A 72,089-nucleotide genomic window follows, 5' to 3' on the forward strand; every position below is an offset into this window, starting at 1 on the left:
GGGGGGGAGGGGGTTCTCCCATCAGCATCGTTAATCCACCTCCCTGAGAGGTGGTAAGAGTTCTTCCAGCAACCTATCACTGTCTACACAAGGGTCTCCATAGCGATGTCTCCCAGGGGGGTGGATTTTTCACATCCTGGAGAGATGTAGCTGTGCCAATGTAAGCTCCCATTGTGGACCAGCCCTGAGATTTGAAACCATCTTAGCACCTTTCCAGTAAGAAATATTTAAATAAAAGGGGGGGAGGGTTGTTGCTAGAAAAGCACATAACATTGTTTCACTGGCTAGTGTAGACAGGGCCAGACAGTGTCATAAGTCTGATAACAGAAACATGTTTTCACCCACGTGCCTCTCTACCTCCCTACCTAATCGTTGAGAGCTCATCCCTACTCTGGAAGTGCTCAGTAGCTCTCAGGATCTGGATCTGAACAAAGGGCTTTCTAAGCTCCTCCCATAGGCCCCCATGACGGCTCTGTGGCCGCTGTGCAAGCAGCCTGGTCTGGGAACCAATAAGCAAAAGCAAAATATTCAAACCACAGAATATCCACCCACAGAATATCCTGGGGCGGCCCAGGAATTGCTTCATGCCAGGGAGTCTTCATACAAGAGCCATTGGCACATTTTGAAATACCCTGGACGCCTGTTGTTTTTATTACATCTCAGGCATCTGGTTTATTACATCTGGTTTATTACATCTCGGCTTGCCACCCTCAACAACGAGGGTAAGTGCCATCAACCCAGATGCTTAGTCAGCTACACTGACCTCACTTCTCATGCACCCAGCCCTCCTTTGCTCCTTACCCAAGCGAGCTGAACCCGGGGGTGTTTAGGACCCAGCTCAGCTGCTGCTCCCTTTCAGGTCTCTTCAGGGTTATTACTTGGTGGGAGGTAGGGTCCAGGGCTCAGTGGTGTGAATGAGAGGGAGACAGAAAATCTGGACTGAAAAGCTCCAACTGGAATAGCTCGCCTGTATCCAGGCAACAGGCCTGACGCAACCACCGAAAAAAAATCCCTTAAAACACACACACACACACACACATAGACACAGAGATTTCAGCAGCAAGCCAGAGACAAGAGCGAGACAGAAACCTGATGGCACCACTGACCGAGCTTTGCAAACCCCGAGTTGCAAACCAGAGGCAGAAGGAGCGACAGAGCAAAAAAATATGTCTCTGGCATAGTAATTGTCACTCAGCCCCCGGTAAGTTCGATTCCTTTATTTACTTCCTAACGTGGGTTGTAGTAAACCGTAGTTTCACCCAGACGATGGAGAGAAGCGCTAAATAAAAGATGCACTAGCAGGAGGATTGACTAGATGGCTTAACAGGTCTTTTTTGTCCCTGGTAATATGGACAATGGTCAGATACTGGTATCTGAGCCTGGGAACTGGGTGGAGGTAGAGTGGAGAGCCCATTGGTAGGAGCTGTCCATGCTAACCCCAGCATAGTTCAGGAAAGGGCATTATCCCATGAGCTCATGTGCTCCAGAGGGGCATCTTATGTCCCCCCAGGAATGCACACTTTTTATGGCTTGCCAAAATCCATTCAGGGACTACACCCTGGGCAGTGCGATTGATTTGAATGGGCTTGTGGCAGGGTATAGATCAGAGCAGAATTTGGCCCTGAGTGGCTGCTGCATCCCCCCCAAAAAAACCATCAAGGACATTCAGTTAGACTCCCAGCTAGCCGGTACGGGAACAGATTCCCTTCTCGGTTACATGGCTGTAAATGGGATGTGGGTGGGGGGTAACTTGGCCAAAGTCAATAGAAAATCCCTAGATTGACACGGGTGGAACTGAGCAGAGTCTGGCCCATGTAAGGGAAAATCATCTGCTGCTCAAGGCCCCGACACAGTGCAAGCGAATGTTGGGGTGCTAGGTGCAGGCAAGATGGGCTGCACTGGGGGATGGTGTTTTCAGGTTTAGCTATTGTCATTCCATCTTTGAATCAGACACGGTGCTAGATCCTCAACTGGAGCAAATCACCTCCACCAGAACTCTACCGATCGATATCAGCTGAGGAGATGGCCCATACAGTCTATTCTAACATTGGGAAAAAATCCAGAACTCCTGCAAACCCTTTTACACTGGCTTTGGGTTTCTTTAACCATAGCACAGCAGAACACCGCCAGTCCACGCACCGTATAATTGACACACACGTGAATTACTGTGGGGATCTCTCCCTACGTCTCAGTAAAGATTCCTGAGCAGCCAGCTCTCTTATTATTAAGACGTCTCTGCCCTTATGAAATATACAACAGCATATTTGCTGTGATTACAACATTATTAACATGAATACAACTAAACTGCTCCTTTCCGGTAAATAAACCCTGGTCCACCTGGCGATGGATTGATTATCTTTGCTTTGTTTGCTCATGGATTTGCTAATTTACAAAGTTCAGTGCAGCTCCCGGTTGTCAATAGAAATTCGGGAGATTCTGCTGCAAGTAGATTCCAGTGATTTGTTTCTTCAAGTGCCATCGTGTTAAAATGTGGTGGTGGATGGTGTTCGAAGAGTTAACATTTCTCATCTCTCTGCTAAAGCAGGACTGTCTGCGAATGCACATTTAAATGTTACCTCTTGTCCTGTGATCATTATAAATTAATTTTGTAGATGTGTTCTGCTCATCATCACTTGATTTAGTTGGGGATTGGTCCTGCTTTGGGCAGGGGGTTAGACTAGATGACCTCCTGAGGTCCCTTCCAGCCCTGATCTTCTATGATTCTATGATCAAAAACTCTCAGCCACCAGAGTTTTTAAAACATAGCAGAGAAACTGAGTCCAGGAAAAAGGAGCCTGACCCTCTGGTAGTTAGCAGAGCTGGAATCTTTCGGGGGCAGTTAGCTGTCAATTCAGCTTTAAACAATCATGGATGGATTGACAATGCTGGTGAATGCCTGGTAAAGAAATGAATCAGCCGGGTGTTTGAATGGATCACATACTAAGGCACGGAACAGAGAGTATGGAACAATAGCTGTGACAGACAGTGGATACCGACCCCCCTGTACCTGGATTGTTTTAAAAGGAACTTGGAGCCCAATATTGCAAGCTGCAGGGAGTTGCCGTGAGCTGCATCCCTTCCTAAAAACTTCAGTGGATGCGCAGGGTGCTCAGAAGCTCACAGGATCAAGCCCTGAAAGAAGTAAAGAACTTCTGCAAGAAACCCCCCTTCCCTGGCTAAATTCCCTCCTGTATGTAAAGACTAAGGCTAGGTCTACACTACCCGCCTGAATCGGGGGGGTAGAAATCGACCTCTCGGGGATCGATTTATCGTGTCTCGTCGGGACACGACAATCAATCCCCGAATCGACGCTCTTATTCCACCAGCGGAGGTGGGAGTAAGCGCCGTCGACGGGGAGCCGCAGAGGTTGATTTTGCCGCTGTCCTCACAGCGGGGTAAGTCGGCTCCGATAGGTCGAATTCAGCTACGCTATTTGCGTAGCTGAATTTGCGTATCTTAAATCGACCCCCCCCCCCCGTAGTGAAGACCTGCCCTTAACTCGCTCCCCACCGCTCCCAGGGAGAGAGGGATTTTTCATTCACCCCTATAAGGAGTCAGAACGCTTTACGTTTACACAGGTCAACTTTCCTGCCGAAGGATCCCTAAGCGCTGTGTTGCCTCTGTTCACACAGCCCCAGTGGAACGCAGCTGGTTCTGGAGTGAAGGGCAGCAGCCAGTGGAGAGGCAGGGAAGGGCACAAGCCCAGGTGCCCTTGGGACCTTTGGCAACAGGGTGTGTCTGACCTGTGTGCAGCTGGGCACAAGGAGCATGCCCTCCCCCCATTTGTGTCCTCCGGCGAGGCTCACCATTCTTGCCCTTTGTGGATCAGGGGTGCTCCCTCCTGGCACTGCCAGGGCACAAACCATCCTAAAGCGGGCGGGGTGGGGGGAAGCAGTGCAGAGCAGGGCTCACGTCCACACTGCCCCTGTGCATTCAGGCGCTCCAGGATGGATTCACAGCTTCCTAGATTTTAAGGCCAGAAGGGCCCGTTGTGATCATCCTAGTCGGACCTCCTAGAGAATTCTATCCAGCAATCCCTGCACCAAGCCCCAGTCGCGTTGCCTTGCCAGGGCATACCTCTGAGAACGCCATCCAATCTCCATGTAACGACCTCAGTGGGCCACGTCCCTGGGCAAGCGGTTCCAATGGCTACTTACTCTCCCTTCTTTGGGGTGGTGGGTCGAGAGCCCTGCCGGGAGCCCCCACTGATGGCACAAGGCTGTGGCGAAGGCCACAACCGAGCCCTTGGGACCAGCATGTTCAAAAGAGCTCGGGGCCAGGCTTTCACCTGCTCTGCACTCACAATGGGGCCAGATTTCCAACAGAGCTCAGCTCCTGTTTAGGCAGGGCCAGATTCGCGAAGTGCCTGGCACCCAGCAGCGCCTGTGTTTTCAGTAGGGATCTGCACCCAACGGGCTGGGCTCCCTTGGCTACACGGCTGCTTATTCTGTTGCCAAATGGGACCTGAGTGCTTCTGAAAATCCAGCCTTTAGGTCCCATCAGGGCAGTTCCAGAACTCTGCTTCTCTTTTCCGCACGGGTCCTGGTCAGACCCTGGCTGGGTTTGTGCATAACAGGAGGTGAGGACCAGTTGCAATTGGCTGAGGATGGGCTCCTACAGTATGCAAAAAGCTGGGAGCTGGCCTCTGAGGAAGAAGTCAGAATTAAACGCTACGGGTGAAATCCAGGGTCCATTGAAATCAATAGCAAAACTTCAGTGGGGCCAGGATTCCCCCCCCCCCAACTCGGGCTATGCACACCTGGGAAGTGTGGGGAATTATTCAAGGTTGACAAGGGGGGATAGCGTCTTCGCTTGTGGGGACCCTGCCTACCTCTGTGTTTATACAGTGCAGCCCTGATACTGACCACTGAGATTTGAAATTAGCCTGGAAAAAGTCCTATAAGATGTAGGGAACAAAACCTTGATTGCTCCCCGCAGAGTGTGAGGCCAGGGGGAACCACGGTTCCTCAGATCAGGATCGGTGAGCCTGGGTGTACTATATGCTCAGAGAGATGCTCGGGAAAATACTAGTTTGTAATCTTCAGCGCCTCTCTGGGCAAACAGCCTTTCCCCTGCAGAAAGAAGAGCTGACACACAAGGAAATTCTTAAGGCACTGCTAGATCAGTGGTACTGAATTCTCTCTGTCGGGGATGACCGGAGGATGCAGTGCTGCTGGCCGGGTGTGTCTGACAGGGCCGGTCCCCTCCCTTTTCCCTGAATCCCTTTTCATCACAGCTTTGCTCTTTTTCTGAAGTCTGGTGAATCGGTTTCATTTCCCCTGCAAACCAGCGAGTGATAGGTTCAGCCGGCCCTCGCGGCTCCCCTCTCTGGATCTTCCTGGTCATTATTTGAGAGAAGCAACAAAGGAAAGGGCCAGGACGCATTGCCTAATTACAGGTAGCAGAAAGTGAAAAAAGCTCAGCTCTTCCTACTCGCCTCACACAGTCTGGGAACCAGACTTAGGGCCTGATGCAAAACCAGTTGAAATCAACAGGAGTCTTTCCATTGACTTCATTTGCTTGCGACTGGAATGTAAAGGATGCCACGCAATGCGAGCCTAGGGTGGGAATGTTCTCCCCGCAGCGGCCAGGGCTACCATAGGAAAGACAATGTGTTTATGAGCTGGGAGGAGTCCAGAGCTGGTGCTGGAACATGGGATTGTGCGATCAGGTTTTATTACTGTGAAGAAGGAACAATGGTGGGAACGCTAGTGATAACTCAGCGTTAACTATTTCACTGCTGTTCTGGTTAGCGTCAGCAGCCAGCTGATGTGTATATTTGTCATTGTATTAGTGGTGGCACTCGTGGTATTACAATAAGACCTCTAGGTTCAAATCCTGTTTGGGACCCCATGGCGCTAGGCGCTGTACAAACACATCGTAAGAAATGGTCCTGAGCTGGAGAGCTGACAGACTAAACAGACAAAGGGCAAGAGGCAAGAAGTATGATCATAGACTTTTGGGGAAACAGTCAGACTTTAAAATCGTGACATTTGGGGGGTCAGAAAAGTGAGTTTAGCGCAGATGTGGGGCCTTGTATACCTCACTCTCTGCCCTGTGGAGTTGCACTCATGGGGGAGCTATGCCTGTCTGCACCTGCGGAGATGAGGCCCTCTGGGCACTAAGCCAGTACAGGTTCAAGAACTGGTCCCAGTAAAAAACGTAAAATTATCGAAAACATTCCCGAAGTGTTTTTTCTTGAACATATTTGTTCTGTAACAAAACGTGTTCAGATCCAGACAGTCTGCTTATGTGTATGTCTGTAGCCTTGTCTACACTGGCAGTGGCAGTGGTGAGTAGGGTACGTAGAGCTACATGCCACAGTGAAAAGCAGCCTGCGTCCACATTGCGCTGTGTAGCTATGCATGGCGGTGAAAGGCTCTGGTGTGGGGGGGAGACAGTGGGGAAAGGCTCTGGCAGCAGGACACTATACCGCTAAAAATAGCAATGTAGACAGAGAAGACGTTGCTTGGGGGTGTAGAGAGCCATGCAGGGTACATACCCTAAGGTTCTGGTGTGTCTATACTCACCTAGGCAGTGCCTCACTGTCTACACTGCTGTTTATACCCATGCTAGGGGGGGCATGCCGTGCCTGGGCTCTACACACCGCCGTAAGTGTAGACACAGCCTGAGAGCGTGTCGAAGGAATACATGATGATAGATAGTGGTCCTACAGTAGAAAGGTTTGCTCTGCAGTGACCTGCATAATGCATTCATGGCTTCACTACCCATGAGTAATGCCACCATGTGAAACTCAATCCAATCAGTCCTTTAAGCTGTACCGCTGTATGTACTTATGTCATATTCCCTACACACCTACCCCCAGAGAGCCCGATCCAACACATACTGAAGTCAATGGGAAAACTCCCAATGACATTGATGGACTTTGGATCAGGCCCAGAGAGAGACTAGTCTTGAACACAGTTTTTTCCTTCTTGATTCTTGAGACTGAAGGTTGTTCCAGGCTATTGAAGGACATTATGGAAATGGAGATGTGCGGCCGGGACATATGGCAAACGATACAGTAATAGATCAGACATTCACACGCTCTAATGTAATGCCGGGAGAGCAATCCTCCACAGAGACCTGGGGATGGACAGATGACCTAACAGGTCTTTTCAGTCTCTAACTTCCATTATGCAAGGACTGTTATTTATCCACCCGTTCTTTGTCCCACCAATGCTGCGTATGTTTCGGTGCATAAGTGCACCGAGACAGATCCGTGCAACACAATTCCCCAAATGTGCTCCTATTGCTAACCCAAAGCCACCGAATTCTGATACCCCTTCCTCATGCGGAGTGAAATCTTCCTCCCCGAGCAGCCCCATTCATTGGCCACTTGTGGAGCAAGAGTATCAGCATCCCATCCCTGATTGGAAACCATAGGCCAAAAGGGCGAGCCACCATTGTTCCCAGCATCGGCACCATCTGCACCCTTCCCACCGCACACCTGTGATCCGGTTCCACTAACAACAGGGATATGGATGCAGGGGAAACGCTGCTTGTTAATGGTCACAGGGAGAGTGGAGCCAGCTTCCTGGCCTATTCTAATCTCTATGGCAACGTCTGCGAGCTCCTCGCCACCAGCCCCACAGCAAACTCACTGCAGATTGTACAGTGCAACTAGCCACTGCTTCCCGGCTCCCGTAGGTGCAGGTCAGCTGGTGACACAGCAATCAATACCTCTCCTCGCCTTCCCCAAACATACCCAGGAAGTAAGTCAGCCCTAGAGAGAGTGAAGCAATTTCTTTCCCCTCCTTTGGCAGGAGATGAATCCGTATATTGTTCAACGCAAACCTAAAGCTCAGGAGGGATAGAAAACTGCTCCCTTCAGGGCTCAATTCTGCCAGGGGCAGAGCACCCGGAGCTCTGAGCATCTTCAATGAGACTTGAGAAGTCGACATTAGAACTGGCTGGAAAATTTTCTGCCCAGCAGTTTTCCGTCGGAAAAGGTCACGGCTGCTTTGACGGAACCGAATTTTTTTCACGAGTTTCTATGACATTTCATTTTGAAAAAGAAAAAAATGGAGGGGAAAAAAAGTTCTGAAAATGCCTAAATGTCCCACTTTGACATTTGCAGACTGAAAAGTTGGGATGTCTCCCATCAGAACAACCTTTTGTTTAGAAATTGACTTTAATTTATATCAAAAAATTAGAAAAGAAAAGAAACATTTTGAATGTATGGAAATAAAAGGTTTGATTGACCCAACGTGAATTTTGTTCAGAATGTTGTTTCATGAACATAACTGACATTTTGGCTGTTTGTCCCAATTAGGGACACATTTATTTATTTATTTTTTATTTCTCAATTTTTTTTTTTTTACCAGACAGAAAATCTGTTTTCCAGCCACCTCTGCTCGACACCTCGCAAGAGGCTGTAACACAGGAACGGTTCTGCCCCCAGATGCTCATAATCTTCCACTTGGACTTGTCTTATACTTAGATTGTAAATTCTTGGAATCAGGGATCATCGCTTTGTTCTGTGTTTGTACAGCACCAAGCACAGTAGGGTCCTGCTCCATGACTGGTGCCCCCTTATCATCATGAGTACTCAGAAACATGCCGCATCTAGCCATTGAGAGCCTAGCCTGCAGCCCTTACTCACATGAGTAGTCTCATTGACATCAATGGGAAGGTGCTACTCGTGTAAGGAGAGAAGGGCTGCACTCAGTGATCCTGGTAAAGAATCGCCTTGTGGTTAAAGCAAAGCACTAAAACCCAGGAGATCTGGGTTCAGTTTCCCAGCTCTCCCTGTGTGAGCTTAGCCAAGTCACTCGCTCTCAGTTCCTCATCTGCAAACTGGGACTGATAATCAGTCCTTTGTCTGTCTTCCGATTTAGATTCTGGGCTCTTCAGGGCTGTGATTGTCTGCACATATCTAGCGTGATGGGGAGCTAATCTCATTTCATGCCTCTAGGTGCTACTACAATGCACATAATTAACATTGCTGGTGTGTCTAATTACCCCACCTTCCTGAATGCTGCCATAGAGAAGCACACCCACACCCCATTTTCCAGATCTTTCTGCTGTAATTGGAAGCGCCTCTGCCTAACCTCCTTATCTGTACAATTAAAGTCAATACACCGACAAGAACCAGCAAGATATTTACATAACAGCCATAAATAACTGCACCCTGTTCTATTGGTCACCCTCGCCCTGCCTCCTCATCTACCCCCTGCATCCTATAGCAGGGATCGTGTCTTTGCTTCCCTGTCTGTACGGTGCTCTTTGGGCACAGTGTGAACCTGCAGAGGGCAGGGAATTAGCAGGCACAGATGTGCCCAGCTGGCTCCTCTACTGATCATATGTGTATAACGCTGACACCCCTGGTTGGAGTTGTCGGCAGCAGGGATCAAAACCAGGACCTCTGGATTTTAATGCATGAGCTTCTACTGTCTCAACTAACTTGGCCAAGGCTGTACCAGGGGGAAGGGGGTGGAATGGGGGCAGGGTGAGGGCAGAGCAGGGGTGGGGCCACGGGCGGGGTGTGGGTCTCATCTAGTAGCAGCCCCTCCATTACATGGGTGTCCCTTGCTACTGGCCATGAGAGCTGTTCGCATGGAACTCCCATGGGTTTGGGGCCAGACGTGCTGGGCACCCTCCACTCCCATTGGCTTCAGTGGGCAGGCAGGACTCTCAGCACCATTGCAACGTTTCGTTCCTCCATTTGAGAGGCCCAGGTTCCCCATTCATTGTAAGCCCTGCAGCAGAGATGAAAGTCCATTAGATGGACATCCACTTGCAGTCCCTTCTAACCCTAGGATTCTATGATTCTATGCCTGTTCCCTGACATTTTTTTGCCCGGTGCTTTCGTGGAGAGAACAGATATTCCTCATGAACCCAAAGACCTGGCTGGATCATGGCCAGAGGAGACGTAAGTTCTGGTTGGATCATCATTGCTGCTTGGTGAGCAATGCCTCCCAACTCTGTAACCGCAGTTGCTAAACTGCGAGTCTATCTAAAACAAACAGAAGCTCCAGTCTGGATAGATCTACAGGCCCCAGCCTTTGCATGCTGCCCGGCTGTTCTGCCTTTATGGATGTGGTGCAGTGGTTTGAGCCGTGGGCCACAAAGCAGGGCTCTTTTCTTTATCCTGACTGGCTGCCTCTCTGTTCTCACATACCCCATCTGTGAAGGAAGGGATGCTGGTAGGCTTAATTGGCCGCTCTGATGCGATAGTGATGAGTGCCATGGAAATGCTGATGAATTAATTAGCTAGGGCTGAACCTTGAGGTGTCCAGCGCTGGTGGAGATGGCGCCCAAACAGCTGAAAAGCGGCAGGTCCACTGTGAGGCCGGGGGAGGGAAATAGTAACAAAGCAGGCTCCGTGCCCCCATCTGCACGATGATGAAGATGTCTGGGACAGGCCTCCAGAGCTTCCCAGGGAGAGAGGATCTGAGATGGGACAGGGGCCTGGGTCTCTATGCTGTATGGATCCACTGGCCAAAAACCTGCACTGGAGCAGGGTGGGGGCTGGGCATAGGCATTTGAGGAGGCTCACATGCGAGTGCTGGAAGCAACCTAGAAGTGGGGGGGCCACCGGTGCCTGGACCATGGCCCTGTCCCCAAGGCTCTGCCCTGTGTCTTCCCCTGAGGCCGCCCTTGCTCCGCCTCTTCCCTCCCCCTCCCTGAGGCCCTGCCCACCACTCGCTCCTCTCCGCCTCCTCCCACAAAGTCTCTGCTGCCCACCCTCCGCTCGCTCTTCTCTGCCCCTCCCCTGAGGCCCCGCCCCACTCACTGCACGCTCTTCTCCACCTCTTCCTCCAAGGCCCCGCCCACCCACTGCTCACTCCTCTCCGCCCACTGCCTTCCCGGAACAGTGGGGGCCACCAGGGGGCCACCACCATGACCCATCACTTTTTCTTGCCTTAGGCAAGCAATGGTGGGAGGGGAAGAGAGGAGCGAGCGGCAGTCAGGGGGAGGCCTCAGGGGAAGAGGCGGAGCAGGGGCGGGAGGAGGCGGCGCGAGGGCAGGGCCTTAGAGGAAGAGGTGGAGTCGGGGGCTGGGCAGAGTGTGGGCTCCTCCCACTTGTATGGAGCTTTGCTTCCGGCTGCCTCCAGAGAGGTGTCCCACGCCGCATCCACGGCATTTCCCCTCTGCATGGCTGGCCTTTTTGGGGGAGGCTTAGTCTCCCCTGGTCTCTTATACGCGCCACCCATGAGCCTGGCTAATGTTGCAACTCATGCTGTTGACTGTATTAGTGGCCACAGCATGATTGCCCAGGTAACCTGGCCAGTGGCAGTTAAAATTTCCATCCTCGATGGTCCTCATGTGGAAGAAGGACCATTAAGCTTGTAAGTTCTTCAGGGTAGGGAGCTTCTTTTTGTTCTGTGTTTGTCCTGCGCCTAGCACAGTGGGATCCTGGTCCATGACCGAGGCTCCTAGACGCCACCAGACCAAATCATAATAATCATTCAGATAGACTTTGCTTTGCTCACCAGGATCCAGCCTGGAAGTCTGGTTTACACACAGACTTGCACCAGTTTAACTTAGTCGTGTTCCGAAAACCTACTTGGTTACTTTGGTGGCAAATCTGCAGGAGGGAGAGAGGGGAAGGGGAGTCACTTATTTTGGATTAAAAGTAGCAAAAATTGATTTAACTGACGTTGGTTAAAACAATTGACTGTAGCCTCTTTGATTCTGAAACCAGAGTGTTCCCTTCTAGCCTCACGCTGAAATCAGTTTACATTCACATCTTTTGCTATTTGTGCATAGATCACCCCTATTTTTTATTGCTAATGATCTCAGGCTGTTCTGTAGCACATTGCCGCAGAGTTCAGTATCACTTACCCCTATTTTAAAGAGGGGCGAACTGAGGTGAAGTGCCTTGCTCAAGGTCGGGAACAGACGACTGGTCTCCTGGGTGCCAGTCCAGTGCACACTCCACGAGGCTACCTGGAGAGCTCGTCAGTAAAGGTGCTATGTAAGTCCTTTCTTTGGGCCAGGGTAGTCTAGGGTTTGCAGCTTGGTATATTCTTCTCTTCTCAAAGAATAAATGAGTAGATGGATAAAGGCTATTAGAATCACTTGCTGCTCATCCAGAATAATACAGGGAAATAGCATAATGTACCGTCCATCAAACATAATGTAATGAAGGGGCTACTTTGCTTTTGGCATATCACTCCATTCGATACAAAATATTAACCAAATCTCAGTTCTGTGTCCTTCTTTTCTCCTCCAAAAAATCCAACACGATAAAATGAACCTGTTGATTCTCTGGCGCTCGACCTCCCACGGTGCTGAATGCCCACTGAAGTCACTGGGAGCTAGCGATGCAAAATGCCTTGCCAGGCGTAGTGCTCTGCGGACAAATAAGACAAGGCATGGGCCATGTCGCGTAAGCCATGGGGCAGCTGTCAGGAGGTGGGGAAAGGGTTGATGTTAAAGTCCATCATTTTAAACTCCCGTTCCATTATACAGCCAGGTAAAATGCCATGAACTGCACTGTTTAATATGGAGTCATTCGTAGCGCAACCCCTTCCATTTCCTTTCATCAGCCTCTGATTGACTTCTAATGGCAATGTTGTTATTATCTGTCAGCCAAATGGGCTTTGACAAAGCAAGTGGAAGGTTCCGCATCCCTCAAATCCCTCCTCTCTCTGTGCCGTAGACATGAAGGCAAGACGGAAGCTGAGTCACTCTACAGAATGGAAGCGTCTCCTGACATCTCTCCAGAGTTATATTAAGGACTTGAGCGCATCGCTTTCCTGCAGAGTTTCAGGCATTAGGTTGCAAATGACTAATTAATATCATTATCAAAATCATGTTAATGCAATGTGTGAGTTAGCCTGCGGAACCCACTGCCACATGATAATACTGGGGCAAATAGTAGACTGTGAAACAGACTTGGACAGTAAAAGCAGCTAGGGTAACAATATTCAAAGGCTAAAGATGTCACCATACATTTAGAAACATAGGAATAGCCATGCTCACTGGAACAGATCAATGGCCCACCTACAGTAGACTACCATTTTGTTTTCAATAGTGACCAGTGCCAGATGCTTCAGAGGAAGGTATAAAACCCCCAAGATGCATCTCATCATGTAGTGCAATGCCATGGTTGGGGGCAGGGAATATCTTCCTGTTCCCAGGGGGCAATTCGCTTACACCCTACGTCATGAGTATTGAAAGCACTTGAGTATTGTTACCCTACCTGCTTTTACTGCAGTTGCTATAGTTACCGGTTTCATAAATGTTCAAGTCTGTTTCAGAGTTTACTATTTTCTCAGTTCTATCATGTGGCCGTGGGTTCCACAGGCTGAATCGCGCATTGCATTAACATGATTTGCTTTCTTATCTGTTCTAAAAATCAACCAAGTGAGTCTCCGCTCTCTTCATATTTCACGAAATGCCCTCTTCTTAGTCCATTGCAGGAACATAAAACCAGAGCATTATCTGCTCACTGCAAAGGCCCATTGATTTCAATGGGCGGACAAGGAATGCTGGCTAGAGCCATACTCACTTATGGACCAGGGAGACCAATCACCTGCCAGCAGTAACCAAGCAAACCAAGTTATTCTATCCAGGCAGAGTCTTCTCAATAATTTGCTATAAATAATGTGTACTGGTTACTGTTCCTTCTTACCTATACAACATGTCCCATGTTGCCATGGATATTAGATATATATTATGCATGAGTTGTAGTATATACCATATTGCACTGATAAAGTGGCATACGCTTATAGGGTGGAATTCACTCCCGTGCAGAAGGCAGCGCAAAGGCCTGAACATAACTTAGGTCCCAGATTTCGGATATGATGGACCCCTGTTTATCCTAGCCAGAGGCGGGGAGCAAATTAGAGTTAGGGTTACGAAACTGGTTCTCTTAGAATTCCACACACTTTTTTACCTGCTTATAACTTCCCAAAATATTTCCACATGAGCTCTCTGACCCCAGGTGACTATATCTGTGGGGGGAGCTGGAACAAAATCCCCTTTTGTCAGCGCTGAATTTGGAAAGGGGGGGAGGGATAATAGGCTTTGCTGTTCAAAAGCAAAATCTATTTGCACATTTTGAGAAGGGCCGCCTGGGAGGTTTCAGGGTGCAAATTGCCTGTTTTCACCTGGGGCGAGAGTGGCGACGGGTTCGAGGCTCGGAATGGCAGTGGTTTGTCTTGCAATGCAGAAAAAATCCAATCCCTTGCCTGAGCCAGGGAGCCTGTGACAATGAGAGAAAGTGTCATTTTCCCACCAGTGAAGGGACAGCTGATCCTTTCTGTCTGGCAGTAAGAGCCTGATCCTGGATCAGCAGTTTCAGGATCCTATTGTACTAGCCACATACAGACACAGTGAGAGACAATCCCATCTCTGAGTAGTTTTTGCAACCTAAACAGACAAACAAAAGAATCTGTACAGCACCTAGCACAAAGGGGGCAGGGCAAGACACCAGCATCATCCAAATAATACTAAGGATTTATATCCCCATTTCACACATAGGGAACTGCATCACAGAGGCCCACATCCTCAAAGGTATATAAGCACCTCACTCTTGTTGATTTCAATGGGAGTTGGGTGTTTAGATACCTTTGACGATCTCGACCAGAGAGAGCAAGTGACTTAACCAAGATCATAGAGAGACTCTGTGGAAGAGCTGGCAACTAGACCCAGATCGCCTACTGCCTTGCTTTAGCCACTACCTCATCCTTCCTCAGCAGTGTGCGTGGATCCTAACAGCCAACCTCTGATGCTTCCCTCAGACATCCAGACTCGACGAGCTTGAATCCACTCTAGCTTTGCAGCCCCATCCTGCTCCCAAGATAACTCCCATTAATTTCGGGAGCAGGAACAAGCCTGTCACTGGAATAGCTCTCCACCCCCAGACTGTCTGTGTGTATATTATCAGCTTCCCAGTCTGTTTCCCTGCCGACACACAACGGTGGGGCAAACCTTGCTGCCTGCTGGTGTTTATTTTAAATTGAATCTTCGCTGAAAAGATTTGCGAGGAGTAATTATGGTCTTAATTTCAAAATTACAGGGGCCCTCGTGGGCGTCAATAGCAGGCAGAAGAATTACTGAATCACTCAGATTACAACATTTAATGTATTCAGCTAGAAGGCTGGATATCCACTGGCAGTTCTTTCTGGGCACGCTACCAACCCAGCAGTACGTATTTTTGTTTTGTGTTTTTACTCCTTTGGATCTATTCCTAGCTCAGCCACAGACTTAGCACATGACCTTGAGAAAGTCACTTATCTGGGCCTAACATCATCCCGTTCCATGTAACAATAGTAATGCTTAGATCTCACATGTGGGCCTCATTTATCTCCATTTTACAGATAGGTAAGCTGAGGCACAAATAGGGGAAGTGATATGGCTACAGTCACACAGGGAGCCAGTGAGAATAGAACCCATATCTTAATCCACTGTCGTCTCAGCTGACTAATAAAACTTGCCTACCTCAGAGCAGTGATGTCTGTAAAACACACGAATAGCCTCACGTGAAAGGTGCCGGTGGTGCAGGGTTAGTCTCAGACGAAGAGGTGTGTGAGCAGAGTGGAGGTATGTGAAATTTCAAAGTTTAAAGGTTTGTTCCCAATACTGTTGTATTCTATAGATGCCCTTATACTGCGTCCATCACCGTAGATTCATTAAGCGACGTGATTAACACCTGTCATGTGTTGTTTGCTCTCTCCTCTCCCCAAAGGGTGCAGTGGAGTGTCTTGTTTTGGTAGGGTTTTAGGTCTTGTTCTGTTTTTAAATATACAGATCGCTCTGTGTTTATGTCAGAGAAGGCAAGGAGCCCATAACTCCAGGTCCAAACACACTGAACTTCGGAAAGATTTGGGGTCTGAACCCCAGTCTGGATATTTATGTCACAGTCACCCCTTTTATCTATAACAGGCCAAACTCTGTCCCCTCCTCCCGATCTTCTGAAATGAGGAGCTAGATCTGAATATTATGGCTTGGGACTAAAAATTTGGATGCTGGAACAGACCTAATCCTTTGTATCTGAAACATTAGAATCTGAAAAACTGGACTGGAACAAAAAAAGTTAATCAAACATGTCCCAACCCCCTTTGGCTTGAATTCTGACTAGAAGTCTGAGTTTTTACTTCATCTGAGCCTGTTTGATCGAGAGCCTCACTTCACCAATGGCCAATGCTGGATGCTTCAGAGGAAGGTGTAAAACCTCCAGAAGGCATCTAGTTATGCAATGCTATGCTATCACTAGCGGGGGACTAGGCTTTCTTCCTGAACTCATTATGGCCTGAATCTTAAGGACTGAGAGATCTTTGTGACAAAGGTTTCTCTAAAAGTTAGAGCTTGTTAATTCTTGCCCAAGAAAACAGTCAGAAATCTGTAGTGAAGTAACATAACCCAGGAAGAGCTTTGCACGGTGGTTTACAACATGCGTTCACACGCTGCATTCCAGCCAGGTTTTAGGAGGGCCTGTCACTCAGCTATCATTTCCTTTTTTTTTCTTGCAGTTAAAACAATCGTTCGTTATTTTTAGGTGTTTTCCGTAACTAAAGTGACGCCGGAGTGGAGAAGCAGCTGATGTGGCTGGCTGGCTTATGAGAACTGGCTTTTATGCATCAAGTCAACAGATGGAAGTTGTTCTCAGAAGAAGGATTCCCTGAGTTTTGCTGTTGCCCTGATCTTTACAATCAACCTCTAACATTTTACTACAGAAGAGGATGTCTTTGCCCAGAATCCAAATAGAAGAGGTGGCGGACAATGCAGATGCCTCCTCTGAGAATGCCACACCCCCCCATGACCACCTGAGAAGCCTGAAGGCTCTGACGGAGAAACTGAGACTGGAGACCAGGCGCCCTTCCTACTTGGAGTGGAAGGCCAAACTTGAGGACCAGACGTGGAAGAGCCCCAAGCCCTCTGGGGAGGAAGAGGCTAAAGAAGAAAAAAAGGCCACAGAGGAAGCCATCCCTTTAAGAAAGGTGCAGGTGCATCTCAAAGGGAGTTCTTCCCAGGAGAAGGTGACTCTTACTTCAGGGAAACTGAGTGGCTTTGAAAGCATTCAGGAAGCCCTGAATTGGCTCAGGAAGGAACTGGTAAGTGGATTCGTTTCCAAGATAAATAATGGTCTTAAAAGAAAAAATTAAAGTGACTGTCTAGTCCAGTGGTTCCCGAAGTGGGGTCTGCCGTGGGTTATGTGGGGGTCCGCCCCTTGAGCCAGAGTACTGCAGTGGGGCTGGAATGCGCTGGTACAGTGTTATGACATTTTTGCCACAAGGAGGACACCATCTTGTTCTCAAAATGGCACCCTTTCCATAGTGTGATCTCACCGTACGTGCTAGGTCACCCTGTGCATAGGACACCATCTTCTTGTGCAAGGTCACGCTGTGCAGAGGGGTCCATTTTGAGAATAAAATGGTGTCCTTGCACTTCGTGACTTCACACGCATGGTGCAGGAGAGCTCACGCTGGTGGGGGCATTCCAGTAGTACCATGACTACACCACAAATATCATTTTAGTTAAAGTGAAAATAAGGGTGATGTATAGGGCCCTACCAAATTCATGGCCATGAAAAAAGCGTCATGGACCGTGAAATCTGGTCTTTTGTGGGCTTTTACCCTATACTGTACAGATTTCACAGGGAGACCAGCGTTTCTCAAATTGGGGGTCCTGACCCAAAAGGGAGTTGCGGGGAGGGGGGGTGTCACAAGGTGATTTTAGGGGGGTTGCGGTATTGCCACCCTTACTTCTGCTCTGCCTTCAGAGCTGGGTGGCCAGAGAGCAGTGGCTGTTGGCCAGGCGCCCAGCTCTGAAGGCAGCGTCCTGCCAGCAGCAGCGCAGAAGTAAGCGTGGCAATACCATATCATGTCACCCTTACTTCTGTGCTGCTGCTTTCAGAGCTGGGCGGGTAGAGTGGCGGCTGCTGACTCAGGGCCCAGCTCTGCAGGCAGAAGTGCAGAATTAAGGGTGGCAATGCCATACCGTGCCATCCTTACTTCTGCACTGCTGCTGGCAGCGGCTCTGCCTTCAGAGCTGGGCTCCCGGCCAGCCGGCGCTGCCCATCTCTGAAGGCAGCGCTGCTGCCAGCAGCAGCACAGAAGTAAGGGTTGCAGTACCACAATCCCCCCTACAGTAACCTTGTGACCTCCCCCAAACTCCTTTTTGGGTCTGGACCCCTATCATTACAACACTGTGAGATTTCAGATTGAAATAGCTGAAATCATGAAATTTGCGATTTTTAAAATCCTCTAACTGTGAAATTGACCAAAACGGACCGTGAATTTGTAGACAAAAATGTATCAGTGGTTAAAATGTGGAAGCATTAAGAAGAAAAAATTAACTACTGTTGAAATGGAATATCAAATCAGCAAGGATCAAATAATAAATAACAGGGCCGGCTCCAGGCACCAGCCCAGCAAGCAGGTGCTTGGGGCGGCCAACGGAGGGGGCGGCATGTCCGGCTCTTCGGCGGCAATTTGGTGGCGGGTCCCTCGCTCCCTCTCGGAGTGAAGGACCAGCCGCCGAATTGCCGCTGAAGACTGAAGTGGCGGCGGTAGAGCAGATCGCGATCGCGGCTTTTTTTTTTTCTTTTTGCTGCTTGGGGCGGCAAAAACCCTGGAGACGGCCCTGGTAAATAATAACTAACCCAACAAAGAGACTAATAAGAACATGAAACCTATGTATACAAAATGAAATGGGCCTGGGTAATTTAGTTAGATGGCAAATGGATCCTTGGTGGAAAAAAGTTTGGGAACCACTGGTCTGGTACATTCTGTCTTTGGGGCTCACTAGTTACAGCAGTGAACAATCTTCTATGGGTTTTCTTTCTCTGGCAGGAGCAGGGGCTGGTTTGGGGAAGGTAAGGTTGTGTGATAGCATTATGTAGGAGGTCAAAGCTGGAGTTGAATCCAACCATCACGGTTGCCACTGGGTTCTATTAAGATGGGAAAACTCTACACAGCAAGCAATCTCTTTGATGAATTGTAGCCTTTTTTATTTTTGTTTTGCCTATTTGGAAATTGCATGTGACCAGGTCACGATTTGTACACAGGGACTGGTTATTCAGACAAACTGGTTGTGAGAAAAGATGTTAGCCTCATGAGATAGTCTATCTGTCTTACGTTTTTTTATGGTTCCCATTACTCTAGTATCCGAGGGAATGATAACATTCAATGTATTTATCTTCACAACACCCCTGTGAAATAGGGCAATGTTGTTATCCCCATTTTATGGATGGGGGAACTGAAGTGCAGAGAGGCTAAGTGACTTGCCCGAGGTCACACGAGAAGTCTGTGGCACAGCAGAGACTTAACCCCAAGTCTACCAAGTCTCCAGTGCTCTAACCACCCAACAATCCATTCCTCATTGTCACAATGAGTATTTATTCTCTATTATTCATGCCATGTGACTGTTCATCTGAGTCACATGGTTTTATTTCTGTTGCCTGATTGGACATCCTAGGCATTATAAAAGAAAAAGGTTCTGTGTTTGTTTGTGAACGCTTCGCCAACATTCATAATTGTTTGCCAAATTTGCAGTAATAATCATAACGTCTCTTCTAAATGGCTGTGAGAGCACTTTGAGTGTGAGTGTGCTTGTGAATATTTATTCGCACTAGTGCTTTGCTTTCCACAAGAAAAAAAAAATCTTGTGAATAAAATTTTCTCCACCCAAATATTGGCAAATAAATGAATAAACATGACTTAATGAGTTTCATTCACAAGAATATTCACACATACATTTTATTGCATTTGCCCAGCTCTGGTTTACCTGTATATAAATTATTTGCAAAAGTGATGTGTGATTTTGGTTGTGTCAGTTTTTGGGTGTCCAGCTTGATACACTTGCCAGGGGCCTGATTTTCAGAGTTCAGGTGCTTGGCACTTTTCTGAAAATCAGCTTCTTTAAGGAGTTTCAAGTTGGACCCCCCAAAATCACTAGTCACGTTAGCAAATCTTGGCTCATTGTCTCAGATTAGGATCCATGTCGAATTTGGGTTTATGACTCAAACCTCACTCCACAATGGCCTTAATCTGAAAAACAGATGGAACAGGCCCAGTGATGGCAAGGTGCTGGTTTCATTGTCCAAGCCCCAAGTTCTAGCGGATTTGCATCTGGACTTTGGATTCTGCCCTTTACACAGGTAGAGATTTGTTCTGAAGCCAGCTGTGCTGTTCCGATCTGGGGCTTGGGTTTGGGGGTGGACTCACACCATGGGATGAAAGATAAAAGTTGTAAATAAACAGAGAAAGCTAAAATAAAAAGACCTCTCTACATGTCCCACTCTCCTGATAGTACCCATGGGCACTTACAAGACACTCATCACTGGATCTGACTGCATCTTACGTAATTTAGAAGAATTTCCCTGAAACGAAGAGCATGTTTTTGACTCACCACACCACTTAATCCCCACCTAGAATGGACCAAAGATGGGGAACAGCTGCTAGCAGACGGTTAGAGCATATCAAGGCTTGAAGTTAGCAAAATACCCTAACAAGCAAAATACCTATTTTACACTACACTTTAAGGGTGAAATCCTGGCCTCACTGAAATCAAAGGCAAAGCAACCATTGACTTTGGTGGGACTAGGATATCATTTTACATGTCAAATTCTGCCTCGGTTGCACCCCAGTGAATGGGCATTACACTTGCAACTCTCAGGGTAGAATTTGCTTCCACCTAAGCTTGGGTTTACATGTACTTATAGCAGGAGCAAATACCAGCAAAGAGGGCCTGCCACTGACATCTTGCCCTGGGGAGCTCGGCATGCCACCAAACACCCTACCCCCTGGGCCTTGGCGTGCTACCAGGTGAGCGATAAGTATTTCTGGCCTGTGTTATATGCACAGAGAAAAGGAGCTGGGAATTCCGTGAGCTCCATCCTGGGACAGCCACTCCCGCTGAATGCAGGTACAGCAACAAGGCACCTCTGAGGAACTTGGGACACGGACAATTTAGGGGGTAACCAGCATCCTAAACTAACTAACGTTAATGCGGATTCACCCCCCGCCCCTGCCCTGTGTAGACAAGCTCAGACTCTCTGTGCCTCAGTTCCCCATCTGTACACTGAGCTTATAGCACTTACATTAAGGATTGCAAGGTGCTTAGATACTACCATAATGCAGACTTTATAAGTACCTTATCTAGATGGACAGGACTATTATGGGGTTGCACTGAGAGGGGAGTGATCTGCATGGATGTGAACGGAAAGAGAGGTGGGTCCATGAAACTCTCTATTATAATGTGCTCTCCACTGTAAATATCTGATAAAGGGCCTTCTGGGCTGGTGAGGGTGAGCAGGATGCGTCCCTTTGGTTAGGACAGAGGTACTGAGAGTTCACTGATGCTCCACATGAAAATGGAGGCTATATACCAATAGCTGGGACACGTACCTTCTGTGGTTTCAGAATGCGACAAAACAAATGGTGCATTTCTGAACTACCTCCAAGGCGTCCCTTGTTGAAAACTGAGCAAGTAGGAAACAGGAGAGCAAATTCTCCTTAAAATGTGAATAAATCAACATTGAGGAATAATCCTACATTGGCAGGGGCAGGAATTCAGGGCTCAGTCTTGCACCGTTGAAGTCAACGGGAGTTTTGACTTCAATGGAAGCAGGACCAGACACTAGTTGTGCTAGCTGGTCTTTTCCACCTCTAATCTCCAGGATTCCATGACAAAATAAGATCCACTCTGTGGCGGGCTCGGTCACAGAAACTCCCGCAAGACTGTCCCTAGATGTGCTGGGATACCACTGAGAACAACCCCCCGCCCCCCGCCTTCCAGAAGAGGCTTCCCTCCACTCCTGTCTTGCTGAGTTAGACACTTCAGTCAGCTGCAGCATAGACCCACCCCTCTCTGCAGTTCACTGAAACTGAGATCCACTCAGCTCAGGGGCTTCTTAGTTAACAGAGATTTTCCCAGCACCCAGTATTCAGTCTTTCTGGGAGCCTAAACCCCAAATGAATTTGTTTTACCCTGTATAAACCTTATGCCGGGTAAACTCATAAATTGTTCGCCCTCTGTAACACTGATAGAGAGATATGCACAGCTGTTTGCTCCCCCAGGTATTAGTCACTAACTCTGGGTTTATCAATAAACAAAAGTGATTTTATTAAGTATAAAAAGTAGGATTTAAGTGATTCCAAGTAATAACAGACAGAACAAAATAAGTTACTAAGCAAAATGAAACAAAACACGCAAGTCTAAGCCTAATACATTAAGAAACTGCATACAGGTAAATCTCACCCTTATACATGTTCCAATAAGCTTCTTTCACAGACTGGACTCCTTCCTAGTCTGGGTCCAGCAATCACTCTCACCCCCATAGTTACTGTCCTTTGTTCCAGTTTCTTTCAGGCATCTCTTGGGGGTGGAGAAGCCATCTCTTAAGCCAGCTGAAGACAAAATGGAGGGGTTTCCAGGGCCTTTTATATTCTTTATCTTGTGGACGGAAACCCCTTTGTTCTCCTGTGCAAAATCACAGCAACAAGATGGAGTTTGTAGTCACCTGGGCAAGTCACATGTCCATGAATGATTCAGCTTTTTGCAGGCTGACGCCATTGTTTACACGTTGGTGTGAACGTTCCCAGGAAAGCTCAGATGGGGATTGGCGTCTCCCAAAGTCCATTGTCAGTTAAGTGTTTCTTGATTGTGCATTTCCTGAGAATAGTCCTTTCTCAAGAAGCTGACCAAATGCTTCACTGAGGCTACTTAGAATCAAACACATTGAGATACAAGTACATAGCCAATATTCATAACTTCAAATACAAAAATGATACACACATACAGACAGTATAATCATAACCAGCAAACTACAACCGTTCCATAGACACCCCACTTGACCTCCTCTGTACAAGACCTGGTGCAACCATAGGACCCTGGTTGCAACAATGATCTATACTGTCACAGTTCATGTCAATAATGTCACACACTCCCCTCTGATTATATGACAGGGTTCAGTTGCGGTGTTCTGCTCTTCTACTTTTTTAAATGTAAATGGATCTTTTCAAAACAGAAATCATATTGAAAGAGATTTCTTACCTGCCACTTCTGAACTGGATTCTGGAATATCCAATTGACTGTTCACCAATGACGCTGCAAGTTGTTCGTTCTTCACACAGTTGGACTGTTTACCTGTGTGTTTATGGTTGGTTTCATTGTCCAGGTCAGATGAAGTTGAGCCATGTGTTACAGTCGTGTTGCTGGCCCTGCAGGTGAATGTTTAAATTGAACAACAACTGTAGCCATTGACACGTAAACAATAGCCTTGTTAGCTATTTCCAGTAAGCTGTGTAGAACTCTGTCTACCTGACAGTGTCTCTTTATAATGGAGGTCATTGATAATTTACAGTGCCTTCTGTCAAACTTGGATTAAGTGTTTCCATTACTGTCAACTAAGAACTAGAGAGGCAGAGGCAGAGTTAGGATTTCTGGCTTCTGCCCCAAGCTCTGCTAACTTTCTGGGTGATCTTGGACCAGTCAAGTCTTGGGGGAAGGGATAGCTCAGTGGTTTGAGCATTGGCCTGCTCAGGGTTGTGAATTCAATCCTTGAGGGGGCCACTTAGGGATCTGAGGTGAAATCAGTACTTGGTCCTGCTAGTCAAGGCAGGGGGCTGGACTTGATGACCTTTCGGGGTCCCTTCCAGTTCTATGAGATAGGTATATCTCCATATAGAACGTAACCTTCCTCTGCAGATCTGGTCCGGTCTACCATCAGTGACCAGTGAATTGCCTAGATGGCTCAGAGATCAGCAATTCCAATGTTGCGGCACCATTGTTTCCCCGTCTGTAAAATGGGGATGACACTAATACATAGCCGCTGAGTCGCATTCCTGGGGAGGGAGCGCTCAATTGGTCTCAAAGAGATTTGAGATCCTCCGGGGAAAGGTGCTCTGAAAGTGCAAAAGGCTGGTGGTCTGATTCTCAGAGCTGCAGGTGAAGTTCATGGGATCTGTGGGTGCTCGGCACCCCTGAAAATCATCACATCAGGGAAGCGAGCTATATAGAGGCAGATCCACGCCGCTGTAAATTGCCATAGTTCCATTGTGATGATGGTTAATTTAGACTGAACAAGCCATTGGTGATGCCTGGGTTTCCTTTGTGTATCTCGAGCCAACCCCACATGAGTGGAACATGGCCCCGTGGATTCCACCCATAGCCCAGTCACCACAAACACAAGCCTCAGGTGTGTAAACACCTCTGAAGGAAGTGTCACCACACAAGATGTTTGTTAGTCATCAAGAAGCAAAACTCTGAACGTCAGATCTCAATCAGAGATGGGCAGAGTCTCCAGCATGGTTACGCCATTGTGCCGATAATCCTTTCGTCAGCCATCACAAAGCTTTGTTTCTTTTTCCTTTATGTATTTTCTGGAAGGAATAAGGCAGCTCTTCTTAACGGAGCTCAGCCGAAAGAGAAGCAACTTCCCACCCAGCCCCTAACCCCACCCCTACAGAAGCAAACAAAGCCAGAGGAGAGCTTTATCTCCCTGGGAAAATTTTGCTAATATCAGTCACTGCATCTCCTGTTTCTGGTGCGTTGTCTCTCTCTTTGTGATTCAGCCGGTGGGGCTGATAATGCTGCTTAGCACACTCAGAGCACTTTTCATGCGGAGATCTCCAAGTGCAAGGTGTTGGAATCGGCAAAGAGAAGGAAAGTGGCTTGCCCAGCAGAGCTGAGACTAGTATATTCGTGGCTTGCCTTGTTAAAACCTCAGCTGTCGCCAAGGGGCGGGCAGGAAGGGGAAAGGAAAATCTGAGATTAGAGATGTGAGCACCATCTGCCATCTTGGTATTTTGGCTTGTGTGAAAACATCATGGTGCCCTAACAGCGTACCAGCGCCTCATCAGAAAGGCCAGAGTGGGTCCCAAAAAAGGAAAAGCTCGTTTCCTGACAAAATTGGAAATGTCCAAGTGGCTTTCATGTCATGGACCCCTCTTTTGTTATTTCAACATTTCTGTGACTTTTTAAAATAATTTTTATTTGAGACCGTTAACCAAAAACAGTAGTGAAAACATAATCAAAACGGTTGTCGACATCCTTAATAAACAGAAACTTTCGGTGGCCATTTTGCTAGCCTCTTTGGCAACGTTTTCGATAAAAGCGCCTGCAGAAAAGTCAGAAAACTTCCCCCAGAAATGGAAACATTTCAACAACATCAATATTTTGTAAGGCTCCGTTTTGCTCAGGGGTGGAGGTTGTGTGGGGAAGGCACAGGAATGGCATCACAAATGTTGACAATGCTACAAGTAAGCTGCCTCTGGGCCTGGTGTAATTGCGTAACCGTGACTCAGTCCTCCCCCAGCCACTGAGATGAGGATCCAGGGTTTTCACCATGTTCTTAGGGCGTTCGGGCACATTCTGCCAGGGCCTAGCAGGCTCCACCATCCATCTGTCACCACTGCAGTGAGAGAAACCCGCCCCTGATTAATCCTAACTGTGTTTACCTCAGCCCTGAGCACACCCGTCGAGTATGAGGCCTCACAGCACCCCAGGGAGGCAGAAAACTGACAGGAGGGGAAACTGAGGCCCAGAGTTGCTCAGCGACTTACCCAAGGTCCCACAAAATGGCAGGGATAGAACCAGGCCTCACTCCCAGTCCCTGGTCCTGCGAGGCAGCGGTTCCACCCCCGGCCTGCACTGAGACCATCCCTGGGCAAGGCACCAGGTCTTTCCCCTGCAACATTTGCCTATGCAGAGACAGAGAGGAAGCAGCTTGTGCTTCTCCTGCTCAGGGCCTGCCAGGGGCTAGTTCGGCCCCTGATACAAGCTGGGGCAACCCCCTAACTTGCAGTCCTGTTGCAATGGCTCTGAGAGGCCTTTTCAGAACTGAACTGCTGGGATATAGGACTGCCCTGGCCACTGTCCCTGCCACCCTCTATCGCCCCTTGTCCCTGTGTGTGGGAAGAAAGTATTGAGCCACAAGGGCAGATTTGTGCCCCCTCCCTCAGGGGCATTCCCCCAGGGTACCCTCCAGCCAGGGCCGGTGCAAGGAAGTTTCGCGCCCTAGGAACACTGTAAAAAAAATTGGGGGCACTGCTTTTTGGTGCCCCCAAATCTTGGCGCCCTAGGCAACCGCCTAGTTTGCCTAAATGGTATAGCACCGGTCCTGCCTCCAGCCCCTCTGTGGCACCAGACCACAGGGCAGGGATTAGCTTGACGCTCTGTGTCAGTTTCTGAGCCTCTCAGGAACTGATACAGGCTCAAACTGGAGGGAGCCCAAAGAAAGGCGACAAAAATCGTAAAGGGGGTGGAGGAACTGACTTCTGGGAAAAGATTAAAGGAATTAGATCGGTGTCAGAGTGTGGCTGGATGTGCTCTGGCTTGGCCAGAAAACCACCAAGGGCCTGACCCAAAGCCTATTGACATCCATGGGAGTCTTTCCACTAACTCCAGTGGGCATGGGAGCAGGGTCCAGGTTGGGAAATGAAAACCATCTACAAGTATTTCAAGAGGGCAAGCCCCGGGGGTGGTTAGGAGGTACCAGGTAGGAGAAACAGACTGAAACTGATGAAAGCAAAATTTAGGAACTTTGGAATGGCCAGACTGGATCAGATGCTGGTTCCCTCTGGTCCAGTATCCTGTCCCCAGCAGTGACCAGTACAAGATTCATAGATTCATAGACTTAAGGTCAGAAGGGACCATTATGGTCATCTAGTCTGACCTCCTGCACAATGCAGGCCACAAAATCTCACCCACCCATTTCACAGGAAGGTGTCAGAACCCCACAGTCTGCAGGTGTGAAGCAATTTGCTCTCCACATTAGATCTCAGCCTGGTCTGCAATAGTTACAGGTTGGCGTAAGCCCCAGAGCACGAGGTTTTTATCTCCCTTCCAAAACTCTTTATTTTGTTGTTATTTATTAATCTAACGCTGGCTATTCTTATTATCCGAATAATGTCCAATCCCTCTTTGAATCTTGCTAATATTTTGGCCCATGATATCCAGTGGCAATGAGTTCCACCGCCTAATCACGTGCTGGGTGAAAGGGCATTTCCTTTTATGCTTTTTGAATCTGCCACTTTTCAAGGCTAGATATCAGGAAACAACTTCTAGGTCGTGAGATCTACTATAATGCAGAATAGCGTCTCCCATAGGAAGCTCCCATCGCAGGAGTCACTTTAAATGATCTGGACAAATCGGAGAAATGGTCTGAGTTAAACAGGATGAAGTTTAACAAAGACAAATGCAAAGTGCTCCACTTAGGAAGAAAAAATCAGTTTCACACATACAGAATGGAAAGAGTCTGTCTAGGAAGGAATACGGCAGAAAGGGATCTAGGGGTTATAGTGGACCACAAGCTAAATATGAGTCAACAGTGTGATGCTGTTGCAAAAAAAGCAAACATGATTCTGGGCTGTATTAACAGGTGTGTTGTGAGCAAGACATGAGAAGTTATTCTTCCGCTCTGCTCTGCTCTGGTTAGGCCTCAGCTGGAGTATTGTGTCCAGTTCTGGGCACCGCATTTCAAGAAAGATGTGGAGAAATTGGAAAGGGTCCAGAGAAGAGCAACAAGAATGATTAAAGGTCTTGAGAACATGACCTATCAAGGAAGGCTGAAAGAATTGGGTTTGTTTAGTTTGGAAAAGAGAAGACTGAGAGGGGACAGGATAGCAGTTTTCAGGTATTTAAAAGGGTGTCATAAGGAGGAGGGAGAAAACTTGTTCACCTTAGCCTCTAAGGATAGAACAAGAAGCAATGGGCTTAAACTGCAGCAAGGGAGGTCTAGGTTGGACATTAGGAAAAAGTTCCTAACTGTCAGGGTGGTTAAACACTGGAATAAATTGCCTAGGGAGGTTGTGGAATCTCCATCTCTGGAGATATTTAAGAGTAGGTTAGATAAATGTCTATCCGGGATGGTCTAGACAGTATTTGGTCCTGCCATGCGGGCAGGGGACTGGACTCGATGACCTCTCGAGGTCCCTTCCAGTCCTAGAATCGATGAATCTATGATTCCCTGATGAATGTAATGCACCAGACCCTGAGCTGATGTGTCTATATAACTCCATGGAGTTAGGCTGATTTACACCAGCAGCGGATCTGACCCAGGGCGGTGGGAACAATTCCCTGGACATGCTTTCCCCTCTCTAATTGCTGTTTCTCTTAATCGCTGCTCACTCGGAGATAAATGAAACTGCCCTCAGCTCCAGGGAGAGGGAAGCTGAGTGAATCCCGAGTGCTGCGGTGACTGATCGTCCCCCTCCCCCTCCGTCTCTGTGTTTCAGACAGAAATGCGCCTGCAGGACCAGCAGCTGGCGCGGCAGCTCATGCGCCTGCGCAGCGACATCAACAAGCTGAAGATCGAGCAGACGTGCCACCTGCACCGGCGCATGCTCAACGACGCCACCTACGAGCTGGAGGAGCGGGATGAGCTCGCCGACCTCTTCTGCGACTTGCCGCTCGCGAGCTCCTTCAGCCTCTCCGCGCCCCTCAAGCTCATCGGCGTCACCAAGATGAACATCAACTCCCGCAGATTCTCGCTGTGCTAGAGGGGGGGGCACGGGAGGGAGCGTCCGTGGGGAAGGGCTGGGGGAGCGGAGGTGCAGACAGAGGGATCCCTCGAAGACTCACGAGGACGCAGGGGGGAAGCGGTAAAACGGAGCAGATCCCACAGCTGCTCTCGCCTCCAGGCGGTGCCGCTGGGTCTCAGCCCGGAGACAGTATGGAGATGCCTACAGGCAAGCTGGGGTATTAGAACCATCAGGAACCAGGAAAAGCCTGCGGTTTAGTTTGCTCCTTTGCAAGCGCAATCCCACCTCCTCCTCTTCCTCGGTAAGGAATTGTAAGAGACAGCAGCAGTGCCAGAAGGATCGGCGAGGCAGCAGGACGCCACTGGACCTCCCAGGTGCTTGGAAATCAAAGGGAAGGTTAAAAGTACAGCCACACACCAAAGCAAAACCCCTTTCATCCACCTGGGGCCAGAACCCACGGCCCCTCTAAAAACCAATGATACTCCTCTGTTTGGAGGTTGCTATCTTGATTAGAAAGCTGATTTCCAATGGCAGCCGCGCCTCCAAGGCATGAGGGATAGTGGGTTTATGTCGTGCACAATCCCAAAAGAACGGTAGAGAAGCTGGGCTTGTCCTGACTTGTGCCTTTGCTGTGAATGGTAACTATGGACATCATACACATTTATACAGCGATTCAGGCTGGGCTGTGCCCCTGGAGGTTATGATCAGGGCTGCAAATGTGCTAGATCTCATTCTTGACTTGCTTTCTCTACAACAGCTGTCCGAGTTGGCTCTGTTACCCGACTAAGAAACATAGAGCAATATACCAGCACTGTGATGGCCCACATCCCCATCCCACTGCCATCAGGTGGGACTCGGCCAACGCTCCACAGAATCAGCCTCCAGCGTGCCAGGACAGCCGCGTCCAAATAAAACAAAGAAATGTAAAGAGGAAAATGGCTATTTTCCCTAGTGATTGTAGTAGTAAGAATTACTGTAAAATGAATACAAGAAAGAGAGCTATTGCCAAGTCTGCTGTTGATCTGTGGCATGAACATGTGCTCAGCAACACGGAGAGTGACCAGTGACTGCCAAGCAGAGCCATCGGTCTATATTGTATCAGGATTGTTTCACGGCCCTGCTTCCATCCCTTCTAAGCCTTCACCGAACACAGATCTCTGGGGCAGTGCCCGCCCTTCTGCGAAAGCATAAACGCACGTCTCTCCGTAACTTGCATTACTCATCATACCAGGCCAGCTGTGCTCTCCCCTACCTGCGAGATCAGCTTCACGAATCTGTTACACGAGCATCAGCTTCGAGGAAGCTCTTCTGGTGAATGGCAGAGGGCAGAGACAGAGGCATCTGCACGTCTTTGATGGCAAATTTTATATTGTATATAAGCCAATCAGACTCCACAGGACCAAGAAAGGAATGACAGGGCAGTGAAGTCTTTTGGGTTTAGTTTTTTTCCTTCCCTTGAATGATCTGGGCTTTAGTAGCTCCAGGGTGTCAATATCATTTAATAGGAAACTACAGCAGTTTTCAGAGTGAGAAGTGGTTCAGGATTGTCACTGGAGGTCATTAACCAATCCTTAGTGCTGTAAGGCATGCCAATTAGCCATCTCTTGTGCATGGGGTATTAATCTCCCAGAAACCCGTCAGGGGGTCTGTCGTGGGGGTGTGACCACTGCTAACATTCAGTCTTGATTAAAGTATCAACAGTATCCTACAGCACTGGCCCAGTACTGCGGTATTCTGTAGCAATGGCTGATTACTACAGTAATAGTAATACCCAGATCTTTACAGTGCTTTTGATTAGCAGATCTCAAAGCAATTTACAAAGGAGGTCAGTATCATTATCAATACCCAGAAAGGCACTGGAACAAATTACCAAACAATCATTAGTAAGCACCTAGAGGATAACAGGGTTATAAGGAATAACCAGCATGGATTTGTCAAGAACAAATCATGCCAAACCAACCTAATTTCATTCTTTGAGAGGAGTACTGGCCTAGTTGATATGGGGGAAAGCAGTAGATGTGATATATCTTGACTTCAATAGGCTTTTGACGCAGTCCCATATGATAGTCTCATAAGCAAACTAGGGAAATGCCACCTAGATGAAAATACTATAAGGCGAGTGCACAACTGGTTGAAAGACCATACTCAAAGGGTAGTTATCAATGGTTTGCTGGGGAATGTATCCAGTGGGGTCCTGCAGGGGTCTGTCCTAGGTCTGGTGCTATTGAATATTTTCATTAATAACTTGGATGATGGAGTGAAGAGTACACTTGTAAAATTTGCAGCTGACACCACGCTGGGAGGGATTTCTAGCACTTTGAAGATTAGAATTCAAAATGACCTCGATCACTTAGAGAATTGGTCTGAGATCAACAAGTAGAAATTCAATAAAGACAAGTGCAAAGTACTTCACTTAGAAAGGTAAAATCAAATGCACAACTACAAAATGGTGAATAACTGGCTAGGTCGTAGTACTGCCGAAAAGGATCTGGGGGTTATAATGGATCACAAGTTAAATATGACAGGTTTCAGAGTAGCAGTTGTGTTAGTCTGTATCCGCAAAAAGAACAGGAGTACTTGTGGCACCTTAGAGACTAACAAATTTATTAGAGCATAAGCTTTCGTGGACTACTCCACGAAAGCTTATGCTCTAATAAATTTGTTAGTCTCTAAGGTGCCACAAGTACTCCTGTTAAATTAAATATGAGTCAACAATGTGATACAATTGCAAAAAAAGGCTAATATCATTCTGAGGTGTATTAACAGGAGTGTTGTATGTAAGACCAGGGAGGGAGCTGTCCCACTCAACTCAGCACTGGTGAGGCCTCATCTGGAGTACTACGTCCAGTTTTGGGTGCCGCACTTGTAGAAAGATGTAGACAAATTGGAGAGAATCTAGAGGAGAGCAACAAAAGCAGGAGAAAACCTGACCTCCGCTGAAAGGTTAAAAAAAACTAGCCATGTCTAGCCTGGAGAAGACTGAGAGAGGAGTGATCATTTTAAAACACGTTAAGGGCTGTTATAAAGAGGACGGTGATCGGTTGGGCTCCAGTGTCCACCGAGGGTAGGAGAAGAAGTCATGGGTTTTGCTGCAGCAAGGGGGATTTAGGTTAGATACTAGAAAAAACTTTCTAACTATAACTTATATAAGGCGAGGTAAGTAGTGGAATAGGTTACTACAGGAGGGTGTAGAATCCTTGTCCCTGGAGGTTTTTAAGAACAGATTAGACAAACATCTGTCAGGGATCGTCTAGGTTTACTTACTCCTGCCTCAGTGAGGAGGGATGGATTAGACTTAATGCTGCCTGCAGTGCTCAAGAGAGTGGGTACGTGCCTCAGGCCAGACTGTTAGTAATCAAGGCACAAACCCCAAATTGGCTGAGAGTTCTACACTTAGATTTCACAGCCAATGACCAAGGGTAAACTCCTCTGACACTACAGCAGCCTTAGCATGGAGTCACGGACAGTCCCATTGGGTATTCTGATCTGTCTCACCAAGCAGGTGAGCATACCTTTGTGACAGATGGTCCCTCACACCAAGGATCACAGCAATATTCAGGTTACTCTCAGTCCCAAAGGATCAGTCACTTACCCCAGGTCACTTGCACCTTAGATTTCACCCCAAAGACAACGCCTGTCGCCAATCCTATAATAAACTAACTAAAGATTAATTAAATAGGAAAAGGAAACCAGAGGTTAAAGCAAGTAAACATAGCTACACAAATGAGTTACAATCTTAAATTGCAAAAGGCAATAGGAGCTTCTATAATCAGCAAGCTCTGTATGTCTTTTAGGGCTAACCCAGGCTAAGCAACTGGGGATCTCTCACTTATGCCTAGAAACACTGTGCCCCCCAGAGTCCAAGCAGCATAGAAATACTAAATTCCTTTGGTTTGTGGTTTTGATCCCCCTACTGCCATGTACTCTGAGTTGCAAACTCAGTTGTTGGGAGGAATCCACTTGCATGACTCATCTTTACAGGGAGGACAGCAGGACAAAGAAGTCTTTTGTCCTCTTGTTGACTGCATGTAGGGAAATTCCAGTTGCAGTGTTCTACAGTGATCCATCTGGTATCGATGGTCCTTGCCTTCTGGGAAGGACATAACACCTTCTGCTGAAGCTCAGCCCTTCATGCTAATTAATGTCTCTCCTGTCTAATACTTTACACAGTCATTTTCACAGGGGCTCATAGAACAACTGCTTTCAGTGGTTCTCAACCTATTTACCATTGTGGGCTGCATATGTGGCCCACAACGTGTTATGTGGGCCCATCCAATGCTACCTGTATGGCCCTGATGATGTCACATGGGCTGTAGCTGTGTGCTGATTGGGCCGCAGGTTGAGAACCACTAGATATTACCTTACAATATAGGATACAGAGGTTATATGTGAGATTGATGCAAGCGGCAACTCACAAGCATTCAATAAAGTCTAAACACATTCTTACCATTCTAATATTTATTTTAACACTTGAAACACACTGATTCTAGCTATGGTTATGTATTTGCCAGCATTCAGCTGAGATGTGGGGGCCTTAGCATGAGCTGGCACCTGGTATGCCAGTGTTGCAATGACCTCTTGAGGTCCCCTCCAGCCCCACAGTTTTATAATTATCCCCATTTTACAGATGGGGAAACTGAGGCACCAAGTGGTCCAATGACTTTCCCACGGTCACCCAGCAGGCTAATAGCAGAGCTGAGAGCAGGCTAATAGCAGGCTCCTGAGTGCTAGTGTGATACACTATCCACTAGGCAACACTGTGTCTAGCAATACTCTATGGTCTTGGACCACTACCGTAGCATACCCGGAGTAGATTGTGTAACCGTTACACTGGTGAGCACTTACTCATGTACATCGTCCCTTTACATTCAATAGGCAGATGTGCATGTTCTAACCAATGTGAGCCAGGACCTCCATTTTTTTTTAACACAGGGATGGGGAGTAGAACTGATCAAAATACCAATTACTGTATTTTTGCAGGACATTTTGAAACGTGCTCATTTTCCAAAAAATCCTGTAGAGTTGTTTTTTTTTTCCAATGAAAAACCAAAAATTAAAAAACTGTTGGCTTTCAGAAATATTTGCCGTACATTTTTTTGCCAAAAGAGGTACTTAAAAACATTTTTTTTAACCAAAACCCAGACAATGTCAACCAAAAATGAATGTTTTCATTTAGATCTAAAAGCCAGTTTGCACTGAAAAAATGCTTGGATGAAAAAAATGCGACCAGCTTCAGGAGGGAGGGAGGTGCATCCAACTAACTGAAGGAACTGGACATGAGTGACTGGTTATTACGTAACTAAACACACCCAGATTGGATTTATCACAATGGACAGTCTTTTAGGACAGGAATAGACGGATCTCATTTCTGTACCATCAAGGACTCTCTCAGTCACTGCGAAAAGTTAGTGTAAGCACAGTAATAATGAAATCAGAGTAGCCGGGGTTAGACATTTCAAAGATGGGGGTTTTAAGAAATGACTCATTGTATTTATTAGAGATGGGACGGTCAGAATTGCCAGCTGTTTGTCAAAATGCACATTTTTGTAAAATAAAAAATGTCAGGCTTGATTCCTGCCGCTGATCACTCACTGGCTGGTGTAGCACATTCCTCAGCAGCTACACCTCCAGCCGGGGGGATACGAATAGGTTCTGAAGGATCTTCAGCCATCTCAATGCAACTCTGACGATCCTCCTGCTTATGTCATCAGCAAGAACTGAACCTGTGACCTTCAGCACTGAGCTCTACCATTTGAGCAACAGAAGTATGTCCATCATCAAGCAGCACGAGTAGGTTGCTGTCCTTTGTGTGGACCAGGCACTAACGAGGGATGCAAGCCACAAGCACTGTGCAAGGTCTTCAGTGTGCTCTGTCCCCCTGTCTAGATTTGTATACCATGCACATCACTGTGCTAGCCAAGAGCCTTCACCAGCAGCTGCCCGCCTTGTGGTCTTGAGCATGGAGACTATAAACAGGGTGAAAATGAAGGGGTGGGTTTTGTGTGGGTGGGAGGCAGAGGTAGAGGAAACAACTAAATCAGTCACAGTTTGTTGTTGTTACTCACCAGCGAAAAAATAGTGGGTCCAGACACTTAACAAAACAACATTGACATATTTGGTGGGAGTAGGGGAATGGGATTTTGCAGACAAAGGACCAGATCCTTCACTGGTGTGAAACACTGCAGCTTCCTTGAAGGACGGCAGGATGGTCCAGTGGTTGGGTGCTAGGCTGGGCTGTGGGAAACCTGGGGTCAACTCCCTGCTCCACCACAGACTTCCTGTATGGCCTTGGGCTAGTCTCTGTGCCTCAGTTCCCCATCTGTACAATGGGCATGGCAGCACTTCGCTGCCTCACAGGGCTGTCATAAGTAGAAATGCATTAAGGATTGTGAGGTGCTCAGACATAGTTGGGATGGGTACCTGTAAGTGCCTAAGGTAGACAGATGGCTTTATGCCAGCTGAGGATCTGGCCCAAATAATCATCGGCAGAGTTGACTGGTGCCTTTTTTGTTCTGAGAAGAAGGAAGTGTCTGAGTTCCTTGACTTGAAGTAGTCACACTCCATGGACAGTTGTGCCACATGTGTGTGCAACAGTCCTGGGATAGCAGCTTCTGTAAAGCAGAGCAATGCCAGACTTTGATTTAAAAAAAACCACACAGCCACGTGCAGCTCCCTGGGTGTCACGTCAGGTCCCACACTCAGAATCCAGACCAAGTGCAACAAATGGCTCAGGGCTCTTTCAAGCCAACCGGGCTGTGGTTTCGAATGGCTTTGCTGCAAACGCAGCTGAAATGCAGTGGGTCCATGCTGAGTTTTGCTCTGAGGTTGCTGAGTTTGGTCAAATCTGAAGCTCAATGTGAAACTCAGGGAGAGCGAATCCACATGTAACTAAAGCCGTTGCAACTCTTCACACAAGGCCTGGTGAACAAAAACAGCCTTAGCACCTGCAGTAGGGTCTAATCCTGTTGATCTCTCACCAAAGGCAATGGCAAAACTCCGATAGGAGCAGGACTGGCCCATGATGGGACTGCCACATTTGCTGGAGTGGATCCAGCCCCAGAGGCCAACAGACTTAGTACAACATCTGTAAAGGGTTTGTTTGTTTGTTTGTTTTTCCTAAGGGAAGCATCTAATTCTTAACCTTTTGGCAATACAAAGTGCTATTACATGAGCAATGAGTGATTTGTATTTTCATGGTTTCCACTATTGTTTCTATATTACCGCTATGACAAGTGAACTGAAATAAAAAGATCATGACAAACATACGGTGTACCGATCTCATTTAAACACAAAAAGCCAGGAAATTGAGAGTTAAAACTGTTACTCCCGGGCTGAATCTATACATGGCATCCTCTAAGGCATGTCAGGCATCAAGCAGTGCTACTTCTATTGCTGTCTGAATAATAACAGACCCCAAACTGAGTATCCTCCTCACTACTGTGTTTTTGGCTCACAGAGAGGAGCTATATACTAAAGGGGTTTTATTTTAGATAAGGGAAAACCTAATGAAAGAAAAGAACCAAAGTGAAGTCTGCTTGAGAGAGCACGGTGTATGTTTCTCCCCTCTGTAACATGCTACATTGGAGGTGAGCACAAAATGCCGGCTGCTTCCAGCAGAGTCCTTGGATTGTAAAGGTGCAGTACATAGAAAACAAACCCATACATTTCCCTGGCTGCATGTATCACGACCTGCCACCATCAGTGAACTTCCAGGGAAGCTGATTTCTATTTGGAGCAGAACGCAAAGTGTAAAGGTAAAATTGCCTGTCTGTCCAGCCCAAAACCTATGTATGACGCAAGCAATGTCTTGAATAGGATCTGGGCCAAGAATGTATAAGCACCTCACTAAAATCCCCACGGAGCTTTGTGCTTGGAAAGCTGGAGCCCCAAACTCAAAGCTGTTCTTGAGGAACATGAGCACTTGTGACCCCAAACAGCAGACATTAGTCCAACCCCTTGAAAAATGAAACCGCTGAGCTCAACGTGATAGCACTTAAAGATGTGCCCTGAACTGCAACGTTTGGATCTGGACTTTGACCAGGAAAGCTCAGATCTGGGGTGAAATCCTGCCCCGTTGGGGTCAATGGGAGTTTTGCCATGGACTTCAGTGAGGCCAGGATTTCACCCCAGCTCTTTTGGTTCTGCCCGTTCTAGCAGGAATGGCCATCGGTGAAGCATAGGCCAGGATTCCAAACCTCCCCGATACTCAGGGCAGCTGAGATCTGGGGCTGTCCTTCATGCTCCTTTCTATCAGTCAGGTGAGGATAATTCACCACCTGACGAACCCTGGAGGACCCCATGTGGCCTGATTTTCAGAGCGGCTGAGTTCCTGTTGACTTCAGGGGGAGTTGGGGACGCCCACAGTTCTGAAGATCTGGCCATAGCTCCAGGCCTATGAAAAGGCAAGACAAAGTGAAAGGAAGGCCCAAGGTGCCTGATGCATCTTTAACTTTTCATTGGCTGTCATGAGCTTCTAATATCTCCCACTCTTCTCCCCCCTAGATATTCATTCTGGGCTTCTGACAGGGACGGGAGGAGCTGTTGCATAATGTGGTTGTACAACTGGAAGTTTAACCCTGCCAGTTCCAACAGGCAACGGGCTGGAACAGCTTCGAAAGATTTGCGTTTTTAGATTGCTGTCTTCCTGCCTTGGAGCAAGGGCTGCAGCCAGGAGTGGTTCCCCTTCCATCATATCTTAAAAGGACATCACTTCAGGGCGGGAAATACCCCAAACAGCGTTAGATTTCTGTCTGAATAGTCCTGAGCCTATGAAATGGAAAACATATTGCAAAGGAGTCGTCCATTAGGAGCACTGCTGTATTCCCAGAGCTAATTGCTATTAATAATACTTAGCACAAGTTTACAAAGATCAGCTAATTGATCTTCGCGACCCCTTTGCAAAGCAGGTAAATGCCATTATCCTCCTTTTACAGATCTGGGAAATGAGCTACCGAAAGGCTAAGCAATTTGCCCCAGGTCAGTGGCACGGCCAGACTTTGAGTGCAGGAACCCCTGGCCTCGATTTTCAAAAGTGATTTGGGTGTCTCCATTTCGGCGTGCTCAAGTGGAGATGAAATCTAGCTGTCACTGGGCCTGTTTGGGTCTGGTTTGTAGATTAGGGCCAGTGTGGAGTAAGGTGTGAGTTGCAAACCCCAATTCAGACGTGGATCCGGAGCTGAGGCTATGAGCCAAGATGTTTCAAAAACAACTAGTGATTTTGGGGGCCCAAGTTGAGACACTTTAGAGTCCTGAGCACCCACCCTTCCAAAATCAGGGTCTCATGTTGCACACCCCAAATCACCAGTCCCTTTTGTAGCACTGGAGCCCTGACTACCAACCCTGTGGTCAGATCACTAGGCAGTGCTGCCTTGCACGTGGGTACTCGTGTGATTAATAGTTCACTCGAGGCCAAATCTGCACAGGCTAACTGGGCACCAAATGCCCCGTCTGCCCACACAAAGGGCTGTTTGTAGGCACAAAAGTTGTCTGCAGCCACACTGGAGCCCTGCAGTCCATCAAAGGGGGGGGCTGGCTGCTCTAGCAAAAGCCCAACTAGACCTCAGCCTGGCCTGAAGCCAATCGCTTCATTTCCTCCTCCTGCAAAGAGCCAACTGGTTCAGCATTGGTGGCCAAATAGGTGAACAATTAAGTTTTCTCCTGAGATTTCCCCACTGTCACAGGACATAAAAGCCAGGGGCAGGAGTGGGAGGAGCTAACTCCAGCCTTGGACTTTAGAGGAAGGTCAATGAATCAAGATCCCGAAGGTGGAGCTCGAGAAGGAATAGCAAAAAGGGCTTCGTTTAGGCCTTTTGGTCTTCCGGGTCTGGAGTCCGAGAGCAGCTTATCTCTCCAAGGGCTCGATGCTGCAAGGCCCTGAGCAATTTCTGGAGGTGCTCAGCACCCTAGCTCCCACAGACGTCCAGGGGAGTTGTGAAGAGGGTTGCCAACTTGGTAATATTTAAAATCTGGACACTCCAGCAGGAGTGCCGGAACCTCCCCAGCCCTGCCTATTCCCCACAAAGCCCCGCCCGTGCCCCGCCTCTTCCCCCGAGCTCCCGTCCTTGCCCCGCCTCTTCCCCCGAGCTCCTGCCCCTGCCCCGCCTCTTCCCCCGAGACTCCACCCCCATCCATTCCCCCCCCCATCTTTCGCTGCTTTTCCCCTCCCACCCCTGCCACACGGGTCAGGAGGGACTTGCCTGCAGAGCTGGGGCTGGGAGCTGCAGCCACCCGACAACAGTAGGGGTGAGTAGGGGCTGGAGTGGGTGATGACCCGGTGCCTCCCCTGCTTGCAGTAACTGGTTTTTGGGTGTCCGGTCAGTAGATCTGACTTTCACGCTGAAAACCAGGCACTTGGCCATCCTAGTCTTGTGAGCAATCGATCCCTCCAGGCCCGTCTCAGCAGCGAGCAGGATCGGGCCCCATAGCATTTCCATTCCCTGGCTCCTGCCTTCCCTCCTCAGGGATTGGGGCTGGCAATTGGCCCCAGTTAAACCCAGCCACATTCCCCTGCGGCTGGGTTCCTCGGCAATCTGGGCACTGACGTCACTGTAGCTTCTCTGCCAGTCACAGGGTGACTAGCTGAGGAATAACAATGACTAATGAATAACTCTGCGTGTTTCTAGTGCACCCTTCCCAGCATGCCTGGGGGCAGCTCACAATCCAAAACATGATCAAACCGCACCAGCCAAAAAACCAACGAGACCTTCTCCAGGTTCCATTTGAGCCTCCCCTCAAATGCGAACAGCGGGCAGAGTCCAGAATCAACTGGGGGTGGGGGGGAGGGTAAAGCTGGAGCCCCCTCCCCCCAATCCCTGCTCACTCTGAGCCAGAAGTTCTCAGACTTGAAGACCTAGGGTCCCACCCCGATGGCTCAGTCGCACTTGCCATTGTCATTCTATTTGGTGCCGTTACATTGGATTCAGACACTACCCACTGGAGCAAAGGAACCATTTTCAGAAACGCCTCAGGGATGCAGGCACTTACGTCCCATTTTCAAAACGGGCTCAGGCACTGAGGAACCTAGGCCCCGATCCTCACAGCTAGATAGATGCTTAAATCCCCTGGGAGTTGGGAGTGGCACATGGTGTGCGCTGTCTTCTCCTGCCTTCCTGCGGGATCCTGATCCTCTGGAGTCTGTTAATGACCATCAATAGCTCTCCCCCCTGTCTGCAAAAAGGGAGGGGGCTTGTTTTCCTTTCCCACAGGCAGATCCTGTCGACAGCCCTCAAACCTAACCAGAAAGCAGGTTTTGTCCCTCAGCCCAGGGCCAAACCCAGCTCTTGTTATTCACACAGAACTCTCATCCTCCTCTCAGTGGCCCCAAGCCAGCGAAGTCCTTAAGTACATACTTCACTGAAACAGGAGTAGCCTCAGTGACATCAATGGGACAAGTCACCGGCTCAAAGCACCTGACTGTACCTATTTTAGGTATTCATGTGGGCCCCCATCACCATGGCACCTGAGCACCTCAAAGCCTTCTAGGTATTTATCCTCACAGCACCCAACAAGCAGAGCTGTTATTGGACAGATGGCGTCCTGGGGCCCAGAGAGCCTGCATGATTTGCCCACAATGACACAGGAAGTCTGTGGAGGACGGAGAATGGACCCAAGGTCAATTCCCAGGCTAGCGAGCTAGTTCCCGGTTCCCAGGCTTCCTCTCGAGTGCTTTTGGATCAGGCCCAAGACACATGGCTCCGCTGAATTCAAGGAGCGTTTTTGCTAAGGAGAACAATCCCATTCCATACATCCAGTGCTTAATTCGGGCCAGGGCTTTTCCAGGGCTGAGCCCTGGCCCCTCTAGGTTTGGCGGTTCCTAGCCCCGGCACCTCTGGGCTTCCCGCGTCAGTTATGAATGTCAAAAAATGGCTTGAGTCCCGGCATCTCTTTCATTACAAATGAAATTTGTAATGAAATTTCCCTCTCCCATCATTGCTGTGCCTGCTTCAGGGGCCTGATCCTGCAAGCCTTACCCAGGCGCGTCTACTCCGTTCTCAGGCGTAAACGGTAAAGATTGTGGGGAGAGCGCCTCATGAGCCCTGCAGATCCCAGGTCCCCTTTTATGGCAGGTCGGGTTGTGTAATTAGAGAGGGGACGGCCTTGTGGTCAGATCAGGATTTCGAACTCCCCATCAGCGTGCAGGGCTGTTGGATTTACCCATTGCAGAGAGAGAGCAGAGCTGTGAAATTGGGATTCAACTCTGGACATTCGGGGGGGGAGGGCAGGCGGAGACCCTGAGCTGTGCCTCCAGTTAGGAAAGAGGAGTTAATTCTCCAATAGGGCCCACTGCCACGAGGCACTGACTGCGCTTAACTCCCGCTACCTTGCTAAGGTATTCATGCAGCGCCCACTGCCGCAGGATCTGAGCACCTCCCAGTCATCAGTGGCTTTATCCTCACAACAGCCCGGCGAGGCAGGGCAGTGCTAGGATCCGCCATTTATACTTGGGGAATTGAGATACATAGAGGTCGAGCAACTGGCCCAAGGCTGCCCAGGACATCTGGAGTGGAGCAGGCCCTGTCTTCTAAGTTCTAAACTAGCATCCTAACCATGGACCAGCCTGCCTCTCAAGGGAGGGTGGTGGTTTAAGCAGGGCCGTCCTTAGGATTTATGGAGCCCTACGCAGTATTATTAAACTGGTGCCTCTATGCCAGCTCTATGCCGGTGCATTCGGCTCTGTGAATACTGGTACCTCTATGCTGGCTCAACTGGTGACCCTACGTTGGTGCATTCGACTCTGTGAATACGACCCCTGCCTTCTGCCTAGTAAGGAGACTACAGTGCGCGCTGGGTACGCGGGAGCCGATGCGCTCTTACCTGCTGTCTCAGTCATAGGCGTGAACTCCACAGAGCACCCACCGGCACCAAGCTCCCCTCCTCTGCCTCCCCCCATGCCTCTCACGCGCCTGTGCCCCATGTTTACCCACTCCTCTCCCTCCCTTCCAGTGTTTCCAGAGCGCGGTGAACAGCTGATTCATGACGTTCAAGCTCCGGGAGGGAGGGGGAGGAGAGGGGATGGGGCGCACTTGGGGGAGGAGGTGGGGAAGAGGTGGGGCAGGAATGGAGCAGGGGCGGGAAGAGGCGGGGCAGGTTCTCAGGGGAAATGGGTGGAGTGGGGGCAGGGCCTGGACCAGAGGCGGGGGAAGGGTCAATTAGCCCCCGGCAAGATGAGAAGTCAGCGCCTATGGTCCCGTTGGTGCCTCAAATTTTCGGGTGCCCTAAGCAGCTGTGTATGCCTAAGGACGGCCCTGAGCGTGATCGTGACCTCACAGGATCAGGTCCTTAATGGCCTGCTAATTTACTGTAACTTTTGCAGTCCCAATGTCTTTTTACATGCAAACCAAATGCAAACTCCATGCAAAGCGCTGCCCTTTTCCCTCTCCCCAGGGCTGCACTGGTAGAATATGAACACCAATGCTCAGAAGAGGGAGGAAAAGAGGCAGGGGCTGGAATGACATGGAGGGCTCCTGCCACCGCATTTATATGAGTTGATTTACGGGCGCTCCTAGTGGGGACATCAAAGCGGCTGGCTGAGCTCTGAACAGACATGCCCAGTTTTGAATTACTGCAGGGCGGGGGCGGGGTGGGGGTCTTCTCCTCCCGCCAGGGTGATTTCTAAAGGGAAGGGGGTGCACCCATCAGCACTTGAAGGATAAATTCAGTGTGACAAGCTGTTCTTCAGTGGCTCAAGAGCGTGCGTACCAACCTCTGGGCAGACTGAAGAAGCAGGGCACAAACCCCAAACTGGCTGTGAGTTCTAGACTTCGATTTCACCAACCAAGTATCAAGTGTAAACTCCTCAGACAAGACAACAGCCTCAACATGGAGTCACAGACAGTCCCCCTGGGTACTCTGATTTATCTTGCTGCCCAGGGAGCCTACGTTTGTGCTAGATGGTCCCTTACACCAAGGATCACTGCAACACTCAGATTACTTCCAGTTCTAAACGACCAGTCACTTACCCAAGGTCAATTGCACCTTAGATCTCACACCAAAGACAACTTGTAGCCAGTCCTATAATAAATTACCTAAAGATTCATTAACTAGGAAAAGGAAACAAGAGAGTCATTTACAAGGTTACAGCAGGTAAACACACACACACACACACACACACACACACAACTGAGTCACAGTCTTAAATTTCAAAAGGTTGTAGAAGCTTCTATAATAAGCAAGCTCTATATGTCTCTTAGGGCTAACCCAGCCCAAGCACCTGGGATCTTTTGCTTATGTTTAGTAAACCTTGTCCCTCAGAGTCCAAGCAGCATAAAAGATACAATTCTTCCTTGTTAGGACTTTTTATTCTTCCCCTCTTCTTCTTCAAATTGAAAGGTCAGGTGTTGGGAGGAATTCAGTTGCACGTCTCCTCTTCATGGGGGAGCTGGGAGTGCAATCAACAAAGTCTTTGGTCCTTTGATGTTCCACAATGCTTGCTCTGGTGTTGATGGTTCTTCTTTGGTTGACCAGGACATGACACCTCCTGGTGTAAAATAGTATTTCACACTTAGTAATGCTCCTCTCCCCACTGGTGAGTTACAGAGCAAACACTTAAACAGGGCCATTCCTAGCCATTTTGGTGCCCTATGCAACCCCCCCCCATGGGGGGGGGGGTTATTTGGGGCCCCAGGCCTCCGCGGGGGGGGCTGGAGGGGGGCTGGCCCCAGGCCTCTGTGGGGAGAGGGCTGGGAGGAAACCGCCCCTGGCCCCAGCCCGCTCCACTCTGCTCCCCTGGCTCCCAGCCTTGGGGGGCAGGGGAGAACCTCCCCCCAGAACTCGCTCCACTTACCATGCGGTGAATGCAGGCCTGTCCCTGCAGCAGTAATCAGGGGAGTGGGGGTGAGGCTGGGGCGGAGCAGGGGCGGGGACCCTGGGGAAGAGCCGGAGCAGGGGTTGGAGCAGCACGCAGGGCACCAGGAAATGTGGTGCCCCAAATTCCCTGGTGCCCTACGCAGCTGCGTACTTTGCGTATGGGTAAGGACGGCCCTGCACTTAAATATAACTTTATAACACGCGATAGAGATGTTATAAGTGAGATTGAGGCCCGCAGCACTTTACAAGCATTCAGTAAAGTCTAAACACTAAGCATATTGTTATAACTCGAATACCTATTTTAACTATACTAACACACAGGTGAGCCAGACTGGTTCCAACTACCTAGTTGTCAGTGTTCGGTTGAGCCTTAAGGGCCTTGGCATGAACTAGCACCTCATTGGCCAGCATCACACAGTGATTAGTGTCAACACAGCCCCAATTCTACACCCTGGGAGATGCAGCAATTGTGGCCAATGTGTTCAAAGAGCTGGGTTTTTAATACGTTGCAACAGAGCCATTTTTGCTGGCTGGAACTTCCTCCAGGGTTGCAGTTTCTTTCCTGATTTAGCATTCTGTTCCTGGAGGAGAGGGATGGATTTTTGCATCTGGATTAGCTCAATGATAAAGGGCACAGTCAGCATGTTTTAGGATATTTACCCACCCTGCGTCTTCCCTGAAAAGCTACTTGGAACGGACGTCTGTTTCCCATCAGTGTTGTTTTTTCCTCCATGAGATGTATCGGTTTGTAGTAGGCGAGTTGAGTGGCTTTGGGTTTGTTATTGTAGGGCTTCTTGTGAGCACTGGGCTTAGCACCCTGTTTTGCTGTAAGGTTGCCTGTGAGACCTGGGGAGAGCACACTGATTTGTTATCGCACGCTTTGTTGTGTGCATCCTGGTTTGCACTCATAGGGTTGCTCATGAGTGTTGAGCTCTGCACTTTAGCTAGGGTTTCTCTGCATGCTGGACAGCGGAGGGCAAGGCGTGAAGGTGCTTCTTAAAGGGCAAAGCCCCTAAATCTCTCCTCCAGAGAGAACCGAATCTCCCTCGAGCTTCCCCAGCCCCAGTCGATGCTGCCTTGGGGAGAGATGCATTATGGGAAGAACAAAGCTGCTCCCTTTAAAATCTGCAAACCAGACAAAAAGAGAGAATGTCAGAGAGGTGCCAGCAGCAAACAAAAGGGGGGCGGGGGAGTGAGACACAGCTCAGGGGCTGTCAGTCTGGTTGCCATGGGTTTCCTGCTCCTCAGCTGCTTCCCGTCTCTGTCTGGCGAGTGGAATGGAGCGTGTGAGTTAGAACCAAATGAAGAATTCACGCCTTTGCCCTGGCTTGCTACGCTCACATCAGCCTATGGGCCTGAGAGACACATCAGCCCACAGAGCCAGCATTAGCCAGGGCACAATAGGCCAGGGACCCGATCTCCACTCCAGGAGACCCTGGCTCTTCAGTGCCTGCTCACTTGCTTCTCTTCTGTCTCTCAGCATCGGCGCACATGCTGCCAGATGTGTTCCGTGGCGTCTCTGCGACACTTTCCGCACCCTGTCACGTGAGTCACATTATCTGACAATGCAGCGTGGAGGCACCAGCCAAAGAGGAGCCGGGCTGCGTGGCAATTAGCCACTGCTGTTCAATGGTGAAGCCGGACTTCTGATTAGCTGCAGGCACTATGCACCGCAGAGGTACACACATAGCAACGACACCTTGCTCTTCGGGGCCAGTCCGATGGCCAGTGAAGTCAATGGGATAGAATCATAGAATCATAGAAGATGAGGGTTGGAAGGGACCTCAGGAGGTCATCTAGTCCAACCCCCTGCTCAAAGCAGGACCTGAATCTCTTTTCACTTATACAGGTGCAAATCAGAAATCACTGAATTCAATGGCGTTTCTGGTGCGAACGAGGGGATCAGGTCCCGTACGTTTGCTGCAGGGTAGCATGAATTATGCCTCTGCTATCACCTCCTTGGCAGAGAAATGTTGTGAGAAAGCACATAGACTCATCTCTACCACGCTCCAGTCTGGGTCTGGCAGAAACATGTTTAGCTTTCGCCCTTGTAAATGTTACTATCAGTCACGTTTGGGGCAGCAATTTGCTGCCCAGTGACGACAGGACCTAACCCTGTGATCATAACCTATTTTTCAAAACATCACCATTGACACTTGAGCCAAAGCAGAAGTTGATGTCAACAGACTTTGGACCAAGCCCTTGACTGAAGTGAATGGGGGTTCCGGTCTGCTCCAGACAGAGAATGGGAGGGTGTCATACAAACGGACACTTCTCCTGCTCGTTTCCAAAGGCTGATGGCATGTAAAAAGACCACATAAATCTGGCAAGAAGGCGAGGCCTGAGGGGTAGCAGGGGGATACGTGCAGATGACAGCAGTGCCAGTTGAAGGGTAGGCTTGGAAACACAAGGGCTTCTCATTCCCCAGACCCCTGCCAGCTGACCATGCTGTGGAAGGGTTGCTTGGCGTCTGGAGACGGTGGATGACTGGCAGAGAGAATGACAGCTGGAAGGAGGTGCCAACTGATTATACACCAGACAGTGCCAAGATCAAGCGTGAGGAAAGGCGATCAGTGATCAAAGGACTCGACTGCTTCATGCGCTGGAATAAAGGGATTATAATTTATTAAGGACCCTGCCAAAAACTATTAATTGGCCTAGGACACATAAAAAGACTTCAATCTGAGGCTATTCTTCTGTGCAATTAAATATATCTAAGGCCCCTACTCGCCGTGTGTGTGTAACGATAACTAGCTTTGGAAGGATCAGATTTTTAATCGGTAAATGTCGGTAAACACAGATTTCCCCGCACACACACAAACTGACCAAAAAACATTCCATCGACATTAACCGAAATGTACCAATGGCAAAGAAAGAAAAACGCTGCTTGAGAATGTCCAGAGTCTGATTTAAGGATATTTACTTTGTATCTTTGGACATGTGGTGTTAACAACTTGCGTTTTAATGATTATAAATCTTTCCCTTTTCACATTTCAATATCTAATGTCATTAAATAATCACTGTCTGACTCCCCTTCTCCATATTTTCCCATAACTATGAATATTTCAATGGATAAAAATAAAAAATATCTTACAAATAAACTTCAATATTATCCATTAAAATTATTTTAAAAATGGAATCCTGCCAAACCTATCACCGTTATTTTAATCTTTGCTTTCATTATCTTTTTAGAGTAAACATAGAGGGGCATGAACCCAAACTTCAGATCTGAACATGCCTGGATTCTCGGGGGGTACAAGGACACCCAATCCAAATCCAGAACCAGATCTACATTTTCCAAATGCATCTGTGAAATGGATCATCATTGCCACGCTCTTACCTGGCAACCCTCCGCCTGTTGGTTGTAGCCACTTGTTATAGTTATGTATTCGTAGTACCCTAGTGCCTAGAAGCCCCGTGCAGTGGATCAAGACCCCTTTGTGCTTGGCTGTTGTTTCTCATCTGATACTTGGCCTAGCAGCTCTTTGGAGCAGGGACTGTCTGGGTGTTATATGTTTACAGTGCCTGGCACAATGGGGCTCTGACCCCAGATTGCATCCTCTAGGCACTACTGTGTTATACCAATAGAATAAAAACCAGCAGGATCTTATTAAGAGGGATAAGGCAAAGATGCCACATTTATTGTAAATATACTGATAAAGCAAAAGATAAAAATAAACAACGTTGTTTGACGACTTATTTCTTATACATACACACATACATATATAGAGAGAGAGTGAGAGAGAGAGAGGTTCATTCCCACAATCATTCATTCAAGTTCTGTATAGGTGTTATAGTTACCAGCCTAGAAGTTGCTCATGCCAAGTTACTGGCCAGGTATCTTGGTCATGAGGATGGAGCCGAGTCTGTGTCAGGTGCACCTGATGCTCCTGGAGGCTGGCAGCAGAACCAGAGACTCAAAGTCATCAGTCTTTAGAGTCCCTTCTTATAGGAATTAATTCCTATGTTAGTCTATGGGAGCTGTTTCATCCTGCTGTTGCTGACTCAATCAGCAGATGGCACATTCCTGTCCAAAGTGGCGCATTCCTGGTGGCTCCACACTGTCCAAAGTTTGTGTTTCTCATCCTTCCAGGTGATGGGGTGGGTCCCAGTTTACCCTCCGGGGGTTTCTGGTCATCCACTTGACACATTCTTCGGCCGATGGATACTCCTTTTCTAGGCTGGCACCTCCCTAACCATCCATGTATATCAAGCATTCATCAGCATACATTCCATCCCTTAACCATATTTTAATTTATGGTCTCCACCACTTTCAGAGTGTGTGCTAATTCATTTGAGACTCCCGGCCCTTTAATCACAGAGGGTGGGGGTCTGTCCTAGGAGCCATTGAATGAAGTGAAAGTCACTGAACAGCTTATAGTGTTTGTTTACATTGTATCAATTACTTCAAGAACAAAGTCAGTTAACTTGTTTGTAAGTTTTACATAGTAGTTACAGGATAGATATAATCAATGGTTTCTACAGACAGTAGCTTACAAGTTTTAACAGAAGACCCAAGAGATTTTTGTACTTGGTGAAACTGTTGGATTTTAAAGTATGGGGGCCAAATTATGAGGGGGTCACTGTCACTTGGGGGAATCACTGTTAGTACCTTCTTTAATATCCCTACAACTGCAATAAAGTCATATTAATAATCAACTAAAAGCATGTTTCCAGCTATCACCTGTTCAAAAATCTGTAACAAACTATTTCATCTCCCAGAGCACCCCTGCGAGGGAGCTGACTAATACTTGTACCATCATGTTCCAGAAATGAAACTGAGGCACGGAGTGATTAAACAAGCACAAGGCCACGCATCCAATCGGAATGGATATTAGAACTCTGCCTGCTATGCCCCCACTCGCTTGAGACCAGACCGCCTCTTTAGAGGGCTGGTTCAAAGGAAAGTCAACAGAAAGACATGAGTCATCACTGGAGAATGTAGCAGCGGAGAGAGTGGCGAGGGTTTGTATGTTGGGAAAGCGGGTCCCCTTTGAGGGTGCGTTCTCTATCGCTAGCTCTTAAAGTATATTTCCTTCTTAATGTGCAACCCCCTGTTGATTCTCTTCACCTCTCAGCTCTTTGCCAAGCCATAGACCAGACATCCTGGGCCCATAGGGTGCCCAGACAGCAAATGTGAAAAATTGGGACAGGGGGGTGGGGGGTAATAGGAGCCCATATAAGAAAAAGACCCAAAAATCGGGACTGTCCCTATAAAATCAGGACATCTGGTCACCCTATGGGCCCACGGCACCTTGGCAGGTTTTACCTGTTATTCAGGTAGGTCTGACTCCTGTGGACAGTCACCGCTACTGCCAAGGCCAGGCAATCACTCAGGTCGTAATTATGTCCCCGTATAATGACACAGTCTCCCACGCAATCAGGCTGCTCCTTTCCAAGGCAATGGGAGTTTTATTCGAGAGGTCAGTGGGTGCAAGATCTGGCCTTGAGAGATCACCTCTGCAGGTCGCTTTTTGCGGCGAGCTGTACCCCTGTCCAAAAGTCCGACAGGCATCATTATCTTTTCTCTGCATCTGGCTTCTCTTAAGCAGCATAGAGCACGCGTGTGCCTCACTTATCTGCTCTGTTGCTCAAAGCCCATTGAAGTCAGGGGAAAAAACACCCATTAATTTCACCGGGGTTTGGGCCAGGCTCTCGAGTTGCAAATACAATGTCTGTGCGTTATACGACAGGACACACCGCAGTCTCAGAAATCTGCAAACTCCACCGTGCAGCCGAGCTGTCACACTGCAATGTCCTCAGCAATGCTCCCAGGAAAGGAAGGTCAGAGAGACGGAGGTTGTTATATGAGGACCCAGCAGGGAAGGAGACAGACAGACACAGAGGGAGCTGTAAGAAACACAGCTGTTTGCTGGGGTAACGTTATTCTTCCGGTAGCATGGGAGAAACTAACACAAAAATGAGGCTTTGCACTGGGGAGAAGGGAGTGAGTGCCCAAACACTTAAAGGGACAGGACATGACCGAGGTGACTTAATTCACAACAGCACTACACAATAGTTTGGGACAGGAAGTGAAGAACAGCTGTTTCAAACTGGGGAATTTAGGGAGGCAGAGTAATTATCCGAACTGGACTCTAACCAGTACATTGGTAGTAACGCCCTGATGTTAAGATCTGGGAAACTTCTGACTTATTTTTATGAAAGAATATGTGTGACTCAATTTCCCCCCTCACTTTGTAGTGTTACCTGCTGGGAGTGAAAGGGTTAACTTCTTTCTTGAAGCAAGACAAGTAGTGGCGTGACTGAGAGGAAGTCACCTAAGGCATAGAACTACCAGGAACTAGCATCTCTGGGGGGTAACAAATGCAAATCTGGAGACAGGAAAATCAGTCTGCGGGTGTTCCACCCCTGGGGGTGGAAATTTCAAAGACTTGATTAGACTGGATTCAAGAGGCCGCACAGACAAAGATCTGAAAACCGTATAAAGTGGACAGCCGGATAGAGGAATCATAGAATATCAGGGTTGGAAGGGACCTCAGGAGGTCATCTAGTCCAACCGCCTGCTTAAAGCAGGACCAATCCCAACTAAATCATCCCAGCCAGGGCTTTGTCAAGCCAGGCCTTAAAAACCTCTAAGGAAGGAGATTCCACCACATCCCTAGGTAACCCATTCCAGTGCTTCACCACCCTTCTAGTGAAAAAGTTTTTCCTAATATCCAACCTAGACCTCCCCCTCTGCAACTTGAGACCATTACTCCTTGTTCTGTCATCTGCCACTACTGAGAACAGTCTAGATCCATCCTCTTTGGAGCCCCCGTTCAGATAGTTGAAAGCAGCTATCAAATTCCCCCTGGCGTCAGTCATGCCCCCGGTGCCAAGAATTGACATGACACTAGGGGGACACATCCTGCTGGAATGGATTGAAGAACTCTGAAAGGGTCCCAGGTCTCCATGTGGAAGATGGGTGGCACCTGATAGGGCAGGTTTGCCCATAAGTAGACTTGGAAGGATTAGACTTTTTATTGGAAAATGTCGATTTCACCGCACGCACACAAACCGACAACAAACTAGTTCCATCAATAATACTCAAAATTTACGGACAGGCAAAGTACAAAAAACGCTGACTGAGAATTATGAGCACCCAAATCCAATGATTTAGCCTTTTCAATTAGGCTTGTAACAAATGAGTAAATAGCTAGTGAACAAATAGTAAAAACAGGTCGGACTGGTTGATTTAAGGGTATTGACTTTATTTATTTTGAGAGTTGGTGTTGACAATTTCTGGTTTAACAATTTGTAAAGCTTTAGCTTTTTTATATCTCAGCATCTGCTGTTATTAAATTATTGTCCGACACCCTCCCGTACTTCTCCACAGCCATGACAATTTAAATCAATAACATTTGTAAATACTTAAAATAAACATGACTATTGTTCATTGAAATTATATAGCTAAAAAAGAATTTTGCTAAACCTGGCACATTTACTTGGGACAAAATCATTACAGAGAAAACACTCTTGAGAACAACAAAGAGCTGTTTCCTCTGTTGCCCACCCAGTCTTTCTGGTGTTCATGCACTGTGTGACGCTGGATAAATCAGTTCAACTACGTGGGCCCCATTACTCCTATCTGAAAAATGGGACTATAAGAGACCCACCTTCAGAAAGTGCTTTGAGCTCTGTAAATGGCAGGGTGCATATACATCCTTGCCAGATGTTCTCTCCCCGGGATAAATGCAAAGGACCCATTGCACCATTAAATGCATCATTTCCACCCTATTTTGAGGACTTACGTGGTGCACAGATGCAGAGCCTCTGCGCAGGGGTGGATTTCACCCACTTAGTTTTCTTTCCTCCAGATTTACTTCTCCCCACTCCCCCGCAGTTCATCTCACCCAGCTCACTGACAGTTGTTCCATCCAGTTCGGTTTCTTCTCTGGAACTTCCTCATCTGCAAGAGAAAGATAAGGTCACGCGTTTGAAACATATGCAAATGTTCCTCCTCTGGTCTCTGTTCAGAATAACATTTCCAGCAACCCCGCTCTGAGCAGCTCTGGCAGGGCTGAGATAGCTTTGGGGGTCACGGAAAGTCTCTGCTTGATTTGGGAGTCTCATTTTTTGTTTCCAAACAGTCAAATTGATTTTGTCCTTAAGTTTTCTTGCACCATAGGACCAGGAGATTGACACACACACAAACCCGCTCCCCCACCCCACGCAACCTGTTAGATCATCCAGTCTGTCCTCCCTCAGCAGAAATGTGGAATAAATATAGAAAAGCAATAAATATAAAAATGATAGCAATCTGGCATCGCACCTTCATTATTTAATGGCTCTCCTAAGGTCTTTGCTAATTATTAATTGTTGTTCTTTATAAGCCTGACCCAAAGCCCTTGAGAGCCTTTTCACTGACTTCAGGATCAGGCCCTATATAAAGTCTGCAGCAGGTAAGTCTGTAAAATGGGGATAAACATGACAACAGCTAAACTGCTGATGTGTTGAGCCTACTGCCTGTTATGCTGACCAGTATTATCCCATTATTTCCTTGAACTGCCCCATCAGTCTGTATCCATCCGTATTCTCGTGTCTTATATTTACATTGTCAGCTCTGGGGGGCAAGGACCATCTTTTTGTGTCGTGTTTGTACAGTACCTAGCACTGTGTCCTGGTCCATGACCTGGTCTATTTAGCTTAACAAAGAGAAAGTGGTGACTTGATTACAGTCTATAAGTACCTACCTGAGAAACGGCTATTTAATAATGGGTTCTTCAGTCTAGCTGAAAAGGGTATAAACTAGGGGTCTCAAACACATGGCCCGCAGCCAACCATAGCTCCCCTCACTCCCCGCCCCCTCGAGTGCACTGCATCCCCACTCCTCCGCCTACATCTCAGTGCTTCCCGCCACCAAACAGCTGTTTGGTGGCGCTTAAGACTTTCCAGGAGGGAGGGAGGAGGAGCGGGCACACGGTGCTCTCAGGGGAGGAGGCGGAGAAGAGGCAGGGCTGGGGCGGGCATTTGGGGAAGGGGTTGGAATAGGGGAAGGGAGGGGCAGAGTTGGGGCGGGGACTTTGGGGAAGGGGTTGGAATGGGGGCGGGGAAGGGGTGGGAAGAGATGGGACAGGGCCTCATGGAAGGGATGGAGTGGGCGCGGGGCCGGGGTAGAGGGGGGGCTTTTGTATCTTTGTATGAAAAGGTATCAGTGATGCGGCCCTCGGGCCAATGTATTAGTCCTCATGTGGCCCTCATGGTGATTTGAGTTTGAGATCCCTGGTATAAACCAATCCAATGGCTCGAAGTTGAAGCTGGATGCATTCAGACTAGTGATAAGGCATACATTTTTAACAGTGAAAGTAAGTAACCATAGGAGGGTGGTGAAGTACTGGAATGGGTTACCTAGAGAGGTGGTGGAATCTCCTTCCTTAGAGGTTTTTAAGGTCAGGCTTGACAAAGCCCTGGCTGGGATGATTTAGTTGGGAATTGGTCCTGCTTTGAGCAGGGGGTTGGACTAGATGACCTCCTGAGGTCCCTTCCAACTCTGATATTCTATGATTCTATGATTCATTGGAACAACTTATCACATATGGTGGCGGATTCTCCAGCACTGACAGTTTTAAAATCAAGATTGGATATTTTTCTAACAGATCTGTTCTAGGAATTATTCTCGGGAAGTCCTCGGGGCAGTGTTATACAGGAAGTCAGACTGGATGATCACAGTGGTCCCTCTGGCCTTGAACTCTATGAATCTATGACTGGAGTCCCTAGGTGCTGCGATAATACAAATAATAAATCATAATGATTATGCCCCTTTGCAAAGCACTTTGACAGCTAGGAAGTGCTATATCAGTGTTAAGTATTATTACCCTGCAACGATGCTGTCTCTGGTGGGACACAACCAAGAGTATCAATTCAGGACAAATTGCTTAGAGCAGGGCTGTCACAGCCCCAGGCTGATGGTTCTCCACCTCTAAGGCACACCAAACCAGCCAAACAGAGAGGATTTGAGTTTTACCCCACTGGCTAACCAGAAGTCATACAAGCAATTCCCTCAGATACTTCAGTTCCCTTGTATCACCACCAGCACCGCTCCTTATAGGGATGAATGGTTATGAAAACCAATACCCCAGTAAAAGAAAAAAAGTTTCTCCTGATCCCAAAGGACCAAGCCCCAGACCCAGGTCAATATACAAATCAGATCTTACCCACAAATCACGTTGTTGACAATCCTTTAGAATCTAAAATCTAAAGGTTTATTCATAAAAAGAAAGAAATATAGATGAGAGCTAAAATTGGTTAAATGGAATTAATTACATACAGTAATGGCAACGTTCTTGGTTCAGGCTTGTAGCAGTGATGGAATAAACTGCAGGCTCCAATCAAGTCTCTGGAATACATCCACAGCTGGGATGGGACATTCAGTCCTTTGCTCAGAGCTTCAGTTTGTAGCAAAGTTCCTCCAGAGGTCAGAAGCAGGACTGAAGACAAAATGGAGGGGTTTCCAGGGCCTTTTATATCCTCTGCCGTGTGGAAGGACCCCTTTGTTCTTACTGTGGAAAATCACAGCAGCCAGGTGGAATTTGGAGTCACATGGGCAAGTCACATGTCCACGCATGACTCAGTTCTTTACAGATACAGCAGCCATTGCTCACATTCTACTTTGACCATCCCCAGGGAGGCTTCTCATATGCGGATTGGAGTCTCCCAAGGTCCATTGTCAGTTAAGTGTTTCTTGACTGGGCACTTAATCTGAAAATTCCTTTCTCAAGAGGTTGACCAAATGCTTCACTAATGCTACGAAGAATCAAACACATTGAGATGCAAGTACATAGCCAATATTCATAACTTCAAATACAAAAATGATACACACATACAGACAGCATAATTATAACCAGCAAATTACAACCTTTTGATAAAAATCTTACTTGACCTCCTATGTACAAGATTTGGTGCTACTACAAGACCTTGGTTGCAACAGTGATCTATACGGTCACAGTTCATGTCAATAACGTCACATACTCTTAGGGCCTTTCCAGATCTATGTAAGCCCTACTTTGAGGCCCTCTGCATGGGGGTGAATTTCACCCACGATGCACTTTCTCCCAGGGCTGAATTAAGGAAATCTGGGGGCTGTAGGTACATGGCATACGACATAGGCGCTGACTTTTATTTTTCCCGGGGAGTGTTCCACCCTGGCTCCGCCCCGAGGCCCCACCCCCACTCCACTCCTTCCCCTAAATCCCTGCCCTCATGCCGCCTCTTCCTGCCCCCGCTCCGTCCCCTCCCCAGGTCCACCCCTGTCTGCCGCTGGCTCCTCTCCACCCGCCCCCAAGCGCCTTCCACCAGCTGCCAAAAAGCTGATCAGCGGCCAGCCCGGGGCCTGCTGAACAGCTGATCGGGGGCAGCCCGGTGGCCACCCAACAGCTGTGGCTGGTGGGTGCTGAGCACTCCCTATTTTTTTCTGTGGGTGCTTGAGCCCCAGAACACCCACGGAGTCAGTGCCTATGGCACCTGGGTCCTCTCCTGGCCCCGTCCACGTGCAGGAGCCTTGCCCCTTTGCTGTGGCCCCTCTCCTTCCTGCAGTGGCAGCAGGTTTCCAAGAGAAGATGACTGGGACAGTTCCCACCTTTTGCAGGAACTCTTTCAGGCTGTCGCACACTCAGGCAGGTGTCAGTTACACTCAGGTCACCCTTTCAAACTTCCCTTTGCCTCTATGAGACCTAGATGCATCTTTAAAGAAAAAAGAATGCTGAGATCCCAGGTATGGACATGGACTGACTGTGCTTTCACACAGCCCTGCACACACCTAGAAGGATCCAAAAGCACCGCAATCACTTAACCCACCATTGAAATGCAGCCACCTCTGGGGCCATAAGAACAGCAGCTGTTTTACTACTCTGGTTTGCAGTGTGCCGGTCACATTAAAGGCCTGGCTGCTGCTAGATACTCAGGTAGTAGGTGTGGCCATGAGCACGTCTTTCCCTCTGTGCTTGGTGACCTAGAAAAGTACAGCCATTACTTGCTGATGGGGGCCTCACTGCAGGTATCCAGCCAGTCTGTCTGAGACCACGTGATGTGCTCTGAAGGCCTGATCTACCCCACTGAAGTGACTGGAAATGCCCTAAATGGGCTACACTTTGGGATTATGCAGATGATGAAGTGAGTGCAGAATAGGGATGCCAGGTGTCCGGTTTTCTACTGAAACAGCCAGTCGAAAAGGGACCCTGGCAGCTCTGGTCAGCACCACTAACCGGGCCGTTAAAAGTCTGGTCGGTGGCGCAGCGGGGCTAAGGCAGGCTCCCTGCCCCATCCTGGCTCTGCGCGGCTCCCGGAAGTGGCCAGCATGTCTGGCTCCTAGGCACAGGAGCAGCCAGGGTGGCTCCGTGCGCTGCTCCTTCCCTGAGTGCTGGCTCTGCATCTCCAATTGGCTGGGTACCACAGCCAATGGCAGCTGAGGGGGTGGCACCTGCAGGAGAGGCCAGCGCTTGGAGCCTCCCTGGCCGCCCCTGTGCCTAAGAGCCACAGGACATGTTGGCACTTCCGTGAGCTGCCTCAGATACGCACTGCCCGGAGCCCGCCCTGCATCCTGGACCCCAAACCCCTTCCCCCAGCCCTGAGCCCCTTCCCGCACCCCAACTCCGTCCCAGAGCCCATACCCTGCACTCCCTCCCACACCCCAACCCCCTGCCCCAGCCCTGAGCCCCTTCTGGAACCCCAAACCCCTCATCCCTAGCCCCACCCCAGAGCCCTCACCCCCACCCGCACCCCTGCCCCAGCCCAGTGAAAATAGGTGAGTGAGCGAGGGTTGGGGAGAGCGAGCAACGGAGAGACAGGGGGTGGAGTGAACAAGGGGGGGGCCTCTTATTCTATGGGGACATCAGCCCCAGCCTTTGCTCTGCCAGGGTAACCAGCCTCCACATATTCTCTTATGAGTGGGAAAATCTCCCTTGAAACCATCTGCAAAACCACTACTTTCAAATCCTGCCTTAAGGCTCACCTCTCTCATGAGAATTACTGTTAGTTATTAATAATACCTCGAGTTTTCAAACATCGAGCGCAAAGTGTTTTACAAAGGAGGACAGGATCATTATCCCTATTTGAGATATGGGGAAACTGAGGCACAAAGAGGCACGGGCACTTGCCGTACGTCATGCAGCAGGCGAATGGCAGAGCTGAGAATAGAAGACAGGTCTCCTCAACCCCAGGCCAGTGATCTATCCATTAGGCCACACTGCCTCCCTATCGTTTTACAGTGGCTGTTAAAAGTCCCGTCCGAGATTGGGGCCCCATTGAGTTAGGTGCTGGATAAACACATGCCGAGCCAGTGATTCCCTACCCCCAGAGAGCATGTAATCTAAATAGACAAGCAAGGCAGAGGGTGGGCGGGGAAACAGAGGCACACAGGGATGCAATTCTTAAAGGACAATGTTACCCTTGGCTGGGTGCTGTAAATCAGGTGGGGATGGGACTGAGAGATTGAGGATTGTATGGCACAGGGGAACTGCCAGGATCAATCAGCAGAGCTCCACTGCACACCAGTTCACGCCAGCTGGGGACTGTTTGTAAAGAAAGCGTGAGACTGGTTTTGGGGTGTTTGCTGGACTCCACTGAAACACACCCTCTGCCTGAGCTCTTGTTAACAGCTCTGTGTGGCTCACAAGGTGAGACCCTGATCCTGCAGTTGGATCTATGCAGATGGACCTCGGAACCTGTGCAGAGCCCCGCTGAAGTCCAAGGTGCACCCACATGCATTCAACTGCAGAACCGGGGCCTTACGTAACGCCTACCTCTGTTGCAGCACCTCCCTCCATTCCACAGAGTGACCCCCCTCCCGTGCTCTTGCCCTACCAGCATGAACCATCTCACCAAAGGCTCTCACGCCTTGGTCAGAGGTGCAGAAACACAAGGCAATCCGTGGCCTTCAGCTAGATCAGCTGTTCCCAAACTGTGGGTAGCGACCCCAAATGGGGTCGTTTTATCAGCAGATGGGGCCGCGGCGATTCTGAGCGTGCACAAGGTCATGCCGCATGGAGGAGGCCGTTTTGCTCTACCAAAGGGCGCCCTCCATGCAGCGTGGCCTCGCACGCACTGTATGTGTCTGAGCTCGTGCAATCCAGAGGACGCCATTTTGTAAAGCAAAATGGCCTCCTCCTGGCAGCGTGACCTTGCATGTACGGTGCAAGTGAGGTTACACTGCACACTGCCCCCAGGCTTCAGCTGCACTGCCTGAGGCCCCAGTTGCAGGGCCATGGGATCCAGCCCCAGCCGTGCAGCGGCAGGTGCCAGCCCGGGGTCACCATCCCCCACCCATCGCCCCGGTCCCCCACTGCGTCCTCTGGCCCTGGGTTTCGGTGATGGGCACAAGATGGAGGCAGCAGGCCCCAGGCCCTGGCCACTGGGCTGCGGGCTCTGGCCCTGGCCACCGCCATGAGACAGTAGGTGCCGGTGCTGGCACTGGGCTTACCCCACACACACCCATTGCTCCTGGCCCCTGCTGCGTCCTCTGGCCCCAGGTCCTGGCTGCAAGGATACAGTTCCCCCCATCGCCTCTGGCCCCTGCTCCCATTGGCTGGGAACAGCGAATCGTGGCCACTGGGAGTTGCGGGTGGCCGTGCCTGTAGACGGTCAATGTAAACAAACTGTCTCATGGCCTGCCGGTGGATTACCTTGACAGTAATCCCTTTTTTGATTGGTAATGTCCAATCCCTTTTTTGAATCTTGCAAATTGCTTGGCCTCAGTGACTTTCTCCGTGCCAAGGGTGCAATCCTGCAGTGTGCTGAGCCACCTCACCTTCCACTGACGCCAACAGGAGCCGATGTTGTCCGGCACTTCAAGGGATCAGGTTTTACATAGTTCCACAATATGGACTCTAATAAGGGTCACAGTAAATTAAAAGCCCAGTTCCCTTCCCCTTGTAGGAGCATTGTCTGCCTAGACTGGATCAGCTCAACTTCCAACCTACAGAAAGCAGCTGTCATCCAAAGCTCCACCACAGAATGAGCGTTCAAAAACTCTGTTGAACTCAGATTGGTGCAAAGGAAATACGCACCATCTAAAAGCCTGGTAGCTTCCAGTTGCTAAAACACCACCAGAGTTATCTTAACCAGATTAGCAAAATTCCCCAGATGTTCCAAAGAAATTAACTTAAACGGAATTCTGCTCTGCAATAAAAGCTGAAGGCAAAGCGGATTTGGTAGCAGGCTCTTTTGTTAACTTTATGTCTGATGAACATGAAGATGCTGCAAAGGCTCGTGAGCCCTGGTGGCTCCTTTGAAGAAGAGGCGGGACTTGATCCTTCCTGGAAAGAGCTCCAATACCTCCTCTTTCTAGCCATAAAGATGAAAAAAGACAGAGGATGCGTTAGAAGGAGGCTGCACCCAGCGTGAGCCAGAGCCAATTATATATTAAAGTGGATTTTGAAAGGTAAAATCAGCATGTCTAAGCTGATCTCTTGCTGAAAAGTGATATTATTCCCCCAATTGTTAGTATTTAAACATGGATCACCACCAATTCTTCCGAGCATGACAGTCCAGCTTTAAAGCAGTCTGGGCACTAACTGGAAGGATAATTGGATGGATTGGTAAAGGGGAAAGAGTCTCTAGGTCATGGGCAAACATCCAACAAATGTGATTCAACGTCCTTCCTCTCTGATGGCTCTTTGGAGTGTATCCTGTGTGGAATGAGTTCTAGGCCTGGTCCACCCTGGATCGAGCTGGTCAGAAAAATACTGACGATGCATTTTTTTTTCCATTGGAATTTGCGAATTCATCAAAATTGCCACATTTCACTGAGATGGGTCAATTTTGAAAAGGCTCCAGTGGAACTCAGGTAGGAAACCTACTTACTTGGAAACGTGCCTGGTTTCCGGCCAACTGGCCCACTTCCTCAGCAGCCCACCATGCAGGCTGATGGGGAGCCGGGGAGCCCTGGCTCCCAGACTTGTGGCTCCTTGGCAGCCTTGGGTCCCAGAGATTCCAGGCTCCCAGCTCCTTAGTCGGCCTGGTGGACTAATGGGGAGTTGGGAGCTCTGGAAGTCCCAGCTCCAAAGCTCATGGCTTCAGGCTAGTCTGGACTCACAGGGTGCGTGGCAGGCCCCCAGCAGTCTGCCCTGCGCTCTGTTCCCTTTCGTAGAGAATCTGGAACTGTTTACTGTCATTCCAAACTCACATAAACGAACAAACCCCTCTGTGAAGTGGAATGACCATTCGCCAGGGTTTCCACTCACGGGTGTAGCCGTGCTGTTGCAAGCCCCTACTGTAGACACGACATAGAATCATAGAATATCAGGGTTGGAAGGGACCTCAGGAGGTCATCTAGTCCAACCCCCTGCTCAAAGCAGGACCAATCCCCAGACAGATTTTTACCCCAGTTCCCTAAGTGGCCCCCTCAAGGATTGAACTCACAACCCTGGGTTTAGCAGGCCAATGCTCAAACCACTGAGCTATCCCTCCCACCCCATACACTCCGGTGCCCGAAGCTGACTAAGCCAGCGGTGGCTGAAATCCCAATGTAGACAAGGCTGTGGTCTCTGGTCCTGAGTGCGTGAACATGAACATCACAAGAAGCTGGTTCAAGCATGCACTCACTGCTTCCTAGACAGTTCCCTCAGAGCTAGACGGTGCTCTTCTTGTTCTCAACCAGGGGAACGAGGCCTCCTCACTCCCCGAAGCAGGACCTGCCTGGGTCTGGGGTGGAGCTCAGCCCCTCTTCTGCAGATACCCCTCCCAGATTCGAAGGAGAGTAACCGAGGCTGCTATGGACAAAGACCTCATCTGTTTAACGAGCTTTGACAAGTGCTGGCCATTAGCGAAAGGCAGAGGTGAAGAGTGAGCGTAGGAAAGGAGGGGCTGAGACGCCTTCATTCTATTCCCAGCTCTGTGCTTCCCGGCCTCCAAATGCTTTTGATGGATGAAAGCACTGACATTCTCAGAAAAGAGGTGGCAGAGAGGAATCTGTGTGGTAGAGTAGATGAGTCAGGGCCTAAAAGTCAGGACTCTTGGGTCTATTCCGAGCTCTACCAATGACTCCGTTTATGCTCTTGATCATGCCACTTAATGGCTCCGTGCCTCGGTTTCCCCATCTGTAAAATAGAGATCATGATGCTTTGCACTTTGCTTGGAGACCTCCATAAAGGGCAAGTGCTAGTTATTATACATGGCCCAGTTGTTCATCCAGGGTAGCACCTGGAAGGAGATATTCAGCAGCCATCATGTAGTCTCTGAAAACCACCAAAACAGCTGGCAAAGAAATCAGGGAACTGGTCTTATGCTCAGTTATTTTTTTAAATAAATATTTTTCTAGCTTGTTTTTTAAACAACCCCCAGGACCCTCCACAGAGGAGGTAGCACCTTAAATGTCAGCATTCGTTGGTACAAGGACACAGATGCCGGAAATAGCGGTGACCCACTGATCTAGAAACTTAGCTGAGGAGCATCTGAGTGGATTTTGCGCTGTGGAAATGTGACTCATTTGACTCTGCTCAGATTCACCATATGGCTTCCTGAATACTTTCCTCAGCTGGACAGACGCCTGCTAAAGCACATCCTAATATGAAAGATGAACCACTGTGTCAACTGCCAGAATGGTGCGTGGCTGTGAACTCCAATGTGGCTATTTTGAAACACGGGTGAAACGCAGTGTCTGGCATATCTGGCGTTCGTTGGTGTTGGCTTTCAGTGCCGGCGACCATAGTTCACCCCATACAGGAAGTAGCTGGGATTGAAGTGGTGTCTACACCCTGGGCTGGCTCTCTGCACCGGGGTGAACTTCACCCATAGTGAAAATCCATCATCGGTCTCTCCTCTTTATCCTGCTTCTTACTTACTCCGAAATAAGAGCAATACACGTCGAAGGATCAGATCCTCAGCGGGTGCAAAATAGCATCACGCCCCAGTCCTGATCTGAAGAGATTCAGAAATGGAGACTCCACCATTTCCTGGTTTCCATTTGTTCCAGGGGTTAAATACAAACCTTAACACTTATTTCTAATTGGAATTTGTCTGGCTCCAGCTTCCACCCATTGGTTCTTGTTCTGCCTTTCTCCACTAGATTAGAGCACTAGATATTTTTCCCCATTAAGTTATTTATATACTGTAAACAAGGCACCTCTCAATCTTTTTTAATAAACTAAACAGATTGAGCACCCTTAACACTCAGAATGCTGTTAATACTGTAATTAACTGGGTAGTCAGTGTATGTGCTGGGGTGGAAGGCTATATGACTGCCCCCTAACGGATGGAATCTGAACATACCATGTGTCTTAGGCCCTATACCACTGACAGCTAATGGAGATTCTCCATAACCCCAATAGTAGGGACCTGTGGAGCAGGAGGATCTGGATTCGGTTTCCCACTGTCTCTGTGATCATGAAATGCAGCATGGCAACAACTGTGAAGTTGTGAGTGACCACAAATGTCTTACAGAACTTCACACGTCAACAGCTCATTTCACATGACGGCCACACACTGGTTTATAATCCATTGCTTATAACATCACAGCCTGTTGCTGGGGAAATGATTCTGATGTCACAAACTTAACATCATTGCTCTGTTATATGATCAAGACAGAGAAGGAGACAAACTGCTAGGGAGTGACTTGACGGCAGTGCAAACGGCTGTGATGCTTAGCAAACTGGTTGAGAAAAACCATGCAGAACCTCTGGCAGATAATTAGGTTGGACTGCCTAGGTCAGGGGTGGCCAACCTGAGCCGGAGAAGGAGCCAGAATTTACCAATGTACCTTGCCAAAGAGCCACAGTAATACATCAGCAGCCCCCCATCAGCTCCCCACCCCCACTCCCAGCGCCTCCCACACACTGGCAGCCCCACCGATCAGGGCCTATCCCGCCCTCCCCGTACTTCCCGATCAGCTGTTTCGTGGCATGCAGGAGGCTCTGGTGGCTGGAGCGAGGAGCAAGGTCACTGCAGGCTCAGGGGAGAGGGCAGGAAGGGGTGGAGTGGGGGCAGGGCCTGTGGCAGAGCCAGGGGTTGAGCAGTGAGCACCCCCCGGCACATTGGAAAGTTGGCGCCTGTAGCCCCAGCCCCGGAGTCGGTGGCTGTACAAGGAGCCACATATTAACTTCTGAAGAGCCGCATGTGGTTCCGGAGCCCCAGATTGGCCACCCCGGCCTAGGTGCTGCACTGTACAGTGGAACCTGTCGGGAGCAAAGGAGGTTGTCCGGCCAGACAGGACAGGTTTTGACTACGGGTTTGGAATCAGAGACTTTAATCCCATTTACTTGCTGCTGCAAATCAGCTCCGAGGAAACCTTTGTACATCAAGTTACATCCGTCAACTTTCAGATGCCACTGGCCTCTGCTGAGCAACCATCCACGGGACCAGCAAAAACCGATTCCCCCCAAAAGGTTGGTCATTAACGAAAGGTTGAACAGAACTGCACTGGAAACCACAGGGGATATTTCAAAGGGGTCACTTGAAACAGGGGCTGTTTTTTGGATGTGGCGTCCTTTCACTTTGACACGTGGGAGCCCCACAGTTAACAGAGTTCATTCCATAGCAGAAAAAGGGGGGTGCAATGGTTAGGCTAGCCTGGGACTTAGGAGACGTGGGTTCGATTCCCTGCTTCGCCACAGAGTTCCTGTCTGACCTCATGCAAGTTATTCAGCCTCTCCGTGCCTCAGTTTCCCCCCCTGTAAAATGGGGATAACAACACTGCCCTGCCTCCCAAGATTGTTGGGAGCAGCTCGGATCCTATGGTAACAGGGGCCATTTAAGTCCCATAGATAGGTAATAAGGGCCTGATTCTCCCCTCACTGTGGTGAGAATCAGGAATAGCTCCCTTGAAGTCAGCCAAATTACACAAGGTATAAAACTGGTGTGAGTGGAGAATCCACTGGGAATTGAGGGCTCATGTGAACAGTAGATAAATTGGTATGAAAAAGATGCTTGTGAGAAAAGCGCTCAAGCCCTACCCTGCACAGACCAGCCCTAGCCCTCCAGCCCTGGGAGGGGTTTGTCCTTGATTATACTTGTGCAGCTTGTCACGCTATTAAAAAAAAAAAAAACCTAGCAGGGCCTGTTACTTGTATGCACAAGTGCCTTGTGCACGTCTCCACTTTCTTGGTTTCCCTTCACTGTTAGCTGCTGCCCTTGGTTTAAATCCTGAAAAACGTTATCAGGTCTGCAGGATAATAGAAACAAAACCCAACTCGGGGCTGTACTGCCATTTAGGGTGTGTCTATACTACCCGTCGGATCGGCCGGCAGTGATCGATCCAGCGGAGGTCGATTTATTGCACCTAGACGCGATAAATCTACCGCCGAGCGCTCTCCCGTACTCCACCGGAGCGAGAGGCGCAAGTGGAGTCGACAGAGGAGCGACAGCAGGGCCGGCTTTTTGAATGGCGGGGCCCGATTCGAATACCTGGCGGCGGTCTGGGGCTTTGGCCGCACTTTGGCTCCGGGGGGGTCCGCTCCGGGTCTTCCACAGCACCGAAGGACCCCCCACCGCCGAAATGCCACCAAAGACCCGGAGCGGAGCCCCCCCGCCCCCCCCTCCACTGGGTGAGTAAAAAAAAATAAAAAAGACACTTAAGGCGCGGGGCCCTCTTAGGCGCAGGGCCCAATTCCAGGAAATCTGGGGAATCGGCTTAAAGCCGGTTCCAGTCGACTCACCGCAGTGAGTAGGTCTAAGTACGTCAACTTCAGCTACATTATTCACGTGGATGAAGTTGCCTAACATAGATCGATTTCCCCCACCAGTGTAGACCAGGCCTTAGCTACATTTCTCAGGCCAAGCTCGCCCAGCGGTGAGAGGAACAAGGGCTTTTTAAAGACGATGTCAATAGGAGTTTGATACCCTAGTGATATTCAGCCTAAGTCTACACTCCGGAGGCTATGCTGGCAGAGCGTAGACACAGGCTACAATCAGCAGAAGGGGTTTTTCTCCCTGGCTAGGAATACCAACTCCCTGAACCACGTTAGCTTCTGTTGGCATAGCTGTGTCTATGTATTGCCAACAGACCCCGGTCGTCGTCGGGCAGGATCAAACCGGGGACCTCTGGAGCTTAGTGCATTAGCCTGTACCGCATGAGCTAAAAGCCAACTGGCTGTTAGCTAAGGCTGTAGAGCAAACATTTAACTCTCTCTAAGTGGTGTCGGTGCCACTAGATGGGACACAACACCACACCCAGGAGGTGTGTGGGTTACATGTACACTTGGGGTTCTGTTGCCATAGCGATGTCGGTCTGGTGTGTGGTTTTTTTCACACCCCTGACCAACACACCTATGCCGGTATCATTTTTAGTGTAGACCCGCCCTTAGATAAGTCACAGGCCAGGTCTACACCGGACATAACTACAGCACTCCATGGTGTGAATAATTCACACACACACCCCAGGCACCATAGCTACGCTGACCTAGCCCCCCCGCTGTAGACACAGGTAGGCTGACTGAAGAACGCTTCTCTCGACCTAGCTATACCCTCGCTTGGGAAGGTGCAGTTTCTACAGCGACAGAAAACCCCTTACGGGATAGGGCACTGTAGTTATGCTGTTACATTCCCTGGAGTGTAGACAAGGCCTCAGTGTTGCTGCTTAGCAGAAGCGGCCACCCACTGATGATTCCCCAGAGAGACACTCAGACTCGGAGTATTTACCCTGTCTTACTTCCTAGATCAGTTCCTGGCTGCATCTCTTAGGAAAATGATCTACTGCTTCAGGTTGCCATGCAAACCGCCAGCATCCGGAGCCAAGTAATGCACTAACGCTCTGACACCAGTGGCTCCCCGTTTGTCCTGCAGATAGGGCAAACAAAGGGCTGTCAGTCATACCTACAGTACAACAGGGTGAAGAGCAGGGATGGGAAAGCACTCCAGGAAGGTCACAGCTCAGAGACGCTGCCTTGACTGCAAACCTTATTTGCTTCCATTGGCTTTGCATTAATAACATCCGGGATTTCCATGCTAAACAAAAGAGCATAAGGGAAGGATCAGGCCCTTCCTTCCCAGAACTGGAAAGTAAACACTGCAGCAACTATCCGCTCATTCCAGGATGTAACCACACAGGACTGCTGCTGGGTGACTGGAGCTATGAGGGTGGCATGGGGACCCCCCGGGGAAATTCAGCTGTGTAGATTGGCATGCATGGAACCTCACAACAGCCAGGGGAGCTGGCTGCTTCTCCAGGGAGTAAACTGAGGCACAGCGAAGTGACATGACTTGCCCATAACAGGTGTGTGACAGAGCTGGGAAGAGAACTCAAGAGTGCCAGCAACTAGCCCTGTCCTCCAACCACTAGAGAACACTTCCCTCTCCTCACTGATACAGCTGGAGACTCTGGGAGGACACTGACCAAGGTGGGATTGGTCCCCCACACAGGGCTTGCCCATCCATGTACAACTCTGTCCCTGCTTGTCCACATGGGACCTGATCTTACACCGCTGAGGTCAATGGGAGCTTTGCCATTGATCTCAGTGGAAGCAGGATCTACCCCAGGGAGGGGCTGGCATCCTCCCTTCCCGCTCCCCCACATCGCCAGGGAACAGGTGCAAGTTTAATTTGCAAAGATGCTGGCAGTAAACGTGAATGTACGCCTGCAGGATGCCAAAGTTCAGCACCAGCTCCCCCAAAGCGCAACATGCCTTGAGCGCTGCAGGTTGCAACGCGACACTCGCGTGAGATAGGACTCAGCTGTTTTTCCCCATATGGATTTACTCAGGGTCACGTCTGGGCTTCTCACCGAGTATGTAATAATTTCAGCTGCCTGTTATTTCATGAAATCCTTCCTCTTTGCCTATCCACTGTAATATCTGCGGACCTCTCCATTTATTCTCACAGCACACCTGGGAGGGCCAGAAGTGCTGCTACTGCCCCTTTCCAGGTGGGAAATAGGGGCACAGAGATATTTAAATGACATATACAGAACATCTGGGATAGAGACCAGAACTGAATCCAGATCTCTCGAGTCCCCATCACGTGCCTTGACCACCAAATTTGCTGCACTGGGCCCATTTCTGTTTTCACTGCCCCCTCACCCCACCCCACTGGCTTTCTCTACTTCACAGGGTACTGTGAGAACAAAATCCCTTAGTGATTGTGATTCTACATGATTTGGGCCATAGAAGTGCCAACACAGAAGTAGAAAGAGACAGCAGGATTATATGGGGAGTAATGAAAAGCAGAATTTAACCCTGTGGTGGATGCATCTACTTAGATCGGAAGCTCTTTGGGGCGGGAGCTGTCTTTTTGTTCTGTGTTTGTACAGCACCTTGCACAACAGAGTCCTGGTCCACAATACCACAATACAACTAATAACAGAAAACGGGGATACCTTTAGTTTTACACACACACACACTCACTCACTCTCTGATGGAACTTTAACTTCTGTTGTTTCTTGACAAACGTGTGATAGCTACATGCCGCATAGAACAAAAGGCGTGCATTCCTTGGCAAATAAGGCCCCACGCAGATCTCAGGTCAGCAGAAAGCTGGTTTAGTGATACGTCTGCCCTGGCACACCCAGGACAGGAAGTGGGAATGCCTCTCCTGTCTTAGTGAAACCACACTTTGTTCTCCACATGCGTAAGCCTGGTCTCTTAAATGTGACCCCAGCTTGTATAAATTCCATCGACCTGCAGGAAGAACGATATATCTGAGTTCTGGGGGGTCCAGCAATCAGGGCTCTTCAGAGGCCAACCCACACTTCCCTCATGGTTTATTACATACACAGCTAAGTATGGCAGCTGCAAGAAGAGAAGCAATTGAGGGGCTAAAGAAAACCTTTGAGCAGCCACAAGCAGACGGGCCAGTCATCTGGCTTCAAGGGAAGCTGCCATAAAGGCGGGCCCAGAAACTGCTCGACAGTACGTCACACCGGCCTTGCTCAGGGCCTTTGGGCCGTCAGGAGATGTTTAAGGGCTTTGGGCAGCCTGATTAGCTTGTGGGTACTGGGGAACAATTTTGATGCAGCCTATTGCACTTTCTAACCGCACCGTAATTATTTACAGGGGCTTCCCATGGCCCCTGAGCTGAACTTTTAAATTCCTCTCCTAAGTGTCTGCTTCAGGAACCAAGTGGGGTTAAAACTGCTGAAGAGGGTCACGGGAGAGGAAGGATGGCCCGGATTCGATTTCCCGCTCTGGTGCAGACTTCCTGTGTGACCCATAGCAGGGGACGGAGGGCCAGATTTTTCCAAGTGTGCCTAAAAAGGAAGATGCCGAAAGCTGAAGACAGGTTCGTAGGGCCAGATTTTAAATGGATTTAGGTGCCTAAATACATTTGAAACTATCTGGCCCGCGTGGGATTTTCAAATGTGCCCAACTCCCATTTATTTCACTTTTAAGAACGGCACTAGGCACCAATACCATCATCTTTAGATACCTAAATAGCTTTGAAAATCTGGTCTCTCTGCACCTCTCTCCCCAAAAATGGGGGGCACCAGGGTGTTGGGGGATTTGTGTTATTGCAGCCACCTCAAGGGCGCCCCCTGGTGGCCCCAGAATGGCACTACAAGCAGCCCCCTGCCTCATTTTCTCTCTTCCGAGCGCTCACAGTTCCCTCTTCCCCAGAGCCAATCGTCTGCCCACATTCTCCACTATCATGTCATAGGACAGCACTACTTGAAGCACCCTCCTGCAGCAGGCCACAGCATGACTAATGCACCTGCCTTACTTTCTCCTTGCATCCCCAGTAACTCCACACAAGCTTTCTGAATATAAACAGGCCTTGGTGGGGTTCATTCACTGCCAAGAATCCCACAGCCAAAGTCCAGAATTCCCCAGCACAGACTGAACAATGCATTCAAGTCCCAGCACCCCAAATGCAGCTGCAGCATCTCTCACCATGTTCCAGCTCTCCTGTGCAGCTTCAGTGTCTCTGACCCCCCTCCCACTTAGACCCTGAGATACAGCTCCAGCATCCCTCACTATGGCTCACCCCAGTCCCTCTAGCTGGGGTGCTTCTCCACCCTATTTCCTTCCCAGGTACAGCTCCAGCTCTTGCCCAGAGACACCAGTGGGTTAAATTCTCCATCATTTCTCCAGCTTCAGCTCTCCAGCTCACAGAACCAGCAGGCATCTCCCTCTGCTGCTGTCAGCTCTTAGACCTCTCCACCCATGGCTGTCTGCCTTGGGGAAGTTTGTAGGTGACCACCGATCGCTTTCTGCTTTCAGGGACATCTGCTTAACCAGGGACATCTGACCGCTGCCTTCCTCGGGGGCAGCCGTTCGCTGATGCACTCTCTTTATTAGTTCTGAACCCAATTTCTTTCAAGAGCCAGTTACCTACCCTGTTACAGGGGTCATAAAAATACCCACAATAGATGGCCTGGGTCTTTGGCTCTTACAAGATACATAATATAAAGCAGTGATACTTTGAATGAGGCTTTAATGGGTCTCCCGCGGCTCTTTGCAGCACATGATATTAAAACACGGTGTTATTTAATTATTAACCAATCAGGATGCTTTTACTGTGTTATTAACCAATTGTAGTTGATAAAATAATACTTGATCAGTCATTTTGCTGTGAGAATAATATTTTATATAATAGAGAGAGCGAGTAAATGGAACAATAAATTCACCCTACTTGGTTCTTCTGGGTAATGCTGATTGCTAATTTGGCTCCTGAACCACTGAGATCTGAGTATTACGGATATAAAGAAACCACATGGGCACAGAGGGGTCCAAATAACCGTGTTTACTAACCACATATAAACAACAGGCAAGGTTTAGCTCCATACACACTGCTTCTGAGACACAAAACGTGGTGAGCATCCTTTGAGGGTCTGAAAACTATTTAAAGGGATAGTATCCAATTCATAACCAGGCCATGAAGATTCCTATTCCAGCATTAGATTTAAAGTAATGCATCTGTCGCTCAAGGACCTTGTAAACATGGATTCATTAAATGGATGCAGAAAGGATGTTAATATAAAAGCCGGCATAGATCAATTCCCAACTAAATCATCCCAGCCAGGGCTTTGTCAAGCCTGACCTTAAAAACCTCTAAGGAAGGAGATTCCACCACCTCCCTAGGTAACCCATTCCAGTGCTTCACCCTCCTAGTGAAATTTTTTTCCTAATATCCAACCTAAACCTCCCCCACTGCAACTTGAGACCATAATTTATTGCTCCTTGGAGACCCCATAGGTTCCTAATGGGGATAGAGCCTAGGAGTTTCAGCCCTGAAAGCACAAGCTCCTACATCTGGAGCTAACAAAGTTTCCTGACCAGTTGTTGCTGAATGATGAGTTCTTACCCTTCCTGGGGCCTGGCACTAAAAGAGAAATGTCTGGATGCACTAAGGCACTGATTTAGAAAAGCATCCCGGCTCAGCACTGAAAAACGTCTGCTTAGCTTTAAGTACATGGTTTAGGCACTTTCCTGAACAGGATTGGATTGAAGCATGTGCTTAAGTCTTTCTAGAGCTGGGGCCTTTCTAGAGCTGTCTACACTATAAAGCTGTGAGTGGGGTTATCGTGTGTGTAGCTATGCCATGCCAAGCCTCCTGGATCATTGTGATAGAAGTAGCTCAGCCAATCAATGCCCGTATTCTACAGCCAATCTGCATGCAACAATTTCATTGGTTGAATGAGGGAGACTGCAGAGATAGTGGATTATTTGGTCCAACTGGCACAGTTCTTCAAAACCACCCTGACAACACTAGAAACAGCACACACGAAAATCCCAAGCACACAGTGCCCCTCACCACAGCACACGGCCCTCATTCACCCCCAGCACAAACCCACACATCTCTCCCAGCACAACCCCACCCACACCCACCCACACCCACACCCGATAACCCCAAACAGCCTAGAATGGCTGTTGAGTCAGTGTGAAGTGATGGACACAGCAACAAGCCTGGCTGGGACTGGGAGCTCCAAATGTCACCAGGTCCAGTCCCCGTGACAACCCGCTGGCGTGCTGGAGTCCAAAGGTTCCATGTCAGCTGCAATGATCAGACAAGGGGGGGAGGAACAACTCCATGGGGTGACAAAGAGAAGTTCGTTCCTGCAGCCGGGGGGCAGCTCTGTTTACAACTGTTGGGGAACGTTGCTCACTAGAACACAGCACATGGAAACAAGAACCACCTCTCCCCCCCTTTCAGCTTTTTTTAAACATATAAGACTTCATAAATTACACTTGTGCAACAGTATGGGCTTTCAGTGATTAGTATATATATATATATATATGTATAATTTTAATAGTGAAAGTGCTATGAATTAAGTACTTCATTATACATTTAATATACGTCTGTGTGTATAATGCTGAGAGGCATTTGGTAATGAAAGGTCTCGTGCCACCGAGAATACCCTCATCTTCTATCTAGATCATCTTTCCTAGGTACCGATAGGGTCCATATTACCATAGGATCTGAGCACCCGGAATGAGGTATGGACGTATTATCCTCCTTTTACCGCCTAGACACATAGACATTAAGCAACTTGTCCCAGGTCATGCAGGAAGTCTGCGGTGTAGAACCCAAGTCCTAGGTGTGGGCTGTAACCACTGGACCATCCTTCCACTCTGTACTTCATACATATGTACATATATAGCCCTTGCTCCCCTCCTCTGTCCCAGAGAGAAACCTTGTAGGAAAAGTGCTGTGTTCTCATGCCACTGCCCTTGTCTCAAACACCCTAATCCCGCTTATTTAGCACGCGCTGAATGCTGGCAGCATGTGCAGAAACACAGACCAGCCCCAGCCCCTGCCCTGAGACACAAACCAGTTCAGCTCCGGTTTGTGTTTTGATTTCAGATATAACAACCACCTAATTGTGGAACTAGGCTCCCAAACAGGCCTGACAGGTTTGCAGAGTAATTAACAACCCAGATCTCATTCTAATGTCCCCTGCACAGACTGACACATTTTCCATTGGCCAGTTATGGATTCTTCCTCCATTTAGTACTTAGCACCAAGGGGGTTTAATGCTTCAGCACTGGGACAGAGTGAGATATCTTAAAGAGGGCAGAAACAGCTGCCTGAGATTATCCCCTGGGCAGGGGGGCTTTGCAGCTGGTGTGGAGCAAGTGAAAGGGATTTCCCTGCTGCCAGCCCCAGTGTAGATCAGAGGGACGGGGCTTGTCGAGGCTGCAGCTGGAATGCACGGTGCTTCAACTCTTCCCCACCTCCCAGGGCTCCCAGAGGGGCATGTGACGCAGCACACACGCTAGAGCAACCCTGAGGCTCTTCTCACATACACCAGGGGCTGGACAGGTCCCTGCACAGCCCCCAAATACAGACAGTGCAAAGGTGGCATGTAGCCACCTCTCCCCCGTACGCCCCTCTTCCCTCCATGCTCCAAGCATGGGAATTCACTGAGCATCAGGCCTTGCTGTAAATTACATAAATACACTAAAAATAGTGGTTATTTCCTGCATTAGCTCGCTGGATACCGGCTCGGGGCCTGATCCACAGAGAGGCTGAACAGTCCTGTTGAAGTGAGTGAGAGCTGAGGACCCTCCGCCTCTTGCGGGATCGGGCCCTGTCTCTGCCAACAGATGTCAGCCATGGACTGTTTCCCAGCCTCTGCTCGGAAATGTCCAGACAGGGCCGTTCACGAGACATACTGTAGGGAGTCGATAGTACAAAGCTGCATGTTTCCATCCCTTGGCAGGGCTCAGAACGATGTTCCTCCCTCTCTGAACCCCCCCCCCCACTTAATGCTCCTGGAATCAGGAGGGCCTTTGAGCTGCCCCTTTTGTTCTAATAATCTCTTGGGGCAAGGCATATTTTTTCCACATAGACAGTGTGTGCCACCGGCTTTTCACAGTACAGCAGATTCTCTCCCCCCACTACCCAGGAGGGAGGTTATAACATTTCAGAGCAATCTTCGATTCTGTTCCTTAACCTCCCCATAGCACATCATAGTCCTTGGGATATCAGCACAACAGAGAATCTATATTCTTCAGATCCCCACTTAGTGTTACTGGCTATACTTTGTTCCTTTCCATTGATGTCACTAGCACAGGATTTCCATGTTTTTTTTTTTTTTTTTGT

At 48.8% G+C, this 72,089-nt stretch overlaps 1 protein-coding gene across 1 annotated transcript; it reads left to right on the plus strand.

Annotated features, from left to right (window-relative positions):
* The first annotated feature begins 1,120 nt into the window (after positions 1–1,120).
* On the plus strand, positions 1,121–28,400 carry FAM167A (family with sequence similarity 167 member A). The gene is made up of 3 exons (XM_054021481.1): positions 1,121–1,201; positions 16,454–17,009; positions 28,137–28,400. The coding sequence occupies exons 2-3, from the start codon at positions 16,638–16,640 to the stop codon at positions 28,398–28,400; spliced, it is 636 nt and encodes a 211-aa protein (XP_053877456.1). The 5' UTR covers positions 1,121–1,201; positions 16,454–16,637.
* The last annotated feature ends 43,689 nt before the right edge of the window (positions 28,401–72,089 follow it).

Source organism: Malaclemys terrapin, chromosome 3 (genome assembly GCF_027887155.1).
Source record: "Malaclemys terrapin pileata isolate rMalTer1 chromosome 3, rMalTer1.hap1, whole genome shotgun sequence".
NCBI lineage: Eukaryota > Metazoa > Chordata > Testudines > Emydidae > Malaclemys > Malaclemys terrapin.

Coding starts and splice junctions, on each gene's coding strand:
- FAM167A (XM_054021481.1), top strand. CDS start 16,638: ATGTCTTTGCCCAGAATCCAAATAGAAGAGGTGGCGGACAATGCAGAT. Junction 17,010..28,136: donor ATTGGCTCAGGAAGGAACTG/GTAAGTGGATTC, acceptor TCTGTGTTTCAG/ACAGAAATGCGCCTGCAGGA.